This window comes from Myodes glareolus, chromosome 8, assembly GCF_982192425.1.
Source record: "Myodes glareolus chromosome 8, mMyoGla1.1, whole genome shotgun sequence".
Taxonomy (NCBI): Eukaryota; Metazoa; Chordata; class Mammalia; order Rodentia; family Cricetidae; genus Myodes; species Myodes glareolus.
This window is the reverse complement of record NC_142033.1, coordinates 15,769,969-15,841,636: the sequence shown is the minus strand read 5'-3', so window position 1 is coordinate 15,841,636 and position 71,668 is coordinate 15,769,969. Positions and strand designations below refer to the sequence as shown.

The following is a 71,668-nucleotide window of genomic DNA, read 5'->3' as shown; positions in this document are numbered from 1 at the left end:
TGGGCTGGTGACCCTAACCATAAAATTATTTCCTGCGACTTCCTAAGTGTAGTTTTACTACTGTTAAGAATTGTAATGTAAATATTTTCAGAGCTAAAGGAGAGGGCTCGTGACCCACATGTTAAGAACGACTGTCCTTCAAGAACTTCAGCATTGCATCAGCTCTGTCCTAAATTCAAGAATCTTTAACAAATGTATTTGAAAAGACCCTGCTCCCAAGTAAAGTCATAGTCTAGCCTCTGAGATTCACACCAGACAGGGAACAAAACAAAACACTCTTCTCCATCAGGAACAACTGGTGACAAATAAACGCTACCTAAACTGGGCCAGTGGAAAAGTTGGAGCTCTTAGGATGGGGCACACACAGAAAACAGAAGCCCAGTCCTGCCAGCGCCTCTCCCTCTGTTGCTCATGCATTCTGGTCCATCCAGGTCACCAGCATTCCTTGGGCCACAGACTGGCCTGTCAATAAGACTAATGGCAGGGTCACTGTCCACCCCTGTATCTTTCCACTTTCACAGTCAGAAAAGAACCAATCATGTCACCCAAATTTGTCACAGGATCTCTTTGGACCTACTATGCTCTCTGTCCCCACAAGAGAGAGCTATGCTAAAGAAATCCTGGAAAAAGAGATTTTTGGAAATGTTCTCTTCAAAGACGCAATAAGAGAACCAAAAGGGCCAAAGTCATTACCAAGGTAAAGAGTCAGAGGAAAATGTTTTGACTTAGAATATTTCATAACTATTTATAAAAAGTACTGTTGTTCTTTTGATAAAGTAACAATTTAAGACATCTTAAAGCATTAAGACCAAAATCGAAAGGAGCAATTAATTTGACTGATGGGAAAATACAAGCAAGGCATCCATCCTGACGACTAGGATAGACCAGAACTCAGCTTTCGTAACTGAAGTTCGCAGTGGGATCTCTATTCTGAATTCCCAACATAGGATGTGAATAGTGAGGGGTGGGTGACTTTTCCCTGGAGGTTAGACAGTGAATATTTTACACTTTTTAGCACAAGGGGCAAATATGAAGACATTATACCACATGCTATAACCATTTAAAATACAATACTTTAAGAGAGAGTGGGAAAGCCCTCTCTTAACTCACAGAGTGAACCAAATACAGCTGACAGGCTGTATTTGCTTTCCTTTAGTAGACTCGGGCTTTCCTTAAGTTCACAGTCCCAGAGTCTTCAGTGGTTAAGGCTGCAGCGGTTATCCAGCTGTGCTGTCTTCTTACCCACAAGGAGATGGAGACCCAGGAAGAGGAAGCCACTGACCTGCGGTTCTTCAGCTATGGTCTATATCAAATCTCAACTAGAAACACAGCTTCTGACCCCCAGCCCCAGATCTGCATCTCTGGCCCATGATGACTCTTCCAGAGCCTCTGTCAAGCTGGCCTCAGCCATATAGTGAGCTCCCTTCAAAAATGGATAAAAACAATGTGACGAACTTGGGCAAGAACTATGACAGTGGTGGCAAGAAAGGAGTTGGTCTGTTTGACACATTCACCTCTTCAAGGTATCTGGTGCTACAGCCTAGCAACCTCCCAACACCTCCAAACATGGCAATAATGCCATTAATGGTGACATGTGCAACATGTACTCCACACCCGCCCAATACTATTGCTGCATTTTAAAGCATTCATGCATCTAAAAAATTCCAAAGAAGAATATATATGAAATATATATATATGTGAATGTATATGAAATATATATAAGTATATATATGAAAGTTTGCTTTTACAAAGCATTTGAACACATTACTAAGGCACATCACATGACCTAATTCATTTGTCATTATTGAGACTAGAATTTAAAGCTTATAATTTATGGCTGCTGCATGCCTCTATAAATTAAAACAGGGAGGGTGTCCAAAATAGCTCATAGGAATGGCGTTCCACCCATGAAGCCAAACACTCAAGGTGGAGAACAGCCAGCATGGCATGTAAAAGCTTTTGTGCGATAACTTCTTGTGTTTCTTGGCATAAATCAGACACCTCCCTCACCCTCTGCAGAGGATGATTCACTCTCTTCTGTTATGAGTTTTGACAGTGTTTCATCAAGACCCTGCACCTGGTACCAGATGCTCATCGTGAGACCACCATGGAAACAGAAATCCTCGCCAAAGTGCTGCTGGCTGCCCTGTTACCAACAGGAAAGAAAAGAAAAGAATGGAAAAAACATCCAATCCAAAAACTAAATATTAAAAAACAAAGTCCATTTTAGTGTGTCTAAGAAAAACAAGCAGCATTATTCTAATGTCAGTAAAATAAGCGTTGGAAGCTGTTCCAACCTTTCACTTCAATCAGGTCAAAATACTGCCCCATCTTACAACCCTAGTTTTCAAAACTACATAATAAATAAAAGTAATAAATAAAATGTAGAGGAGGAGCCCATTTCTTAATTCATAAATCAAACCAAAACAACCAATGGATTCCATTTACTCTGAAGAGAATTCTCTAACCTCTAAGATAATTCTTTGATTAGAAGGTATCAGAAGGCCTTCAAAGCTGCCTGTTTAGGAGACTGATTTTTTTTTTAATCTTCTTTATTAGTCATAGCCTTTCACTGGGGCTCCTTTGTGGTATAGCTGAGTATTACAATCTGCGGTTCTTGACTTTCAACAGCCTGAGCTTCAACACATTTAGCACTGATGAAAATGGTTCAAGTTCATCCTGGAATGCATGGCTCCAAAACCCCAGACGGCATTTGGAAACCTTTTCAGGACTGTGGAAGGAGTAAGTAAACTCTGTTGGAGAATCCTTAGTTGGTGTCATTGCTTCTCGGCTCCAGCTGTGCATCAGGAATCCCCAGTGAGTTAGGCAGGAAAGGGATGTGGTACCCATGCCCAACCCAAGACCAGTGAACCTCCATCTCAAGGAAGTGCTACATTGCTTCTCTGTTGTAGGAGCTCTATACATGATTTTATAAACTTTGGGAACCACTGACCTAAGTTCTATTCTATCCCCCATGACTCTCAGCTTCCTCTAGCTCCCGAGTGGGAACATTAATACATACTGCTGTATAGCAGCTTCTCTGAAACCCTGAGGACAGATGTATCTCGGAATTCAGAAATTGTTTTCATGTATGTGTTAAAATAGGTAACACCCTCACAAGAGTCTAGGGCAGCAACACCCCATAATCAAACGCATTAACATTCTGCAGCCAAACAAACACCCACACCATGTGGGATAAACACCGTCTATAAATAAACTTATCTTAGTTGAGGTCAGGTTTTACTTCCAAATGAATTAAGAAACTTTTCTTTTCAAGTTCAGAGCTTGGAGAGGTGGGTAAGAAATTCTGCATCTGGGTTAGCCAGATAATCCCCTTACGCCAAAACCACATGTTCAGCACAGAGACGAAAACACAGAGTGTCCTAGTACAAGCTTAGACTCTAACCAAGGAATGGGATGAGAGGCATGTCGATAGTCAGCCGCAGCCAAATCAGTTCTCAGAGAAGGCTTAGCGGCATACAAATTCTCAAAAAAAAAACTCATAAAAGTATTAATATACTTGGTTACAGCGGTATCCCAGAGAATTAACTAGGCAAAGACAGTGATCTTAGGCCTATTTAAGTAGGTCATAATTTAAAAGTAATCATGAAAGAAGGAGGAGGCAAATAGAGTCACAAGCTAGCACTGGTTATAACCGAAACTTGGTTTGGAAAGTATGTTGATGTAGTTTTGAACGGATTAGAAAAGAGTTGGAAATAAGAAGAAGGCACTGAGATACACTGCAATTGCAAAACATCATTGAGACTGAGAAACTAAAGCTGCTTCCCAAAAACTGCACGTGCTTTCCCTTCATCAGATCCCTTCTTCCTTATCAGACTAGCCGTGAGACTCACAGCTTAAAGAACCTTCTCCGTATTTCACCTGTGTGAGCCTCTTACTCCAGTTCCATCCCAATACCAGCTGAGCATGGTCCCAGCTGCAGCTAAAGCTTCTGCTGATGTGGCAACCCCATCATAAACCATTTTACAGAACTTGATTGATTGAGCTGTAGCTTATCATTTTTTTATGAACTAAGGTTTTCCCCGTTTTTACACTTCATCTTCGAAACCGATTATAACCTAGAGGAATTATTTTTATAACCCTCACATTTCCCCTCGAGACCTACTACCATGCATCTTATGATTTTAACTTTCAGTATTTTGATTTCATTTGACAGCTAAACCTAAACTGTCAAAATTGGATACATTGTAAATCAAACTGGATACATTGTAAATCAAACTGGATACATTGTAAATTAAAGAAAGCAAGAAACATATGAATCACCATTTTTCCTGGTTTAAGAGCATGAGTGTGCAAGGGATATACCTAAAAAGCTGATTGTCAACATCAAAATTAAATGGAGAGACCCTCAAAACAATTCTACTAAAATCAAGAACAAAACAAGGTTGTCCACTCTCTCCACGCCTATTCAATACAGTACTTGAAGTTCTAGCTAAAGCAGTAAGACAACTAAAGGAAATCAAGGCGATGCAAATTGAAAAAAAGTCAAAGTATCATTATTCATAGATAATCGTATACATAAGTGTTTCCAAAATCTCTACCACAGAGCTTCTATAGCTGATAAACACTTTAGTCACATGACTGGATGTACAAGATTAACTAAAAAAAAATCAGTAGCCCACTTATGTACAAATAATAAGCAGTCTGAGAAAAAAATCAGAGAATCACCACCCTTTACAATAGCCTCAAAGAATATAAAATACCTTGTTACAACTCTAACCAAGCAAGTCAAAGACCTGTATGATAAGAACTTCAAGTCTTTGAAGAAAGAAGTTGAAGAATATATAAGAAGATGGAAAGATCTCCAATGTTCATGAATTAGTAGTATTAACCTAGTAAAAAGTGGCCATTTTACCAAAAGCAATCTATAGATTCAATGCAATCCCCATTAAAATCCCAACACAATTCTCTACAAACCTTGAAAGAATAGTACTCAATTCATGTGGAAAAACAAAAATTCCAGGATAGCCAAAACAATCCTATACAAAAGAAAAAAGAAAAAAAGAAAAAGGACATCTGGAACTACCACCATCCCTGATTTCAAGTTCTACTATGAATCTATAGTAATAAAAACCACATGGTATGGCATAAAATAGGTGGATTACTGGAATTGAATAAAAGACCCAGATAGATGTAATCTATCTATGGACACCTGATTTTCCACAAAGAAACAAAGAAGCCAAAATTATACAATGGAAAAATAGAGAGCATTGTCAAGAAATAGTGCTGGTTTAACTGGATATCAGCATGAAGAAGAATGTAGATCTATCCATCCTGCCCTGAGTGAATCAAAGACCTCAATATGAATCCAGATACACTGAACCTGATTGAAGAGAAAGTGAGAAATAATTTCAAACATTGGCACAGAAGACAACTTCCTGAATAGAAAACCAGTAGCACAGACACAAAGATCAACAATTATTAAATGGGACATCATAAAATTGAAAAGCTTCTGTAAGGCAAAGGACACTGTCAATAGGGACAAAACAAAACAGAAGCCTACAGAATAGGAAAAGATCTTCATCATCCCCACATCTGACATAGGATTGATTTCCAAAACATATAAAGAATTCAAGAAACTATATAACAAGCCAAATAATCCAATTAAAAATGGGGTACAGATCTAAACAGCAAATTCTCAACAGAAGAATCCTAAGTGATCAGAAACTTAAGGAGATAGTCAACATCCTTAGCCATCAGTGAAATACAAATCAAAACGACTCTGAGATTCCATCTTATGCCTGGCAGAATGCCTAGAAGCAAAAACATAAGCAGCAGCTCATATGGAGAGGATGTGGAGTAAGGGGAACACTCCTCCATTGCTGGTGGAAATCCAAACTTGTACAGCCACTTTGGAAATCAGTGCAGCAGTTTCTCAGAAACCTAGCAATCAATCTACCTCAAGAGTGATACTACTCTTGGACATACATGCAAAGAATATTTAATCATACTATAAGGATACTTGCTCAATTTTGTTCATAGCAGCTTTATTTGTAATAGCTACAACCTGGAAACAACCTAGATGCCCCTCAACCAGGGAATGGATTTTAAAAAAAATTGTGTGGTGTGGGACAGTGATCTGTATTCTGTCAATTATATTTTAAATAAACACTGATTGGCCAGTAGCCAGGCAGAAAGTATAGGCGGACAACCGGAAAGGAAGTAAAGTTGGGTCAAGGAGAACAGGAGAATTCTGGGAAGGAGGAAGCCCATTCCTCTGCGGACTGACCTGATCACAGAAGAAGCAAGATGTGACTGCCCTGCTGAATAAGGTACTGAGCCACATGGCTAACACAGATAAGAATAATGGGCTATATAAGTTATAAGAGTTAATAAGAAGCTTGTGCTAATGGGCCAATCAGCTTATAACTAATGTAGACCTCTGTGTGATTTCTTTGGGACTTAATGACTGTGGGAGCTGGGCAGGACAGAAACTCAGACAATTGTGCTACATTTACACAATGGAGTATTACTCAGCGGTATAAATACAATCGCATCAGGAAATTTGAGGCAAATAGATTGAACCAGAAAAAAAATCATCCTGAGTGAGGTAACCCAGACCAAGACAAACATGATATACACTCAATTATAAGTGGATATTAGCTGTAAAATAAAGGATAACCATGCTACAATCCACAGCACCAGAAAGGCTAGGTAACAAGGAGAGTTTATGGGGGACACCCAGCTCTCCCTGGGAAGGGGAAATAGAAGAGATTTCATGAGTGGATTGAGGACAAGTCAAGATGGAAATATGAGCAATCAGGTTGGGAGGGGGAAGTGGGAGAGGGAACACTGAAAGAGATTATTGGAAAAAGGGGTGGACATTTCAGGGTCAGGCAAAAACCTGACACAAGGGAATCTCCCAGAAACCTACAAGGAAATCCCCAGCTTATACTCGCACAATAGCAGACATGCAGCCTGATCTGGTCCTCTGTGATCAGATTGTTGCCTAGCCCAATTGTCATCAGAGAGGCATCATCTAGCAATTGATGGAAGCAGATGCAGACCCACGCCCAAACACTAGGCAGAGTTTGGGAAATCCTTCAGAGGAGAGGGAGAAAGGATTGTAGGAGCCAGAGGGGTCATGGACACCAAAGAAAATCACAGAATCAACTAACCTGGGCTCACAGGAACTCACAAAGACTGAATGGACAACCAGGGAGCCTGCATGAGACTGAACTACATATATGTGCTGAGGGTTGTGTAGATTGGTCCTTTTGTGGAACATCGAAAAGTAGGAAGGCTTCTGGAATTCTACTCGCCATACTGGATTGCCTTGTCCAGCCTTAATACACAGGGAGATGCTTAATCTTACTGAACTTGACATACCATATTTCGCTGATACTCATGGGAGACCTGCCCTTTCCTAAACAGAACCAGAGAAGGAGTGTATGGAGGTGGGAAGAGAGGAGGAATGGGAAGGAGGAGAAAATGTAGCCAGGATGTAACATAAATAAATCAATTCATTTGTTAAAAAAAAAAAAAGATTATGAGTGTGCACATTGACCTGAAAAGAGGATTGAAAAATAAAAAAAATCCCGAAGGTGAACATCAATTTTATAAGTCACTCACCAAAAATATGAAATCTAAAATACAAGTGAACTCTTTGAATCTCTCTTCTGAATCTGGATGACCTATTTCATCTGATGCTCGCAAAGGTAGCTGAATGGATGATTGCCAAGGAACAAAAAGAAAACTTTAAGTTATTGAAAACAAAAGTCTTAATTAGACTAACAGTGAATACATAGGGACATGTCGCTGCCAGCTCAGCAAACAAAACCAGAAATGAAAAGGGAACATGACTTGCAGTCAACAAACGGTGCATCAAGAGAGACAGCATAAGAACTCTATGTCCCATTTTCACATAACATGAAAGCGATGACTTCAGCATTCTGTGTCCCCATTCTTTGCTCTGCATCTCATGAAAATGTCTGGCACAAGGAGAAACATGTTGGGTGCTCACTCAGAGAGTCACAGGGAAAACAATCTGGATGCTTGCACAGCTTTAGTAACGGGATTGGTTAGAGAAATTGAATGGCACTTCAATTAGACGCAGAACCTTAGAGAGAAAGTAAAACAAACAAACAAACAAAAAACTATGGCGTCATCATGAAGATGAGAGAGACAGAGACAGGGAGAACTGCTGTCAGATCTGACTGGCCATCAGAAGGGCAAAAGGATGTGAGACAGAACAGAACTTGAACATCCCACAGTCTGCACTGAGAGCCTTACGCAGAAACATGAAAGTGGATTGTGAAATGCATATTTTATCCTAATCCTGCTGCAAACACGGCTCCTTGGAATCCACCTCAGGCTTAATTTATATTACTTAAATTTTCTGGAAGAAAAATATGTACTTTAAGTGGTTGCTTGCTTGATTAAACCATTGAACTTTGTGATATGGGGTGTGTGTGTGTGAATGGTTTGTTTTTAATGTTTTGATGACCTTGAATTCAACGATTAGATACTTAACCAAACACCAGTAAAGCTTCTAAAGAATTAAGAGAATTAATTTCTGGGTTTTTTGCTTTTCCATATGAAGTTGTGTACCGTTCTTTCGAGGTCTGTGAAGAATTTTGCTGGGATTTTGATGGGCATTGTATTGAATCTGTAGATTGTTTTTAGTAAGATTGCCATTTTTACTATGCTAATTCTACCTACTCAAGAGTATGGGAGATCTTTTCACTTTCTTGTGTCTTCTTCAATTTCTTTCTTCAAAGATTTTAAGTTCTCGTCCTATAAGTCTTCCACTTGTGTGGTTGGAGTTACTCCGAAATATTTTATGCTATTAGTGGCTATTGTGAAGGGTGATGTTTCTTTGATTTCTTTCTCAGCCCCTTAATCATCTGTGTAAAAGAGGGCTACTGATTTTTTTGAGTTAATTTTGTATTCTGCTACATTACTGAAAGATTTATAAATTGCAGAAGTTCCTTGGTAGAACAGCAATACCACTTTTGGACATATATCCAAAGGATGCTCAATTGTGCTGTAAAGACATGTGCTCAGCTATGTTCATAGCAGCATTATTTGTCATAGCTAGAACCTGGAAACAACCTAAAAGCCCCTCGACCAAAGAATGGATAAGGAAAATGTGGTACATTTACACAAAGGAGTACTACACAGCAGAAAAAAGTAATGACATCTTGAAATTTGCCTGCAAATGGATGGATCTAGAAAACATCATTTTGGGTGAGGTAACCCAGACCCAGAAAGACAATTATCACATGTACTCACTCAAAAGTTGTTTTTAAACATGAAGCAGAGAAAATCAGTCCACAAATCACAATCCCAGGGAACCTAGACAACAATGAGGACACTAAGAGAGATACATATAGATCTAATCTACATGGGAAGTAGAAAAAGACAAGATCTCCTGAGTAAATTGGGAGCATGGGGGCCATGGGAGAGGGTAGAAGGGGAGGGGAGAGGAAGGGAGGGAAACAGAGAAAAATGTATAGCTCAATAAAATCAATAAAAAAATTAAGAGAAGTCACTCAACAAAGCAGGCTGGAATAATGGCAAAAACTTCTAAACGAGTCGAGTCCTTATGTCAAAGTTGGGGGTCTATGCGTCTTCACAGATGTGAGCACTCTGAAGCACAATGCCTGAGATAACATGTCTCTACCTGTAACTCACCGCAAATAGTTGACTCCAAGAAAGCTGATCATCTTATTTCCCTTGGGTTTCTTTCCTAGTAATTTATCCTCGGAAGTCATGAACTTCTTAAAATAAATAGAAGTGGTAAACAGCATGGGTAAGAGACAGAAAATATGGTCTCCACAGAGCATTTTCTATCAAAACTTGACTTTTTTGTGGGACTTGAAGGAAACTATTGGCACTTCAAAAAATCCTCCCTAAATCACCATGGTAGCAATGTCCTGAAGTAGTCTAAATAGATGCTGACTTTGTTGAGGGGGAGCAGTGGGAAGAACAGGTTCAAAAGGAGAAGTCGTTTCACCCCTAAGAACCACAAGTATCTTGTGTATGTGTAGAGCACAGGCATATACATGAGGAGAACTCTGAAAAGCAGGTTTTCTACACCAGACACCAGCACACACATTGGCTCTTTCAAGTAACGAAGTGTTAATAAAACCCATCATCTGTAAGCCCACCCACCCTCTGGCCTTTAAAAGTCAAGGCATTCTAGCCTTAACCTGCAGCAGGAGGCGGAGCACTCAGCACTTGGTGTCCCTCCATGCCACCCCCCACAGAAGATCGATGATGCTTTTAATGCCTCTTTTAGTGGTGGAAAGAAAGACTCAACAGCCTTCCCAAGGGTATCTGACTCTACAGCTTCTTGGTAGCTACTGTGTTACTCTAACTTCATCTGGCACTCAGCCTAGAATCTTCCTCAGCTTGCTAGAAGCCGGCAATATTTATGGAGCAGCAGCCTGCAGCAGACACTGATCTGGACTATTTCTGAGTGTAGTCATTCTTCACAGTTGCTCCGTGAGCTTGGGGTTACTATTCAAATGGTAAGTGAGCATCCTTGCATCTTCCACAGTGACAAGACGGAAGGTTGGTTTACTATAGTGAAGAGAAAATGTTTAGATCCAAGGCTACCAAGGCAGGCTCCACCTTCACTGTAAGCCTTTAAATGCTCTGAAGCTCATGCGCCAACCCCCTGGACTCAAGGTACTTTTTATCCCTTGCCTTGTTCTCATTTCAAGGAAATCCTTCAATGTGGGCTCCCACAAAGTCCTCCTACAAGGAAAAAACAAAATGATTACCATCTTAATACCCCAAACACCAAATCGGCACACCCTAGGTCAAGATGTCTTTCTTAGTAGCCACACCTTAAGTCAAATTTCCTGTCAATAACCTTGAAGGAACAAGACTAGGCCTGGACTTTCTGACCTGGTATCAAGGTGGAAGGGATCCACTTCTGTGGGCTCCCACATATTTTCTGGGTACTCCTACACTTCAGCCTTTTGGGGCTTGTTCAGTTTTTGAGAATACTATTGTATTTGACTATCAAGCTTGACTTTTTCCCGTTTGGCTCATAAGAACTTTGGCTGCTTCTCAACCTCCAACAGGAAAGACACTTCTGATAATCATGCAAAACATTGCACATTTAGTTTAGCATCTGAGGACTCCAGCCCTTCATCTGATCCTTGCCCAATCACGAGGGTCTTTGGGACTTGGACCAGGCTTGTCTTTGCATAAGTATAATCTCCATCTTCACAAGAAAATGTCAAAAGCAAAGTAAAACAATAAAATTCATTTTACATTTGTGTTACTTTTTATAATAGCATTTAAAATTTAGTACTAGAAATGTTCTTTCGATATGAGAGCATCCATCTTACCAAGCCATAAGTCTACTTTATATTTTGTTTCTATTACAATATTCTTCAGAATTCAAGAGTGGCCATAAGCACATGAAGCTGGCACTTGCCAGTATTTAGTAGGTTTCACATTAGACCATTGAAAATAATCTCTGCGTTGTCATGAAAAGCAAACTTCTTAATATAATTTATTAGATTTATTTATCTTTATCTTACTGACACATGCTTTGCCTACACACATGTACACCTACTGTCCACAAAGCCAGGAAAGGGTGTCGAGTTCATCAAAATTAGAGTCACAGGTAATTGTGGCTACCACATGGGTGCTGAGGACTAAGTCCGGGTCCTCTATAAGAGCAGTAGTGCTCTTAACCACTGAGCAATCTCTCTCCCAACCCATCCGACTCCTTAACTTTTAGCAAAGCGATGGACACAGCCATTCACATTTTATCCAAGACTGATTCGTTTTTTAAAATCAACTGGAAAGGTCGTTATTTTGCTCTTCTGTCTCAGGCATAGATCTGTAAGGAATTTATCTGCGTGTCATGAATATGATGATCAGCGCATGTTGGGAGCATAGACGAGCTTCATCAACCTAGACAAGCATTTGTGGTCCTGCTGCGTCAGAGCTCACACCCTGCCCTAGGGTCCTTCCACGTAACCTTCTAGAACACTTGACACACTTTTTACTTTCTAAAACTCTCTCTCTCAAAAACAAGAAAGCCAGTTTATTTCTTAGTTACATATTGTAAATGCTTTTTTACAGAAAGCATGTTTCTAGGACCCTGTGTCTGCCCACCTCAGCAATGTGTAACATCTCAAAAGGCATGAGAATTCTGGGGTAGTTTATACAATTTGGGAACGGGTAGATAAAAGTGTTAACTTGAAGCATTAATATGTGTTCTTTTAAATGGCTGGGAGAGTACAGTAACCCAACAGAAAATAAAATAAAAACTGTCTGAAATCTAAGAGCAAAGCTGTATCAAAGTTCTCCACTCAGCTGTTAGTGTTGATCCAACCAGAAGATTCCATCCCTGGGGAATGGTTACCAAGTCTGGTCACAGAGGAGGGCTTTCAGCGGTCTTATAATTCGGTGAGGAGAAGAAAAGCTAACAAGGAAACAAACATTGAAGGTCCTGGAGATAGAAAAGCCTATCATTTTCCTAGGCTATACTGTCACACAGCCACAAGTGGTGATTTTAGTTGAAATTAAAGAAAATTAAATAAAGCTAAAACTTTTTTTTCTTAGTTAATTTCTCTTTTTTTTATTTATTTATAAAAATTTCCACTTCCTCCCCTTCTCCCAATACCCTCCCATGCCCCCACTCCCTCTCCTCCTCCCTCTCCAGTCCTAAGAGCGGTCAGGGTTTCCTGCCCTGTGGAAAGTTCAAGTTCCTCCCCCCTCCCTCCAGGTCTAGGAAGGTGAGCATCCAAACAGACTAGGATCTCGAAAAGCCAGTACATGCAGATGAAACAAGACCCAGTGCCATTGCCAATGGCTTCTCAGTCAGCCCCCATGTCAGCCACATTCAGAGAATCCGGTTTGATCACATGCTCATTCAGTCCCAGTCCAGCTGGCCGTGGTGAGCTCTCATTAGATCAGTCCCCTTGTATCAGTGGGTTGAACGCACCCCTCGCGGTCCTGACTTCCTTTTTCATGTTCTCCCTCCTTCTGCTCCTCATTTGGACCATGGGGGCTCAGTCCAGTGCTCCAATGTGGGTCTCCATCTCTATCTCCATTCATCGTCGGATGAAGGTTCCCTCTGATCCTGCCTTCCTTGCTCACGTTCTCCCTCCATCTGCTTCTCATTTGGACCTAGGGAGTTAAGTCCAGTGTTCCAATGTGTGTCTCTGTCTTTATCTCCATCCATCGCCAGATGAAGGTTCTATGGTGTATGCAAAATATTCATCAGTATGGTTATGGGCCAAGGCCAGTTCAGGCACCTTCTCCTCTGCTGTCCAGGGAACAATTTGGGAACCTCACCTTGGGCCCTCCAGAATCAAGTCTCTTGCAAACCCTAAAATGGCTCCCTTAGTTGAGATATATACCTCCCTGCTCCCATATTCATCCTTCCTCCCTCCCCCCCCATCCCATTCCCCCAAGCCATCCCCGATCCTCCCCCTCTCCCTTCTCTCTAACCATCTCTCCTTTAAAGCTAAAAATTTGATCCATCAACTTCAGCATCCCCATTTCACATCCTCAGTGTCTACCCATGGCTGGTCGCTCTGCTGTGTTGGCTTACTCAGGTACAAAGTTTGTTGTCACTAGTAAGTGTTCTATTAGATGGCACTACTAAATAGAGCAGGAAGCGATGAGCTCACATGGCACCAATACATGTAAGCAGCTAATTAACACATGAAACATGGCTGCAGTAGGGACTCAGCGCATTGAACTATCATAAGCCAACATGTGAATATATATATATATATATATGTACATACACATTGGGACACACATATATATATTTGTGTGTGTGTGTGTGTGTGTGTGTGTGTGTGTGTATAAAGCCTGGGAACCAACTCCTTTAAAGGTAGTATTTTACTTTCAAATAGTGGCCTAGTGATATTTGATATTTTAGTCTCAATATATTTCATTGAAGGAATTTTTTTCTTTCATAGTGCCATATACTCTCTCAATTTTGATATAAGATAAACTGCAGAAATAAATGCATAGAGTTACCAAGACAGAAAGGGTTGTGGAAACAATTTCTGAAGGACAAATATTTTATTTCAAGTCTAAATAAGTAAGGTTTACGAAGAGTCAATTTGAAAGATATTTTCCCCTTCATTTGCTGTAACTTGAGTACTGGTTTTCACCATCTCTCATATCTTAAGTATCTTGTTACATCTTCAGAACCTGAATTATTATAGTCTCTAAAACCTATGTGAAAATTAATATTTATGTGTCATATCTACTGATGGATGATATTTAGAGAGTGTGTTTTACATAAACAATACTTTGATAAATAGGTGAGTATGTATTGAATTTTTCAAACATTCCCTATACAAAAGTATTGCTAAAGAGTTTTCCTACCTACTTAAGAGTCTACTGTTAAAATTCCCTTTCTACATCTTATCAGATAGTAGATGACTGGGCCCGTGTATGCTTGCAATTGACTTCAGAAGCACACAGAGCTAATGTTCACTGCTAATTTATCTTTACTTCTCTGGACATAGAAAGTAGCCACACTAAATCTGCCACAGCTAAGAATTCCACAAAATCCATTCAGTGCCAGGCTTGGAAAACACATTTTCAACCAGAGCTAAAAATGTTTGTTTATCAGTCTTAGGACAACGGTGTTAATGCCTGTGCATGGGGAGTCATAAACTTCTCTGTAATAGGCACCATAGTTTTGTTGATCATCTGACTAAATGAAAAAAAGGCAACAGGTTAATCATTTCATTGGAAGAAGCCCAAAGTACTGATTAGGCTAACAGGGAGCCCTGAAATGATCTTCCTCTTGGAGCAGCCACCTGGCGCTTACAGGGCTGACAACTGTGGCAGAGCAATTATCCTGTAGAAATCATGTCCAGAAGTATCAAGCAAACCAATGTGAGAGCTAAAAGACTTTATGAGGGCCTCTTCCAGGTAGGTCTGGTCAGCCAAACGGCTGCTCCTGGCACCCACAGGCAGCTGCTTCCTGGTCATCAAGGAAAAACTGTGAGTTCCCTTTGCCTCTCTTTTTCAGGACCAGAAGGCCAGTGAAGCAAGCGAAGCAATCTATTATCTGGAATGTTTAAAGCTACGTCTCAAGAACACCTGAAGGAGTGGACAGTCTTCAACTCTGACATGCAGCTCAGCTTACTGGAATTTATGCACAGTGATTTGGTTCACATTGCTTTCCACATTCTGCCCGACACACGGAAGCAAAACCTATGCAAAATTAATCGAAGAAGTTAATGAGACTTTGGGGGCGTTTATGAAAGAGCATGCTTTGGTGCAGCCACGAGACCCATTAGCCTCCAAGAGTGGCAGCTGAGCGTGTAAGCCTCCTGGATTACTCCCACCTCAGAACAGTGAAGCCATTGTTCATGACCTTTTGCATCAATATTCTCTATATTGGCACAGCTGTGCACCTAATTTCAGGGGAAAGATGGCAATAGCTTCATTCCTCTGCAAAAGAGATGATACTGAACTCTCTTGCGCAGTTAGCTATGCACACAAAGTATTTATTGTATTGTGCGCCTTGGTTTCTGCTTTCAAAATTGTTAGGTGTATTCCTTTGAGAGGGGGAAGTATCCAGAAACCCCACATTGAGACTGCAAAGCCACTTGCTCTTTCATTGGCTGTGTGCACTTCATAATGGATTATAAACATTTGCCTGTGCCATTGTGTGTTTCTTCCAGCTCAGAGCGTTACAGAACACTGGCTTTAAGAATCTCTATTTTTGTACGTTTGGAGTGTTCCAAATTTGCTGGTATAAATAACACTGAGAAACATGCTTATACATAAATCTGTCTGCATGTTTCCTTGAGACACATTTAGAAGAGCTAAAGTGCTCGGTCAAAATACCTTAAATATTTTGAAAACTTTCGAGAAGGATGGTAAAATGCCAAGAGCCACTCTGATTTATGTGCAACCGAAAATGAAAACTAGATAGCCAGGCTTTGGAGTATTTACTGGCAAAAGCCAGACAGAACGTAACCAAATCACTGCTCAGATAGAATTCTTCACTGTCTGGGCAGCAGCTGATCATATGTGGCCACCAGGTGTCAGTCTAAAACAGAGCAAACTGAACTGCACCTAAGAGGAGAGGCTTCTCTGAGACCTGCAGACCTGCATATCCTGTTTGTTGCTCCTACCCCCCCCCCCACACACACACAATGCCTGGACTGATAGGGAACATGAATCTTGTTAGAAATTCAAACAAACAAGAAATAAAATATAAATAAATACCATCCAAAGGAGCCCTCTGCGGTTCTCTAGTTCAGAAGTGATTATGAGCGCAATCAAGGCCATGAAATGAGAGCCAAGGCTGCCTGAAATGGGAATGAGCTCTCTATCTCTTTGATAGCTTGAAGCTTCATCTTGGCAAGAATATTATAAAGGAGGCTCTCAATCTAGAAGCCAACCAATGAAAGTCCTTCCAACTCCAAGGTTCTGTGCATCCTTCAAAACCAACCAGGGATTAAATACCTAAACTAAGACATCCAAGTAAACATTTTTAGATGACAGCTTTAGGGAGGCAGCCATAGAGAGACTGCCAGGAGTACATCAGCGGGGATCTGCATCCCTGAATTCCTGATCCGGTGATGATGTTTACGTCAGCAGAATTTCTGGAGTTGAGGATGAGGATGGGGAATCTCATGCAGCTCTGACGAAGAGCTGTCCTCCCAGGGTCTCTCCCATATAGATGCATCAGTAGTGTACAACATACCCTCTTCTGAGGATATCAGATTGAATTAGGGCTTATCCTAACAGTCTCGTTCTAATTCAGTCGTCTCTCTAAATGCTTCATCTCCAAAGTCAGTCTTAATTCTGAGGTACTGAGATGTAAAGCTTCAGTGTGTGAATTGTTAGGAAACAATTTGGTTCATAGTAATAATATCCACATTTGTTCTTTTCCCTGCTGGGAGAAAGCTTTGCTAATTGGAGCAGAGACAATGTGGAGCTCTTTGTGCAGAGACTGTGAGAGGGGCAGATTGAGGCATGAAACAGTGGCAGCAACAGGAGGAGCGGGAACGAGCAGACAGCAGAAGGATACTACCCAGCTCACCAGGTTGCTAAAAATCATTTCCTTCAGAAGGAATGGTTTCTGCTTTAATTGTAGAAAAAAGTGAAATGTGAGAATATCACCCTCATGCGTAAATGTGCATAAAATATGCAAGGAGAAGCTCCTCTTGCTAGGACAAGTTTAGACTCAGGAGCAGAATATCAGCTGTGAGGCCGTAAGTCTGAAAATTGAAAAACACTGAAAAGTATAAAAGAAAATCCATTTAAATTTTATTATAATATACTTTGGCCATGTTTCCCCTCTTCCAATTCCTCTCAGCTTCTACCTACCACCCTATGCACCCAAATTCATGTTATTCATGCCCTCTCTCCCCCCATCTCTCTTACACATACACATACACACAAACACAAGAATAAAAATGAAAAGCACAATAAAAAATGAAAATCAAAACAAACAAAAAAGTAAGACAAAAATACCAAAACAAAATGAAGCAAAAAGCTTACAGAACAAACAAATGACAGTAAACCCATGCAGTTCATTTTGTGTTGGCCAACTACTGCTGGGCAGAGACCAACCTGGAGTGAGGTTGAGACAATCAGTAAAACTCCACTGGAGGAAACTGGTTTTCCTTTTGCTAGCAGGTATCAACTGTAAACAGCTTTCTGATTGGGGCTGCGGGCCTGTGTCCACTTCCTCTTGTCAGTCTTTGGAACCCATGAGGCATGAACTGTACAGTTCTCGTCCATGCTGCCACAGTCTCTGTGAGTTCCTATGTGTCTACTAGAAGCCTCACTCCTACTGATGAGGAGAGGTAAAGAGCCACATGGCAGAACATAGGTTAATAGATTAATAGAAATTGGTTAATTTAAGTGATAAGAGTGAGTTGGAAAGAAGCCTAAGATAAGAACAAACTTTCATAATTAATAAGAAATCCCCATGTCATTATTTAGGAGTTGGTGGTCCAAAGAAAAGTCTGGCAATAAAGTCCAACTATATGTAGTACTGAATGTATGAAATGTATATTAATACAGAGCCTGAGAAAGCTGGGGGGAAAAGTTCTGAACACCAAACTAGGCACAGCTTCATTGTAAGCATAGTCTCTTAGGCAGGCCAGTACTCCCAGCATACAAAGGCATGGTTCTTTTAAGAGGCTCTGCTGTGTAGCCAAGCCCTTGAATAGCTGACTCAGCTCCCTACTCAGCACTAGATATAAACACTTACTGCAACGCTGACACAGCAACTTCACAGCTAGGATGGCTAGGTGCAGCTGGGATGGTTAGACATGGCTCCAACTGATATCTGTGGATCCACAGTGGGAGGAGTCAGATCAACACACTAAGCAGAACCATGGCAGATGGCCTGGCTATTTAAGGCTTAGCTTACATAGAGAGGTTACCAGTGCACAGTAAACCCAAGTCCAGACTGGAAAAAGAACTCTGAACAGGTACCGTATGCTTGGAAAGATACTTTGGTGCTAAAGAAAGGAAAGAAAATGGGTATAGACAGTCATAGAAAAAATAAAATAACTTAAAAATAAAGTTATTAAAGAAAAATACATGTATGTATATACATACATACATACATATTTACATACACATACAGGGCATCTTGATCCTGTATAGTACTTTATTAACTTTACATTTTTAAACATTAATGAACAAAAAACAAACACTTCTAAGAGACACTGGACTGTCGAAAAAAACTACTGAATTAAACCAGCCTATACATTTTAAGGATGTCTTAACTTTAAAATGGAATTCAGAAAATGTGTTATATTGGGGGAGAGGTTATGCCTTTGTTTCCACACTAAACAAAAAGCTATGAATTTATGGACTACTTCAAAATTAATAAAGACCAGATTTGATCAAGGGAGACCTCCTGAAAATCTTAGCTGTAAACATGAAAGAAGAAACCAAGAGAAACCGTAGGACAGGTGATGTTTAAACTGATCCCTCTACATATAAACAGCTATGAGACTGGATGAGACATAATATATCTTGTTAGCTACAGAGTCTTCATGACTTCTTATACATGCCATCCTTTCATATGGCATGGATGGAGATTTACATTACAGTTTGGTTATACATTCCAAATTGACAGATGCTTTTTATCTGTTCAAACATAGAACAGAAAATCATCTTTAGCTTATTTGTGCATACTACACATTCCATACTTGTGTTAATGAAGGTATGTATGTTATCTTTTAAAGTGTGTGCGTTTAGGGGGGAAAAGAAAAAACACTGATGAAAACAAGTAGCCCCCATGATTCAGTCTCTCAGAATACCTTCATTGTTGTTTCCTCAAAAATCTTCATTCAGAATAACTTCAAAGCAGTTATTTGAGATGATTCAGCCTCACAGGCTACTCCAGCCAGGACTGCACTTTCCCGTTACACAGATAACACAGCTAGCTCTCCCAGGACTTGACCATTATTCCAGTTTTTGCAGGGTCCCTTAACGATGCCGTCACCTCCAGACAACAGCAAGCAATTGTAAGAACAAGAGTCCCACATTCCCAAGAGGTGGGGTAGGAGGGATTTGGTCATTCTGTGAGTTATGGATGTTTATCATCATTTACAGAGGTTAGGTGTAAGTTGTTATTGGTCATGGACAGGGAGGAAACCAAAGGAAGTTAGATGCAGTAATCTCTTTCTGAAAATAAAAAAGAAGGGAAAGGATAAAAGAGGAATGATAGGATAAAAGGGTAGACTATTGAATATAATTTTAAAGAAAAAGCTCTTTACTTTCCCATTACACAGAGACTGGACAACAAATGATACTGCTGTACTCTGTCCTTAATTGGAAGCCAAGATGGTAGATCATAGGCTCTGAAATGAGTTTTGCATAAATGTAGAATCTCAGGGATAAAATTGTTGTGTGTAATGACATGCTCGTGGGGGGAGACTCCTGCAGTCTATCCTTGATTGGAAGCCAAGATGATAGATTATAGACTCTGAAGTCACCCATGCTGATTACGTGAGATGACATGCAAAAATCTGAGACTACAGAGAAACCAACAGACAGACAGCCTGAAGGACATCAAGAAATCTGTGCCAACTTATAGTAAAAAAATATATATATATCTCATAAAAGGGAAAGAATATTGCAAGAAAAATGAAAAGTACACAAATTGTTTAGAACAATGAAAGATGTTTGACAATTCATAGAATCCCAGCAGCATCTCCAGGCTCGATGAGAAGCTAACCTAGAACAGGACTTTTCAAGAAACCTAGAGCAGCTACCTTGACTAGAATTATACATAAACAATAAACATTATAATCTGAATTACTCAAGTAATTGAAGACAAGAAAGCAATTGTACGTCTCAATGAATAAGTACATCTCAACTGTGGAAGGGGAATTAGAGATATTTAATTCAATGTTACAATATAAAAGCCAACTCATAAACTTTTACCTCAAACTGAAGGTATAGCCCCTATCTTCAAGACAACCACAACTGTGTAAAGTGGATGTAAAAGAATTCAGAGGGATAGTGACTGATGAGGCATTGTTTCAAGTATGTGGATTCAGCGATTATTTTCACATACACACAAATTAAACTCCCATTTTTCTTCCTTCAAAGAGACTGCTTTCCAAAGTGAGCTCTTGTTGCTATAAATACACACTGACAAGCTGCATACAGAAAGCCTTGGAAAATAGGTCAGAATAACAGAAAGCACACATTCCAAAACACACAGAAGACAATCATACAGCCAGATGTGGCAATGCACCCTTATACTCTCAGCATTTGGGGGTGAAAGCAAGAGGATATGGAGTACAAGACCAGTCTGGGCTACATGAAACTCTTGCCTCCAAAAAATTACTAATAAGTATGTGCTTATTACATACTATTTTGTTCCTTAACTTTTGAAATAGTGTCATCTCCCTTTAAGATCAAAACGGGGTGCACTTTAAAAAAAAGTGAAGCACAATACCTTGATACTCTGCTTAGTCATTCAGAAATCTCCTAGTCTGGGGCTGTGACGGGAATAGCATCACTTTGCACTGGGGAACAGTGACTTAAAACCAAGGGATTGGGCAAAGAATGCTGCTATCGCCTCCCCTCCCTTCTGGCCTTAGCATGGAAGCCAGGGAAGGCGAAAGCAAAATGACCTGGAAAGAGCTCACTGCAAGGAGGAGAGGCTGCCCTGGATTTGGCAATCTGTCACCCAGGTATTTACTGCCTGCTGAGCTCAGCTAGACTGCCTCTGACAGATCTCTTCCGTTCATAGTTGGAGAGCTCATAAACATGGGTATTCATTGGGTTTGGATTACTTTTTAAGAATTAAAAATAAGATGCTAATTAAGAACATGAAAATTGTGTGATTGAGGGGAATACCCGGGGGCTATAAATACTTCATTTAAAAAAAATTAGATGAGAAATGTTTACAGTGAAATAATTAGATTTGAACAGCCCCTGTGACCCGCCCCCTTGAAGCAGAGAGCCAATGAGTCAAGGCAGCTGTCCCATAGTAATCAGCCTTTGCCAAGGCTACATTGTATTTTTCTGCGATCAAGAAAAATTAATCTATAGGTGATATTTTTCAGAAATGCGTAATTCCTAAAGGAAGTAACAAAACTGGGGAACACAAGGCTGTCAACTTCTCTTTCTTTTCTGTATCTAAACTTGGCTTCCCTGCTCTGGTTTTCACTGACAGCATAAATACTTCCTTGACCATTTCAAGACAATTCGTATAGTTTACTACTCTATCCCTGTTGGTTAATTTCCCTTTAGCTCATAGTTTTCTCCTCCTCTTACTTTTATGTGACATTCGGATTTGGGAGAAGGTTACCCAGAATCCCAGTATCAGCTGGTGAATAGGAAGAGTAGATTGGGTCCCTGCATATTCTGTGCTTTAATAAACAAACAAACAAACAAATAAATAATTACATTCTGATACTTGTTAAGATGGTGAAGAAAACTTCATTCAAGAATAGCCTAATATAGATTTACAGTAAGGAAAGAGAGACTGGGCTCAATTCCAAATCCAGAAGGCTAAGTGGGGACTTCTAGGAGGGAAGTGAGGTAACTATTTAATGGGAATGACTAAGAGAGGGTACTAGGAGTGGGGATTCTTGATAAACAACCATAACCCCATTCTTAGGGAAGACAGGCCAAAGGTTTATAAACGAACGGTGGGAAACGGATCATTTATCAATAATGATGAATTATGAAAGACAGAAACAGCTTGCTTAGCAGGAGTCTGTGCTGAGATTAGCCCAGACTGACCCCAGGTACAATGAATGTCAAAGTCAAGATAGCATAGAAAAGAGAGCTCAAATGAGCCTGACTAAGTTTTGTCTGAAGGAGCATCTTTGTTTGTCTTTGACCAATTCCACTCATGCTCATCCTGACAGGCTGGGCAACTCAGTCACCACTTGGTGTATGCTCTTTCTTGGGTCTCGTAGCTCACCATGTCCTCAGCTTCTCAGCTTGACCTACTCCTTGTGGGTCTCTCATCACCTTGCTGAGGTCTTTTCTGGTCAGCTGTGTCCATGTCTTCTCTAGCGGTACAAGGACTCTAACTTGCATTCCACATTATATTGAGGTGCCTGGAGGAAGGCTCCAATACCACGTCCCTAGAAAATTCTCACAGCTATGGCTACTCTACTACCTGGAAGCCTGGGCTTCAAGATTGGCATTCTTTATATCACATTTTTTAAAAAAACCAACTAGAAGCTATCTCCTTGATTCTTCAAGGTCACTCACGTCCCTCAGAGGGAAAAGGCACTTGCTGCAAGCATCATACCTAATGATCTGAGTTTGAACCCTGGAACCCATTTTCTAGAAAAAAAGTACCAAATCCTGCAAGTTGTCCTCTAACCTTGTTGTGTGCCCAGACTTTTCCTGGAGAGACACAATACATACATCCACACCCCAGATAAGAAGCCCATGACAGACTAATTTACAGATGCCTCCAAGGTCAAGCATAGTGAGCCAGTGAGTTGTATTGGTGTTACTTACAAGAATATGGGTGAGGAGTTATGTACAGACTCAGAAATCACCAAAGCTCAACCCAGTATGGGTGACAACTCACAAAAGCTGGGAACCTGGAGCACCTTTCAAAGCCTTCAGGCATCTCAGTAAGTTGGAAAGCATCCGTTCTAAGGGACTTGGTTGACCTACACCTTTTCCTGGTGGTTCATCCAGTCTCTGCTTCCTCTGGGAAATTGGTTGGGTGTCAGAGTCATCTTCACAGTTTGTTTGTCTGAGAATCAACTGTCTTTTTTGCTAACTCTAGGAGGGAAGGACCTAGTTAGTCTGGTCAGTTTCAGGGACTCCCTGAGGCTATTTTGAGTTGTTTTAAGGAGTTTCCATGAGAAATGGATTATTTTACTCTCCGAGGAAATTGTTACACAACCAACCTTCACAACGGTGCCATAATACACACATCTGAATGCATACATACATGCATAAATGTACAACAAAAGTCTTCTGTAAATTTCTAAGGGTTTACACTCCTCTGGAGAGATGGTGAGGAAATCAAGCCTAGAAAACCTGCCAAACTACCTCATATCTGAAGAGCATAGCCCAGAAAGTTCATGATGTAAGTGGAGTGAAGAGAAGAAAGAATGGCCCATGGGGATAATATTCTCTTTTTCTTTTCTTCTCCACCTCCCACCAATTGACAGCATTACCATCTAGACTGGCAGATCTCCCACATGTATAGATTGTTCTGGGTAAATTCTGCTGTCTTCATTTTTTATAGATGGGCATATAATGTTACTTCATTCTGAAAGCAGGAATTGCTTTCCTGGGATGAGTTTCTATAACTCATGTTAGTCTTTGGCTGATGAACAAGCTCTGCTGTCAAGAAGTACAAACAAGAAGTGCCAAGACTTCAGGGTATTTTGAACTCTGTTTTAGTTCTGTCCATAACCAGTGGATGATCCTGCCCAGGTTATTTTCCCTCTACCAACCTTAATGACTCCAGCTGCCAGCTGATAGAGATCTGACTATAGAAGCTGTTTCTTGTTGAGACTCTTGAGGACTTCATTGCTGGAAGCTGGGCTCCCAGGCTGAGCATGTGGGCGCATCTGGGCATGTTCAGTCAACTTCTGTGGCAGGCAGCCTGTTGGCCACTGCAAGAGAACACAGGTGCTTCTTGGGAAAACCCAACCCTGGAGAAGAGAAAGCCTGACTCCCAGGGCAGCCAAATCTCAGCTGACACAAAGATCAGGCATTTGAATGTGTGACATTGTTTATTGTCCTTCTTTGCCTCCTGATCTCAAATCTGAGTCCAATTGAGAGTAGAGTAATTTTTTAAATTAGCTTAGTTAAATTTAAGTTTAATTATTAAAACATAAAAGAGTGGGTTCATTAGAGAAACCTTTTAAACGTATGAAGTCAAACTATTTTGTGGCCCTCCTGACAAATGATGACAAAAAGGAAAGTGAGCATTTCTTCATTTTCCCACATTTGAAGCAGAACTTTGGCCCCAAGTGTCCTCCAAAGTCTTTGCACTTGCTAATAAAGACACAGTTGCACAGAGATCGATATGTCCTCAGAGGAGGAGTTGCACCAAGTAAGATCAGATAATGTCATAAAAATGGCCCTCAGGAGTAGGAAATAATTGACCTTGACACATTGGTTCTCAAGAGTTCTGATGAGGCTCCCTTAACACCTGAAAGGCTGGCAGGGACTGGTGTATGAGTGCACACATGAACAGTGCACACATTTTACTTTTGATGGCATGACATGCCCTCCTCCTTCTTCTAAATCCTAATTCTACTTTGGAAAAATCGCCCCCTTTCTATTCACAGTCTTTGTAGTTTGGATGCTGTCAACCCATTTCTAGGGAAGATAAAAGCCCTAGAAAAACCCATTTTGATACATTCCGTTTCCTTTGACCACAACAATTGTGGTTTGAGTGACACAAGACAAAAGTCAGGACATGGTATAAAACAAGAGGATTTTTCCAGAGTCTTAAATAAAAGTTACAGTCTCTGCACTGGGATGGCCAACAAGAAAAAAAAAGGAAAACCTTCAGTTGACAAAGTCACGCATAACAAAGATGAAGAACAGGAGAAGAAAGGGAAGGAATGAGGAGAAGGAGGAGATGGGAGACAGGAGAGAAGGAGGAAAGAACAGAGGTTTGAGTGATGAAGAAAAAAATATATGAGGACAACTAGTAAAGAAAGAAGTAAAGCCATTTTGAAAACTATGTAAAACAGAGCTAATAAGGCAAAATTCTGCAGTGCACACATCCTCCCAGTAAGGTACTCGGGTGAAGGCTCTCCAGGTTCTGTCTATGGAAGTGAACCTGGTTAGTTTCTTACTCTTGGCTACTACTACTGAAGATCCGACAAAGAAGCTTCATCATAAGAAAGATACTGTCTATCCAGTAGAAAGTATTATCCAAAGGTTACAGTGTGAAGCTCTGTAGTATAATACTATTTTAACTAGGTAAAGATGTGTTACGCTTGTGTATGTTGTGGAATATTATTTTATCTATGTAAAGGTTCATTACATTTGTTTATGCTGAATTTCTTTAACTATGTACAGATGTGTTACATTTGTTTTATCTTGCCTGCCTAAGGCACCTGATTGGTCTAATAAAAAGCTTAATTGTCAATAGCTAGGCAGTAGAGGGACAGGAGGAACTGGTGGGCAAAGAAAATAAATAGGAGGAGGAGTCAAGGCTTGGGAGGAGAAGAGAGAATAAGGGAGAAAGAGAGGAAGATACCCAGGGCCAGGCAGCCAGGCAGTTACCAGAAAGACAGACAGACATGTAGGAAGCAGTGAAAGTAGGACATACAGAATGAAAGAAAAGGTCAAAGCTCCCAGGCAAAGCATAGATGAAGATAAACAGATTAAATTAAGTCATAAGAACTAGTAGGACAACTGTAAAAGAAGGTTGAGTGTCCATAATTAATACTAAGTCTCCATGCCTTGATTTGGGAGCTGACTGTAGGTCCAGGAAAGCCTGCTACTGAGTCCTGTTAGATATTAACCAGTCTTTTCTCCAACTAGCAAGTTTACCTTAGTGTGCTTTTATTAAGTTGCCTATAAATTCCTAGCTTCTCAAGGGATTATTGAAAGTTCTCCTGCATTTTGAGTTTTCTCATTAATTGATGAAGGAAATAAAATCTTTGAAGTGGTTTCAGTTTGCATTTCTCTAACAGTAATTGTTTCTTTTAAATTATGCTTTAAAATAAGAGATAAAGATTAAAAAGGAAACATGGCAGAACTCTTGTTTCTTCATTTCATACTTGGATCACAGTAGTACTACTGTGGCATCCTTTGAGCTCATTTCAAATTCTTCACAAGTCCTTGTGAGTTAGATTCCTCTGTTTTGCCCTCATAACAATGATGGTATCGTGGTGAGTATAGAGCTGAAGAAAGAGGAAGACCTTGATTATAACCCAGTAGGGCTGAGGAAATGAGGAACTGCCAGGTCAAATGGAAAGGTTTTTCCTCTTCACCCCCAAACCACAGATACTGTGCACTCTCACTCCCCACGCACCATCAGAATTACAAAAAAAAAAAATCTCTAAAAAGAAGTCTTTGTGGACCATTAGCTTTAGCCGGTGAAAAGGGGATGGAGTGGCTAAGAAAGCTTATATATCAAAAGATGGAATGCTATCAGACATTGTCACTCTATTGTGAGCCCTCATCTCATGGGTCACATGATAATAATAGTTGCCTTTCTCTCCCTGGAGTTGGAGAACCATGAGGCAGGCGGCACAGTCCTGGATGGTTGCTGCTTTGATAGAAAGCCGAAGGTTCAGTTTCTGCCCTGGGTTAGCCTGTATTCCTGGGGATGTTGAGGTGAGAAAAGCATGACTATCTCCATGTTTGTTTAGCATGAAGCACTCACAAGAAAGCTACTGTAGAAATTTTCAATATTTTACCAAAGGAAACTACCGGAAGGTTCACATGGACCTCAGAGAAAGTACTTGGTTCTTCTGGGTACTCACAGAAAAGTAGAGGGGATACAGCAGCCAGGGGAAGTTAACCCCTCTCTAGTAATGGACTTGTAATGGTGTTACTAAATTCCTCAGCTTCCTCTTTGATCTGGCCATAGTAAGTCCTGTGAAGGTGGACTTGGAAACAGTGCAGGGTAAGAAAATCCATGGGCCTTGACTGAAATTTCATTTAAGGAGAAGGGAAAGGCAGACCAATATAAACTTCAAAGGGAAAATTATGATCTAAAACTGTTGATCTAAAACTCATCTTTTATGAACAGAATATGTCATAATTAGGGACACAAACATAGGTGTGTCTACAATGTCAAAATTTATTGAACAATAATAATTTACACTGAGCCAGCAACCACTGCAGAAGTAGGAACAGGGAACGACCACTGAGGGAGCAGGCCCAAGCCAGAGACATCTGCAGGACCCAGCCCAAGCCAAGAAACTTTGCAGTAGTAGGCCCAAGCCAGGGACATCTGTGAGAACAGGCCTGAGCCAGCAACCTCTTCTGGAGCAGACCCAAGGAAGCAGCCTCAGTGAAAGTAGCCCCAAGCAAGCAACTTCTCTAGGAGCAGGCACGAATGATCTCTGAGATTGCAGAGCAACACACCAGGAGCACTGAGCGACTTCCAGGAACACCAAGTGACCATCAGGTGAGTAGAACTATAGCCCTGACTGCACCATGAGGAGCAACCATTTGAGCCTTGGATCCACTGACGCCTGGAAGATTGATCACCAGAGACAAAGCCCCAACTACAACAATAAGTGGCAAAGATGGATAGACAAGGTAAGAACACAGCCAACACCACAAAGAGCAACACAATGCCAACAAAAACTAGTCGCTATACAACAGTAAGACTTGAACATTCAAATATAGATGAAGTACAAGAAAATGACCTAAAAATAACTTTCAGAGAATGTTTGAGACCCTTAAAGAGGAAATAAAAAATTTCCTCAAAGAAATGGAGAAAAAGACAAACAAAAATTGCAAAAAACAACAAAGCCCTTCAAGAAAACCAAGAAAAAGCAATCAAACAGAAGAAAAAAATTCAAGACTTGAAATCCAAATAGAGACTATCAAAAAAGCACAAACCAAGGACATTCTGGAAATGGAAAATATGAAAAAATGATCAGAAAATGATCAGAAATCACAAATGTAAATAAAAACAACAGAATACAAGAAATGGAAGAGAGAATCTCAAGTGCTGAATATACAATAGAGGAAAAAGACTCATTGGCCAAAGAAAACTATAATCTAACAAAAGCTTAACACAAAATATTTAGGAAATATGGGATACAATGGAAAGAACAAACTTAAGATTAATAGCGATAGAAGGAGATGAAGTCCAACTCAAAAGCACAGAAATATATTCAACAAAATCATAGAAGAAAACTTTCCCAACCTAGAGAAAGATATGAATATGAAGATACAAGAAGCTTACAGGAAACGAAACAGACCAGATAAAAAAAAAACAAAACAAAACAAAAAAAAACCTCTCTTCGCCACATAACAATCAGCACACTAAACTTACAGAATAAAGAAAGAATACTAAGAGCTGCAAGAGAAAAAGACGAAGTAACACATAAAGGCAGAACTATCAGAATTACACCTGACTTCTCAATGGAATCAATGAAAGCCAGAAGGTCCTGGTCAAGCATAATACATACATTGAAAGACCACGGATGCCAGCCAAGACTACTATACCCAGAAAAACTTTCAGTCATCATAGACAGACAAAACAAGATATTCCATGACAGAACCAAATTTAACCAACATCTAGCCACAAGCCCAGCCCTACACAAAGTACTAGAAGGAAAAATCCAACCCAAGGAAGACGGCTACATCCACAAAAATACTGACAACAGATGATCTCACAGCAGCAAATCCCAAAGAAGGGAAAAACACACACAAGAACATCACTGAAACTAGAAACTAAAATAACAAGAGTTAGCAATCACTGGTCATTAATATCACTTAATATAAATGGACCCAACTCACCTATAAAAAGACACAAGCTAACAGATTGGATATAAAAACAGAATCCATCCTTCTGCTGCATACAAGAAACACACCTCAACCTTAAAACAGACATCACCTCAGAGTAAAGTGTTGGAAAAATTTATTCCAATCAAATGGACCTAAGAAACAAGCTGGTGTAGCTATCCTAATATCTAACAAAATAGACTTCAAACTAAAATCATTCAAAAGAGACAAAAAAGGACATTTCATTTTAGTCACAAGAAAAATCTATCAAGAGGAATTCTCAATACTGAATGCCTATGCCCCAAATACAAGGACACCCTCATATGTAAAAGAAATATAACTAAAGCTTAAGTCACGCATTAAACATTACACACTAATAGTGGGAGAATTCAACACCCCACTCTTACCACTAGACAGATCTGTCAGCCAGACAATTAAGAGAAATAAGGGAACTAACAGATGTTATGAATCAAATGGAATTAACAGACATCTAAAGAACATTCCATCAAAAGATAAAAGAATATAACTTCTTCTCAGCACCTCATGGAACCTTCTCAAAAATTGAGCACATACTAGGTAACAAAACAAACCTCTACAGGTACAAAAAAAATTGAATAACCCCATGTATCTTATCAGATCACTATGACTTAAAACTAAAATCCAACAGTGACACTAATTCCAGAAAGCCCACAAATGCATGGGAATTAAACAATGCTCATCTGAAGCACCAATGGGTCAAGGAAGAACTAAAGGAAGAAATTAAAGACTTCCTAAAATTCAATGAAAATGACCACACAACATACCCAAATTTATGGGACACAATGAAAGCAGTAGAGGAAAGTTCATAGCAATAAATGCCTACATAAAGAAACTAGTAAAATCCCACATGAGTGAGTTAGCAGAACACCTGAAAACTCTAGAACAAAAAGAAGAAACCTCACCCAGGAGAACTAGGCAGCAGGAAATAATCAAATTGAGAGCTGAAATCAACACGATAGAAACAAAGAAAACAAAACAAAGAATCAATGAGACAAAGAGTTGGTTCTTTGAGAAAATAAACAAAATAAACAAACCTTTATTCAAACTAACCAAAAGACAGAGAGAGAATACCCAAATTAACAAAATCAGAAATGAAAAGGGGGACATAACAACAGACACAAAGGAAATACAGAGGATCATCAGGTCATATTTAAAATATCTATGCTCCACAAAATTGGAAAACTTAAAGGAAATGGACAACTTTCTAGATAAATATCACTTCCTAAAAATAAATCAAGATCAGATAAGCAAATTAAATAGACATAACTGCTAAAGAAATAGAAACAGTCATCAAAAGTCTCCCAACCAAAGAAAGCTCAGGTCCGGATACTTTCAGCACAGAATTCTACAAGATTTTCAAAAAAGAACCATTATCAATACTCATTAAATTGTTTCACACAATAGACACAGAAGGAACACTGCCAGACTCTTTTTCTGAAGCTACAATTACCCTGATATGCAAAACATACAAAGACATTACTAAGAAAGAATTACAGACCAATCTCACTCATGAACATTAATGCAAAAATACTCAATAAAATATTGACAAACTAAATCCAAGAACACATCAGACCAATGGGATCAAATTGAAGACCTAGATATCAATTCACACACTTATGAACACCTGATTTTTGACAAACTAAAAATATAAAAAGGAAAAAGAAAGCATATTCAACAAATGGTGCTGGCATAACTGGATATCAACATGTAGAAGAATGAAAATAGATTCATATCTATCACCATGTACAAAACTCAAATCCAAATGGATTGAGGACCTCAACATAAAACCAGCCACACTAAACCTCATAGAAAAGAAACAAAAATATACAAAAATCTCAAGAAATTGGTCATCAAAAGAACAAATAATCCAATAAAATATTGGGGTTCAGACCTAAACAGAGAACTCTCAAAAGAGGAATCTAAAATGACTGAAAGACACTTAAAGAAATGCTCAACATCTTTAGCCATCAGAGAAATGCAAATCAAAACAACTCTGAGATTCCATCTTACACCTGTAAGAATGGCCAAGATCAAAAACACTAATGACAACTTATGCTGTAGAGGATGTGGGGTAAAGGGAACACTCAAGCATTGCTGGTGGGAGTGCAAACTGGTACAGCTCCTCTGTACACCATATCAGCATGGTGATTTCTCAGAAAATTAGGAAACAACCTACTTCAAGACCCAGCAATACCACTTTTGGGTATATATCCAAAGAATGCTCAATTGTACCATAAGGACATTTCAACTATGTTCATAGCAGCATTATTTGTCATAACCAGAACCTGGAAACAACCTAAATGCCCCTTGACTGAAGAATGGACAAGGAAAATGTGGTACATTTACATAATGGAGTACTACACAGCAGAAAGAAATAAAGACATCTTGAAATTTGTGTGGATCTAGACATGAGTGAGGTAACCCAGACTCAGCAATACAAATATCATATGTACTCACTCATAAGCTGTTTTTAGACATAAAGCAGATAAAACCAGCCTACAATTCACAATCCCAGAGAACCTTGACAACAAAAAGGACTCTAAGAGAGATATACATTGATATAATCTACATGGGAAGTAGTAAATGACAGGATCTCCTGAGTAAATGGGAGCATGGGGATCATGGGAGAGGGTAGAAGGAGAGAGTAGAGAAAGGGTGAGGAGCAGAGAAAAATATATAGCTCAATAAAAACAATTTTAAAAATAAATAATTTGCAAAACATTCTTGGACTTTTATTGGTAGTGGAGTGGTGATCAAGAAGTTGCCAATCAGTCCCAATTTCCCTCATTGCTAGCTGAGGTAAATAGAGACTTGTTTTTATTTCTATTGTTATTGCAAATATAAACTCTCAAATCATACCTGACATATCACAAGTAAGAGAGAGAGACAGAGACAGAGACAGAGACAGAGAATGTGTTATAGAATGTTTATAAAATGTTTAAGAGGCCACCTCAGATTTCAAGGAGTTTCAAACACACCTGACAGGGAGTCTGAAGCAGGAATCTTATGGGGATACTGTTGTAGAGAGTTGCTTGTTTGTTTCCTGGCTGCCCAGCAGCTCAGACCCGAAATAATCACACAGAAACTATATTATTTAAATCACTGCTTGGCCCATTAGCTCTAGCTTCTTATTGGCTAACTCTTACATCTTTAATCCATTTCTAGTAATCTGTGTATCACCATGTGGCTGTGGCTTACTGGGTAAAGTTTCCAGCATCTGGAAACTTCCAGGAGGGGCTATATGGCTTCTCCCTGACTCTGCCCTTCTTTCTCCCAGCATTCAGTTTAGTTTTCCTTGCCTAGCTAAGTTCTGCCTTGCTATAGGTTCAAAGCAATTTCTTTGTTAATCAGTGATAATCACAGCATACAGAGGGAAATCCCACATCAGGATACAGAATAGAGTCTCCAGGCAGGTTGAATAACTAACTCTGCAGAATATGCTATTGTAGAGTAAAATTACAGAGTAATAAGCGAAGTAGGTATCATGGTCAAGTTGAGTCAGAGCAAGGTAGAGACTAGGGACTACTGAGTGTGTTAGATAAAGAGCAAAGACCAAATCCAGATTGGTGAACAGGCAAATGGAAGGTTGTCAACTAAAAGACAATGTCAACCATGAGACCAAGCTAGAACAGTTCAGAGCTATCTGGCTGACAGTCTCTTGATACATACACTAGGTGGTCTGCTATCAGATCCATGGGGGGGCACTGTCTTCATTGTTGTGTGTCCTCTTCTACCCTTTCCTCAGTCTGGTATGCTAAGTAACTTCTCAGGCCTGGTTTTCCTGATATGATTTTCATACACCCACATGTTCATATGTTCCTATAGTCCCAATTAACTTAGATAGATTTATAGGTTGGCACACTTTCTACTCTGGGAAATCATTACTATCTGCCTCTGATGCTGGACAGATGGTATTGCTTACATGTTAAGTAAGGTACAGGTCAGCCTACTTCTGCCTTTGCACTCAGGATAGAGTCAAATGCTGTCTGTGTAACGAAGTCCCTTGGGGCAAGTGATAGTTGCTCCCCCACAAAGAAAACCAAGACAATAAACACTGTTTCACCCAATAAGGAATAACTTAGAGAAGGACACAACTTGATCTCAAAAGCATCAGTCCGGACAGACCAATATAACCACTCTGTATTCACAAAATTTTCCTGATTCCTTGATTGCTAAATGAAGATTTTCCATTCAGCTAAATGTTTCTGAAGTTGGGACACACTTTCCAATCAATTTAGACATTTAACATTATAGAGGCAATGACATTTTTTTCTCTGTACTAGTGTGTTAGCTAACACATAAAGCAACACCTTTATATTAAAAGCAATGTGGTAATATGGACAGACACTGTGCCCATTAGTACTTCATTCCCAGCACCAGTCAGGAATGGCATCAACTGTCTTTTGACAGCCTAGTGAAGAGCTAAGTAGACTTTCCACCCTTACTTGGCTAACAGCCTCATTTCTAAAATCTCAGCAGATGCATCAGGAGGCACCAGATACCAGCTGAAGAGCCAACCTTGTTACAGGCCAGGCATTTCTTATAGAAGGGCCTCAGAAGCCTGGCTCATTTCCTAAGCTTCATTACTGATTCTGGCAGCTTTGCTGTCAGGTAACCCAAATGTCACTACCAGCTTGGTGTCATCAGGCTCAAGTGACAGGAAGAACCACGGAGGTTTCTTCAAACCAGAAGAATAGATCAACAGTGACAGACAACCAGAAAACTACCCGAATGGAGCAAATCGGCTTTATTAGATTTTGAAGGTATTAACTGATTAAAATTTATTTCGTAGATATTTAAACTCCCAAAGACACTCTTCCTGGGGGAGTGAAGGGGACAGGAAAGTAAGCTGTTTCAGGACTCTGTGTGCTGATTCTGTCCCGTGTGTCAGCTGAGCAGGTGAGAACCGTATCTCTTTCCTCAGTGGTGGCGCCTCACACGAACTAACAAAGGGAGGTCCAAGATTCTTCCTTTCTAATCCATCACATCCTGGCCTTACTGTCTTCCTCTGCCTCTAAGCCACAGAAGCATTCTTTCTACTCTGACAAACTTTGAATCCAGGCTAGAGGGACACACAAATCTGCCTATTCCTGCCCAGAAAATTCCCATATGTAAGTCGGTTTTATTTTCCTATTGGTACCAAGAAAACACTTGAGAGATGGAAGCTGCAATTGAGAAAAGGCCTCCACAGGATAGGCCTGCATGTAAGCCTGCAGGGCATTTTCTTAATTAGTGATTGATGAGAAAGAGACCAGCCCACTGTAGGTGGTGCCTCTCCTGGGCGGGTGGTTGTGGGTTCTATAGGCAAGCAGGTGGAGAAAACCATGATGAACAAGCCAGTAAGAAACCCTCCTTCGGCCTGCCATCCCAGCTCCCATCCAGGTACAAATTCCTATATTTCTCCCTTCCCCCTGGGGCCATAAAATTTCCCCAGCTCAGCTGCCTTGCAAGCTGGATCTGGGCTGTAGGCGCATCCCGGAAAGAGGGAGTGCCTGTGCTTCAATAGCCTGCCTGAGGAAAGGTGGGCATTCTGTCAGTGAAGTCCCTGCCCAACAAGGGAACCTGACCCGGTACCAGAAGTTCCAATAGAGAGCATTTGAAGTAAGAGATGGGCAGACGCCAAGGCAAGACCTCATCCAACAATCTGAAAAGCAAAATGAAAACACCAGATCCCAACGACCCTACAATAGAAGGACTTGAACACCTTAACCCAGAAGAAGTGGAAAAAAGTGCCATTATGAAAGCAATAGAGTCCCTTAAACAGGATATGAATAACTCCCTAAAAGAATTGGATGAGAAATATAACAAAAAGTTTGAAGAAATGAGTATAGAAATGGATGAGAAATATAACAAAAAGTTTGAAGAAATAAGTAAATCCATGACTGATACCCTGAGAAACCAAGAAAAAACAATCAAACAGGTAAAGGAAACAGTTCAAGAATTGAAAACTGAAATGGAGGCAATGAAGAAAACACGAACCGAGAACCAGCTGGATATGGAAAACCTAGGTAAACGAACGGAGACTACAGAATCAAACATAACCAATAGAATACAAGAGATAGAAGAACGAATCTTAGATTCTGAAGATAACATAGAGAAAATAAATGCTCTGGTCAAAGAAAACGGCAAATCCAACAAATTCTCTTCACAAAACATTCAGGAAATCTGGGACACAATAAAAAAACCAAATCTAAGAATAATAGGGATTGAAGAAGGAGAAGAACTGCAGATCAAAGGCCCAGAAAATATATTCAACAAAATTATAGAAGAAAACTTTCCCAATCTAAAGAACGATATTCCTATGAAGGTTCAAGAAGCATACAGAACACCGAATAGACTGGATCAAAAAAAAAAAAATCCCCTCGCCATATAATAATCAAAACACAAAACATACAGATTAAAGAAAGAATATTAAGAGCTGCAAAGGAAAAAGGTCAAGTAACTTATAAAGGTAAACCTATCAGGCTTACACCGGACTTCTCTATGGAAACCATGAAAGCCAGAAGATCCTGGATAGAGGTACTGCAGAAACTAAGAGACCATGGATGCAAACCCAGACTACTATACCCAGCCAAGCTATCGTTCACTATCAATGGAGAAAACAAAATATTCCAGGATAAAAATAAATTTAAACAATTCGTAGCCACAAATCCAGCCTTACATAAAGTAATAGAAGGAAAATCACAACCCAAGGAATCCAACATTGCCATCACTGCCTACGATAACCCAGACATCTAGCAACCCTTCACAACCACAACACAAAGAAGAGAAACACACAAACTCTACTATACACACACACAAAAAGAATAATAACCGGAATCAACAACCACTGGTCATTAATATCACTTAATATTAATGGACTCAACTCACCTATAAAAAGGCACAGACTAAGAGACTGGATACGAAAACAGGATCCAACATTCTGCTGTTTACAAGAAACACACCTCAACCACAAAGATAGACATCTACTCAGAGTAAAGGGTTGGGAAAAGGTTTTCCAAGCAAACGGACCTAAGAAACAAGCGGGCGTGGCCATTCTAATATCTAACAAAACTGACTTCAAACTAAAATCAATCAGAAGAGATGGAGATGGACATTTTATACTCATAACAGGAACAATTAATCAAGAGGAAGTCTCAATCCTGAATATCTATGCCCCTAATATAAAAGCACCCACTTATGTAAAAGAAAAACTTTTAGAACTCAAGGCAGTCATCAAACCACAAACACTAATAGTAGGAGACTTCAACACACCTCTCTCACCAATGGACAGGTCAATCAAACAGAAACTCAACAGAGAAATAAGAGAATTACTAGAGGTAATGAATCAAATGGACTTAACAGATATCTATAGAACATTCCACCCAAAAAGGAAAGAATATACCTTCTTCTCTGCAGCTCATGAAACCTTCTCGAAAATTGACCACATACTTGGTAACAAAGCAAACTTCCACAGATACAAAAAAATATTAGTAACCACCTGTGTCTTGTCGGATCACCATGGAATAAAGTTAGAATTCAATAACAATTCAAACACCAGAAAGCCTACAAACGTGTGGAAGTTGAACAGTCAACTACTGAATCATCCCTGGGTCAAGGAAGAAATAAAGAAAGAAGTTAAAGTCTTCCTTGAATTTAATGAAAATAAAGACACAACATACTTAAACCTATGGGACACAATGAAAGCAGTGCTAAGAGGAAAGTTCATAGCACTAAGTGCCCAATTAAAGAAAACAGAGAAAGCACATATTGGAGACTTAACAGCACACCTGAAAGCTCTAGAAAAAAAAGAAGCAAACTCTCCCAGGAGGAGTAGAAGATTGGAAATAATCAAACTGAGGGCTGAAATCAACAAAATAGAAACACAGAAAACAATCCAAAATCAATGAAGCAAAAAGTTGGTTCTTGGAGAAAATCAACAAGATTGACAAACCCCTAGACAAACTAATCAAACGGCAGAGAGAGAACACTCAAATTAATAAGATCAGAAATGAAAAGAGGGACATAACAACAGACATAGAGGAAATTCAGAGAATCATTAGATCTTATTACGAAAGTTTATATGCCACAAAGTTGGAAAATGTACAAGAAATGGATTGGTTTTTAGATAAATACCATCTACCAAAGTTAAATCAAGACCAAGTGAACAATCTAAATAGACCTGTTAGTGGCGAAGAATTAGAAGCGGTTATCAAAAACCCCCCGACCAAAAAAAGCCCAGGGCCAGATGGTTTCAATGCAGAATTCTACCAGAACTTTCAAGAAGAGCTGATACCTATACTTCTTAAGGTATTTTACAATATAGAAACAGAAGAGTCATTGCCAAACTCTTTTTATGAAGCTACAGTTACCCTGATACCAAAACCACACAAAGACACAACCAAGAAAGAGAATTACAGGCCAATCTCACTCATGAACATCAACGCAAAAATTCTCAACAAAATCCTGGCAAACCGATTCCAAGAACACATTAGAAAAATTATCCATTATGATCAAGTAGGCTTCATTCCAGAGATGCAGGACTGGTTCAACATACGCAAATCCATCAATGTAATCCATCATATAAATAAACGGAAAGAAAAAAACCATATGATCATCTCATTAGATGCTGAAAAAGCATTTGACAAAATCCAACATCCCTTTATGATAAAGGTGTTGGAGAGATTGGGGATACAAGGATCATACCTACATATAATAAAAGCAATATATAGCAAGCCAGCAGCTAACATCAAAATGAACGGAGAGAAACTCAAAGCCATTCCACTAAAATCAGGAACACAACAAGGCTGTCCACTCTCCCCATACCTCTTCAATATAGTGCTAGAAGTTCTAGCAATAGCAATACGACAACATAAGGGGATCAAGGGGATTCAAATTGGAAAGGAAGAAGTTAAACTCTCGTTATTTGCAGACGATATGATAGTATACATGAGCGACACCAAAAACTCTACCAAAGAACTCCTACAGTTGATAAACACCTTTAGTAATGTGGCAGGATACAAGATCAACTCCAAAAAATTAGTGGCCCTCCTGTACACAAAGGATAAAGAAGCAGGGAGGGAAATCAGAGAAACTTCGCCTTTCACGATAGCCACAAATAGCATAAAATATCTTGGGATAACTCTGACCAAGGAAGTGAAAGACCTATTTGACAAGAACTTTAAGTTTTTGAAGAAAGAAATTGAGGAGGATACCAGAAAATGGAAAGATCTCCCTTGCTCTTGGATTGGGAGGATCAACATAGTAAAAATGGCAATTCTACCAAGAGCAATCTATAGATTCAATGCAATCGACATCAAAATCCCATCAAACTTCTTCACAGACCTTGAGAGAATAATGATTAATTTTATATGGAAAAACAAAAAACCCAGGATAGCCAAAACAATCTTATATAATAACGGAACGTCTGGAGGTATAACCATCCCTGACTTCAAACACTATTACACAGCTACAGTATTGAAAACACCTTGGTACTGGCATAAGAACAGAGAAGTCGACCTATGGAATCGAATAGAAGACCCAGATATTAACCCACAAACCTATGAACACTTGATTTTCGACAAGGGGGCTAAAGGTATGCAATGGAAGAAGGAAAACATCTTTAACAAATGGTGCTGGCATAACTGGATGTCAACCTGTAGAAGAATGAAAGTAGATCCATATCTATCACCATGCACAAAAATCAAGTCCAAATGGATTAAAGACCTCAACATTAATCTGACCACTTTGAACCAGATAGAAGAGAAAGTGGGAAGTAGTCTACAAGACATAGGCACAGGAGACCACTTCCTAGGTAGAACCCCAGTAGCACAGACAATAAGAGAATCAATGAATAAATGGGACCTCCTGAAACAGAGAAGCTTCTATAAAGCAAAGCACACCGTCAGTAAGACAAAAAGGCTACCTTCTGACTGGGAGATCTTCACCAACCCCTCATCAGATAAAGGCCTGATCTCCAAAATAAACAAAGAACTCAAGAAACTAGACAATAAAACTCTAATTAACCCAATTAAAAAATGGGGTGCTGATCTGAACAGAGAATTCTCAACAGAAGAACTCCGAATGGCCAAAAGGCACTTAGGTCATGCTCAACATCCTTAGTGATCAGGGAAATGCAAATCAAAACAACTATGAGATACCATTTTACACCGGTCAGATTAGCTAAAGTCAAAAACACCAATGATAGCCTATGCTGGAGAGGATGTGGAGAGAGGGGAACTCTCATCCATTATTGGTGGGAATGCAAACTTGTGCAGCCACTGTGGAAATCAGTGTGGCGGTTTCTCAGGAAACTGGGAGTCAACCTCCCTCAAGACCCAGCAATTCCACTCTTGGGAATATACCCAAGAGATGCCCTATCATACCACAAAAGCATTTGTTCAACTATGTTCATAGCAGCACTATTTGTAATAGCCACAACCTGGAAACAACCTAGGTGCCCCTCAATAGAAGAATGGTTAAAGAAGGTGTGGCTCATATATACACTAGAGTTTTACTCAGCGGTAAAAAACAATGACATCTTGAATTTTGCATGCAAATGGATGGACATAGAAAACGCTTTACTGAGTGAGGTAAGCCAGACCCAAAAAGAGGAATATGGTATGTATTCACTCATAAGTGGATTCTAGCCGTAATTAAACGTCTTTGAGTCTATTATTCAAGATCCTAGAGAAGCTAAATAAGAAGGTGAACCTGAAGAAAATCATGTACTTATCCTCCTGGAGATTGGAAATAGACAAGAGTCCCAGGTAACCTCGGGTGCATGGGGGGGAGGAGGGAGGGTTGTTGGAAGGGGAGAGGGTTAGAGAGAAGGGAGTAGGGGAGGAATGGGGAAAGCTCGGGGGACTGGGATGGGTGGGAGGTAGGAAGGATGGATATGGGATCCGGGAAGAATATATCTCAACTAAGGGAGTCATTTTAGGGTTTACAAGAGACTTGATTATAAATGGGATTCCAGGTCCAAGGAGAGATCCCCAGATTGTTCTCTGGACAGAGGAGAGAGTGCCTGAACCAGCCTTGGCCTATAACCATACTGATGAATATTTTGCTTATCACCACAGAACCTTCATCTGGCGATGGATGGAGATAGAGACAGAGACCCACATTGGAACACTGGACTTAACTTCCTAGGTCCAAACGAGAAGCAGAAGGAAAGAGAACGTGAGCAAAGAAGGCAAGACCAGAGGGAACTTTCATCCGAGGATGGATGGCGATACAGACGGAGACCCACATTGGAGCACTGGACTGAGCCCCCCATGGTCCAAATGAGGAGCAGAAGGAGGAAGAACATGAAAAAGGAACTCAGGACAGCGAGGGGTGCGATCACCCACTGATAAAAGGGGACTGATCTAATGAGAGTTCACCAAGGCCAGTTGGACTGGGACTGAACGAGCATGTGATCCAACCAGATTCTCTGAATGTGGCCAGATTCTCTGAATGTGGCTGGCCCAGAGTATTTCTGAAAAGCCATTGACAATGACACTGGGACTTGTTTCCTCTGCATATACTGGATTTTTGGGATCCAGTCTGTTTGGATACTCACCTTCCTGGACCTGGAGGGAGTGGGGAGGAACTTGAACTTTCCACAGGGCTGGAAGCCCTGACTGTTCTTAGGGATGGAGAGGGAGGAGGAGGGGGAGTGGGGGAAGTGGGAGGGTGTTGGGAGGAGGGGCGGAAATGGAAACTTTCATAATTTAAAAAACTTTGAAAAAAAAAAAAGAAACCCTCCTTCACGGCATCAGTTCCTGCCTCAAAGTTCTGCCCTGACTTTCTTCAAAAATAAACAGTGATGTAGAAGTATAAGCCAAATAAACCCTCTCGGTCATGAATATATTGAACCATCTTTTTCCAGTTGCTGTGGTAAATATTCTAGCAAAATCCACTTAAGGGAGAATGCATTTGTTCTGGTTCATAACTCCAGGATACTGTCAAGTCTGGGAAATAGAGGCCACAGGAACTTGAAGATGTGGTCACATCATATCAGTAGTCCACTTCTCTCATTTTTAGGATCCCATCTGCTGCAGAACCATGCAGGTTCTGTGCATGATGCCCCAGACTCTGTGAGTTCATATGTATGTCAAACCTGTTGTGTCTAGGCTTTGTTTCTTGGTGCCCTCCTTCCCCTCTGTTTCTTAGACTCCTTCTGCAGAATTCCCTGAGCCTAGATTTGATGGAGACAACCCATTTAGGGCTGAGTGTTCCAAGGTCTCTTACTCTCTGCATACTGTCTTGCTATGACTCTCTGTGTTTATCCCCATACACGTCAGGAGAAGCTTCTCTGATGATGGCTGAACCAGACATTGATATGTGAGTATAGCAGAAAGTCATTAGGAGTCATTTTATTGCTACACTTTTTAAGTAGAACAACAGTATTTTGTTTTTTGTCTAGGTCCCTGATGTAGGACAATTGTCTATATTCTGTCAATTATGTTTTAAATAAACACTGATTGGCCAGTACCCAGGCAGGAAGTATAGGCAGGTCAATAAGAATAGGACAATTCTGGGAAGGAGGAAGACTATACCTCCCCAGTCCTATCCAGACACCGAAGAAGCAAGATGTGACCTTCCCCACCAAAAAAGGTACTGAGCCATGTGGCTAACATATACAAGAATAGTGGGCTAATGTAAGTTATAAGAGTTAACAAGAAGCCTGAGCTAATGGGCCAATCAGTTTATATCTAATGAAGACTCTCTGTGTGGTTTTCTCTGGGACTAAATGGTTGCGGAACTGGGCAGACAGAAAACCTCAGTCAGCATGTCCCTAGAAAACTAGTCTCAGGTTCTTTTGTCACCCAAGCAGTGTTTGGTATGGGTTCCATCTTGGGGAATGGGCTTAAGTCAAATCAGATATTGGTTGGTTACTCCCACAAGAGTTGTGACACCATTGTACCCATTTATTTTGCAGGCAGGACACCACTGTAGATTGAAGGGTTTGGAGTTGGGCTAGTGTTTACGTTTCTCATTTGGTGGCATGCAGAGTACTTTCCTATATCAAAGATGCTAGCCTGTAGAGTTGAAGGCTCTATGTAGACACCAGCTTGACTTCTCCCTGTTCAATGAATTGTGTAGGTGTTATCTTCAGTAATACGTTCTTACTGTCAGTTTGTGGATAGCAACCTATGGTCCACAAGGAGGCCACCTAGGAGTCATAGAAATCAACAAAGAAGATCTCTGAGGTGTGAAGCTGTAGGAGCAACTTACTTCCTTTTGAAAGGAAGAGAAGATGTGGTTGGGTTGTTTAATGAAGTTGAGGGATCCAGTGTTGCATTGACATCAAGGGGGAAAGGTTTACAGATAGTATCAGTTGAAAGAAAGGACTGTGGAGCAGCAGGGAAGATGAAATGGAAATTATAGTTAAAGCTACAGGAGGTTTGATGACTGACTCCTGCTAAGGAAGACATGCTTATCAAGAAGAATTAAATCTTCATTTGACTCCTCTGGAATTGGTAAAGAGAACCTTGGTGGTGTCTAAGTAGCATCTTGGAAGAGAAGTTGGGGGAGCATATGATAGGACTTAGTCTATGACAGAATCCTACTTAGTCCTTAGCCATCTCTGGCAAGGCAGGACACAGGTTGGGATTACCCAACTGTCATCCACCATCTTACTCTAAACCTAGAGGTTTCTCTCTCTCCCACTAGTTCCCAAATAACCACTCTGAGGCTTAAAATTAGTAACAAACTGTTGGCCAATGATTCAGGCTTCTTCCTGACTATCTCTACATATTTAAATTAACCCATTTCTATTCATCTGTGGCCCATGGCTTACCATCAAGTGGCCCATGGCTTACCAGTAATGCTCTGGCATCTTACTCCTCTGGTGACTGCTGGTGTCTCTCTCAACTTCACCTTCTTTCTCCCTGTATTCAGTTTGGCTATATTCTGCTCTGCCAAAGGCCAAAGCAGCTTTATTCATCAGGCAATAAAAGCAACAGATATTCACAACATACAGAAGGTTATCACACATCATCACTCTGTACAACATCCTAAGCTCTTGTGGTAGGTAATTTATTAATTTAGGTGGCTCAGTTTTAGTTTACCTGTGTGTGCATGTGTGTGTGTGTGTGTGTGTGTGTGTGTGTGTGTGTATGCATGTGTGTGTGCATGTGTGTACCATAGCAAGAATATGAAGCACAGCTCATAGGAGTCGATGTTCTCCTTCTAACATGAATCCTAAGTATTGAACTCGTTTTCCTCCTGAGCCATTTCACCAGACCTGATGTGGTTTTATTCCTGAGGAGTAAATAATATAAATTATTCTGTGTTCAGAGTTACTTGTAAGGAGCAGGAAAGTATGGGCAACACAGAGTAAGTGCTTGTTTCCTTTCAGTTCTTACTTCATTATTGTCTCTGGGGGAGTAACAGTGGAACAGAGCTAGGGAAGACCTGGGGCACACCTGTGTTACGAGTTGACATATTGCACATTACGTGGGGTAACCGTGAAAGGGGATAGCGTCAAACTCAGGAAAGGGCATGGCTGACACAGTAGAACAAAGGCAGAACAAGACAGAAGTGACCAAAGATGAGGAGAAAGACACAGCAAAGGTCTGGAGAGAAGATAGACAGGGGAGATTCAAAGAGGAGAAACCCAGCAAAGGTGGAGAACATGGACCAAATGCAAAGATAAAAACGCTGTGAGAAAGATTAAATTATAAAACAACAAGAATACTTAGCTTAATATAATGAATCGTGAAAGAATATTTATTCTACTTTTACTATTTACATCTATTAGATTTCCTTCATTTTACTGATGCAGTAAGCTAGAATAAAAGCTTCACATGCGTGCACACACACACACACACACACACACACACACACACACCGGCAACTTTCTGACAAGTAAATGCATCCCACTATTCTAAAACCAATTCAAATCATGTGGCAAAGCTTTTTGGACTTCTCAGACGTCTGCTCTGAACTGTCAAAGCACACAGTGTGCTCTGAGGAGGTCTCCATAGCGACTGGCGGAGCAGGGTATCATTTACACACGTAACAGAGGGGGAAACTGCAGAGCTATTTAAAATTGACATTGACTGGAACCACTTCTCTGTGTTTGGTCCAACGAGAGAGGTAAAATTGCCTCTGGTGAGCTGAAAGTCTTCTACTGAACAAAGCCTTTTATAACAGAAAAGAGACCTCCAGAGAATGAGGAGCTCAGTGGAGCAAAGAGGGAATAAAATTACTTTGCCTTCAAGATGAGCAGGGATTTGGGAGACTGGCTACAGATCAAGGCAGAAATCGAAGAGGAGAGTAGGCACAGTTGATGACCAAGCAACCCCCACAGCTGGGGACGCGAGGGATAAAACTGACCACCTCCTAGATGTGGAGGTAGTCTAAAACATGAGAAAGAGAGTAAGTAACATCAACATTTTATCATTTCCTCTGTGGTCCTGTATCACCAAAGTTCTTTAATCATGTGGATGCTATATGCACGCATGTCTGATAGGAAAGACAGGACAGGACACTGACTTCCATACCTGGCTCTGTTTAGAACAGAGGAAATGGGCTAGTCCTGGAAGGTAAGACTGAAAATCAAGAGGTTAGCCTCACCAGGAAATGAGACTGAAAAGGCTTTGATTCTGTAAGCCCCTGAAACCTAAAAGAAGAGCCATAAGAAAACCTTGATGAAGGCTGTGGCCTCCCCTGGCCTGGCTCATCAAATCATTATCTGAGCAATTTGACTTAAATGTTTAAGGAAAGAGAATCCTAACTACTATTTGATTTATATATGCCAATCTCCACTAGTTCATCACGAATTCCTCGTGTCTAGAATAAAAACATACCTCAAACATCTTTGCACCCTTAGCATGTTATGTACACATAGTAAGTGATCAATAAGAATTTTAAATACACAGCTAAAATTTTGTGAATGAAAAAGTTCTTCCTTCTCAGAAAAACATCAGACATTTCGTTGATTGAATGACAAAATTATCAAGAAGAAAAAGTTAATGGGGAACCAAGTGAGGTAAACTTGCATTTTATACTCAAAGACCCATGACAGGGAAGGGACTCCTGTTTACATCTCACGTTAGGCTTTGGAAAGTGAGTAACTAAGCTAGGTGTGTGAGTAAGAAGAGGAAGCAAAGCACAGTGAAGAAGCAAGACCCCGAAGAAAAGGCTCTGCCAAGCTTCCAGGAATAGGAAGTCCTCTTGCTGTTTTCTTTTAGTACGCATGTCTTACAGCTTTAAAACATTCAAACACAAAACCCTCGGCACATGTTTGCTATGGTTTTCAAGACTAGTCTTTTAAAAAGTCAGATAATCCACAACAACTTGGATTTTATATACTGTCTTAGTCAGTGTTCTGTTGCGGTGAAGAGACACCATGACCATGGCAACTCTTACAAAGGAACGCACTAAATTGGGTCTCGCTTACAGGTTCAGAGGTTTAGTCCATTATCATTATAGCAAGGAGCATGGCAGCACGTGGGCAGATGTGGTGGTGGAGGAAGAGCTGAGAGTTCTACATCTGAATCCTGAGGCAGCAGGAAGAGACAGACACTGGGAATGGCTTGGGCTTTTGAAAGCCAGAAGCCCCACCCCCATGACACACTTCCTCCAATAAAGTCACACCTACTCCAACAAGGCCACACCTCCTAATCCCTCTCAAGTAGTGTCACTTTCTGATGACCAAACTTCCAAATGTATCACCATTCTTATTCAAACCACTACCTACATATATCTAAGCCATTTTTCACCAAAGGAGGAAAAACTTTTCTGATGAAATCTAAAGTAAGAAACTTTACTTCAAAGAATTAAAGGACAGCTTTAATATTAAAGCAATTCTTCCACATAACAAGAGATAAATGAAGATAATGACAATATTCTAGGTTGATGTCCCTTTGTAGAAATGAGATAAGGAGAGTACACTCAAGACAATAGAAAGCATTGTCCATGGGTCAAGGGAGAAATTACTCCAAGCCATAAAATCACATGATATAAACACATAAGTTAGCGCAGCATTCTTGATGTAGTGGGAAGAGCATGCTCAATTTAAAAGTCAGTGACTTTTCAGTGAGTTTTCTATTATTGGGAATTGACATAGCATGAATAATATAGAAAAGCCTGTCATACAGACTAGCCTCATTGTGCCAGAATAATTACTTCAATAGCTAATGGAGAAGCACATAAATTTTTTATTTTATTCTCCTGGAAAAATCAACTGTGCTCTCATTTTTTTATTTTTTTTGTTGTTTTTGAAAAGGATTTTTAAATCTTTGACACTGGGTGATTTTTTTTTTACAAAGTACTTTGAAAGCTCATGGAAGAAGATTGCTCTCAAACATAAAGCACTGAGCATTTTTTTCTCTTTCTTATTGTAAAAAATAAGAACTCTCCCCAGTCCATCAAGTCATTTTATAAAGCCAAACAAATCACTTATTTTCCTCCCTTTCATAGTTTCCAGAATACTTCTAGGCAATTTTTCAGAAACTACTTTTTTCCTTTCGTTTTCACAAAGGGACCTTCCTTACTATCTTTCAAGTCATTCTTCATGTTCGAGGGTGCTTTTATGATTTTGCTGCCTTTATGTCCATTGTTATGGATCCCATAAAAGAAGGCTAAGCCACTTCTGGAAGCTGTAGCAATAACTGGAGACTGCTGAGGTGGGGACTAATTGAGGCAAATCACTCACCTTGTAACAAGGATGAGGGACCAACACCTTCAGCACAATTAGGAGAGGCTCAAAGGCAGACGGGGAAGTGGGGGGATCTTGACAAAGGCGCAAAGCAGGATCCAGTTAAAAGGATCTGGGAAGCTGGAGGATGAATGGCTAAGTGAGGGACACCAGAAAGCAGTGTGTTGTGTCTGTCATTGCTTGGTCTTGTCGTGAGCCAAAGGGAAAGGAAAAGCTCTGGAAGGAATGTTCCCCACTCCTCATGGATGACGGTTGCAGAGGTCAGGGTTTGGTTTCCTTGGCTGTTGCTACGAAGGCTGTGGGAGAGAGTTCCTTTGCCTGGCTCCTGACTGCCTGTGAATGCAGTTCCTTGGTCATTCATTGTTTTCATCGCTTTTTTACAGGTAAACTTTGACATAATCACGAAAATCTAGAGTTAGAATTCCCATTGCCTTAGAGATTATTCATTCCCCTTCTAATCAGTGCCATGGGAAATGATCTTGAACGGTTTTCATCATCACTGTGGAAATCTGAGGAAAGAGAAGCTCCTCTGAGAAAAACGCACAGGCTTATATAGTAACCACAAGGACAAAACCAAAGGAGAAAAAATTCTAGTTCCTATAAGATACATAGACCCGGGAAAGTCTAGTTTGCAAACCCAAGCCAATAATAATTTATTTCAGTTTTATGTCCCAGAGCCCATGTGTTCTGAAGGCTTGATTCTCAGCCTTTGCCCTTTAGAAAGTAGTAAAATCTTTAGGAAGTGGAAACTGATGGAAGCGTGTTATGATCATATGATCATAACTCATGTGATCATGGAAGACATATGAGGCCCCCGTTTTCCCTGACTTCCTTCTCCTCTTCTTCTTCCTTCTTTTTAGCACCGTGAATTAAGCAGGCCTCCTCTACCATGCACATCAGCCACAATGTACGGTGCTGTCACCAACCTAAAGCAGGACCAATCACTTAAACTGAAATTTATGAAACCATAAACCAGAATAGACCATTCCTCATTTTCAGTTAATTATCTGAGGTGATAAAAATCTAACTGATATAATAGAAGGCGAGGATCAACCGTAGAGAAGCAAGTTGCCTTGTTCTTATGGCGCTATACAGCATGTTCTATCTGAACGGTTTCATTGTTGTCAGTTAAACAAAATTCACATTGGCATAGACACCACCGCAATCATCCACCAGGGCTCATGCCAAGGAGTTGAAACGGATCTGTGTTCCATTAAAACAGAGATGATGCCATTAAAAATCGCTGCCAGTGTTAGCAGAAGTTTATGGTGATCTCTTCTAGTTGCATGATTCCCACAGGTAAGAGCACCCCTCTCATGGTTTGCATAAGCAATGAGTCAGAAACATCTGCAGGTAAAAATACAAAATAATCAAAGGGGATGTTGTTTGGGAGCTTGTGACTGAATCAGAATTTCCAGTCTTGGTGATTTATAGATTTGGAGCCTTTTTGTCCAGACAAGTCTCAGAATACTAATTCCAAGATGTAGGAAGTGTTTGTCTGAGGAGAACAGACACAAACACACTGCACACAAAGGAAGTGGTATCTAGCAGAGCTACCGTGAAGAACTAGGAAGAAAGGAGTCATTCATGACTTAAGGTCAGAATCAAGACCATACAGCAGATGTGTTACATAATTTGAGTCTTTATTACTTTTATAGGGTATGAGTACTTGGCCCACTGCCCTATTAAGACTGCTAAAACTTAGATTAACTTAGGTTCATATCATTCACTAGATAATCTTGTTTCAAGTCATGGGCCACACAGTATAGATGGAAACATCATAAACTGTAATTCCCATGTTCCTCCTTCATTAAACCAGAATTTATGCCAGAAGTTTTATGTGGCGACCCATAGTGGACTATCTGACAGTCAATAAAACGGGGGCAATGGCTACTCTTAAGAACAATGTCATAGAAGAGAATGTCTACATTCTAATCTAAAAGGTGTCCTTAGGAGGAAGGAAAAAAGAAAGGGAATATTAGAGAGAAAATGCAACAGAGGAGTAATAAACCATGGGAAGAAGCTGTGGAAAACAAAACACAAATCTCTCAGGAACTCCGGCACAGCTATTACACATCCCCTACACATGCTTTCTTAGGTGGAGGAATCACCTTGCCAGTGTCCAGACGACGAAAATTGGAGAGATTTGATAAATTCCCCTCTGAGGTCATTTTACCTTCTATGCTACCAAACTGCTAACAGGAGAGTTTCCAAGATGATATGAATGAAAGGTCAAAGGAATAATTTCTCTTCTTTCCCAAATGCAGCAGCTAAGTGTTACTACTTCATAATGATCTATTTGAAGTCCTTGAGAGTCTTCCTGTGGAGAGAGTATTGAGGCCATAACCGCAGTTGGGCTTAATAGTCTACTAGAATGTTCTTTCAGTGTCTTTTATTGCCACCTGCTCCTCAACCTTTGGGACAGCCATATCTCTAGGGAGTAGAAGTGCATTTGAAGTTCCTTACTTTGGTGTTCATTTTCCTATGGGGGCATCAGTGGTGGTGAGAAACTCTGTTTCTAGAGTAAACCCAAGCCACTGCTTCAAACCCTATACCCAATATTGGCTACAGTCTCTGCATGTACCTCAAATACCCATGCTAACAGCTTGTTAGCCAAAGTAGAACTTCAGGGAGGTCCCAGAAACCTTAAGAATCATGGTCCACTGTGAGATCTTCAGGATGTTGGGGGGTGTCCTTAAAATCAGTCAGGAATGGGACCCCAATCCTTCTCTTCACTCTTCCCCTGCTGATCCTCCCCATCTCTCTCCTTGGCTATGAGCTGAGTATGTTTAGCACTTGCTTCGAAGCACTGCCTCACCACAGAGGCAGCCAACTATGAACTGAAACCTCCCAGACTGTGAGCCCAAATAGCCTCTTTCTCTTTGTGCATTGTCTCGTGTATTTGTTACAGTTAATGAATATGAACATGGTATGCTTACATTTATTTTAATGCTTGTTTGCTGGTCTTTGGCTGATTGACAAGTTCTGGAAAGTTCAATGAGTTCTGGCAATTGGTCTGATTTTGTCTCCGAAGGCTGTATTCCAAGAGATCTTAAACTAGTAACAGCACACCTGCTTAATATTCATCAGGCTTAGTTTTAGTTTTGAGGTAGGATTTACCAAAAAATATGAGATCATAGTTCTCAATGGGGGCTCTAGCGTATCTGAGTGGGGGTGGAAAGTTCTGGAATTGAGGTCAGTGGAAGCAGGAGGACCCTTTCAGCTCAGTGTAAAACTGGTTTTGCCCAGCTGGTAAGCACCATGTTTGGTGAGAGGCTATGTCCTAAAAACTAAGGTGGAAGAACAGCACAGTCCCTGTTACTGCAAAGGGAAATGATTTCATGATGTTTAATGTTCTTCCCATGTTGCTGATCCTTGGATGGAAACATCCTATATAGACAATGGACAGTTTTAAGAAAATTCTTATGAACATATATACAAGCTTTATGTACATTTAGGATAAAGTAGTTTAAGCACAGGTAGTTTAAGGAATCTGAAGAAAATAATAGAAAACTGGGTTTGCAAAGTCCAGTCTTAAATTGCTTTTCAGATTCTAATGAGTAAGTATTTAAGCTTTAGGTCTAAAAACCCCTCTTATCTTATGATTTAAAAGGTACATACTTGAAATTAAAATATTAAACCAAAGTAGAAAGTGAGGAAGCCACCCGATATTGCCAATATCTGTTCTTTGCTCAAGATGTGTGCACATATATATATAAACAACACATGTGAGTATAACGTATATATACAAAATAACAAATTTGAAGTTTTAAAACGAAAAAGGATGGCTAATTCTGCCAAAAATACTAAATAATTCAAAGTGAGTATATTCATATATGTATACATATATGTATGTATATATGTATAGATATATGTATGTATATATATACACACATAATTTTGAATAAATATCCAAGGGCAGAATGCAAAGAGCTTCAATGCCAGTGCCAACTCACAGAACTTGTATGAACTTGCCAAACTGTGTAAGTGTCCAAGTACAGGAGCCTATATGGGCTCTGCACCGGACTGAATGTTTGGTCTCCAGCACTGAGAAGTACAGGCTGTGTCTTGGTGAAATGACAAAGGAAACACAAAGAACCAAAGGCAATCCAGGTGAGAATGGGGAGAGAGACAGACAGGCAGAGAAAGAGAAAAAGAGAGAGACAGAGACACAGAGACAGAGAGACAAGGAGAGAGACACACAGAGAGAGAAAGCATGTTTCTTGTGTAATCTTTCTGGAAGGAAGGTGTCTTGATAAGGAGCCTTGAGAAATATAACTAGATATAAGGTAACTTGTGCAATTAATTAGGATGCATATTGGCTTTACTTAGTAGATGTTGACTTATTTTTGAGGCAAAAATAGGGTAGCTACTTCTGATTGACAAAGTTCTGACTAGTTTGGACTGGTTGCCACATAGGTTAGAGGTCAGAGCTCTACTGTCATATATAGCTTGGCCTTGGCTATTGTTTCTGTGTACATCCAGTGCTTCACTGTGTGTGTGTGTGTGTGTGAGTGTGTGCATGTGTGTGTGTGAGTGTGTGCATGTGTGTGTGTACGCTAGTGTGTTTGTATAGCTCCTGACTTAAGTGTTAGAACAGGAATGAGATAGGATTCGTAAAAGGAGCATCCTAATCTTGACATGTGTAGCTAGTTGTTCTGATTTTAAAAAAAAAACTGTTGGCATTTGAGAGTATGAGAAATCATGTTCATCTTACATGACATTCATTAAGTCAAACTTCTAATTTTTAAGAACTCTTGTTATGGTTGCCAAACTTTGGAGTGGTAAGAACTACTTAAGTTTATACTATAAGCCAGATTAGAAAATACCGACATTATTTTCTAACCTACAGAAATGTATTCTGGATCTCTGTGAGTTTGAAGCCTCATATACAGAGAACCAGGTCAGTCAGGGCTGCATGTAGAGATCCTGTCTCAAAAGTACCAAAAACCAAGAGTCATTTATTTTCAAATAAACCTTTGAACATAACTTTTGCCTATACCAATCAGTTCTCCAAATAAATAGACTTATAAAGTTGACATATTGCACTTAAAGAAAAGTTCCAGTATGAAGTCCCATGTGGTTTCAACAATTAATTTCAGCAGGAGGAAAAGTTCTTTGGAGCTGGCTGAACTGGGTTCAGTGTAAATGTAAGTCCCAGGAGTGGCTGTAAACCTTGATCTATGCATACCATGCAAGTAAAAATATTTCATTTTTTCCTTTTGAGGTTCTGGGGATTGAACCTAGGGCCTTCCTCACAGGGGGAAGGTCCTCTGCCACTGAGATGTGGCCTCAGCTCTTTTTTGTTTTTACCATTTATCTTGAGTCAGGGTCTCACTGTGTTGTCCAAGTTAACCCTGTGTTCAATGTATAATCCTGGTAAGCCTTGAGCTCTCAACTTTTCTGTCTCAGCCTGCCAAGTAGCTGCACTAACAACCTGTGCCACCTGGGCTAGCAAGCAAGCAATTTCCTTTTAAAAAATATGATTCATTTTATCTGTAAGAGTTGTTTGGCTTGTATGTTTGTATGCGCACCACATGCATGCAGTGCCCATGGAGGCCAGAAGAGGGCGGCAGATACTCTAGAACTAAAGTAGTCATGTGCTTCCACATGGGTGCTGAGAACTCAACCCAGGTCACCTCCAAAAGCAGCAAGTGCTCTTAACCATTGAGCCATCTCTAGCCCCTAAGCACAGGCATTCTCTAACCATAACTGCTACATTAAAAAGAGAAGTGTGTATAAGTAGAGACATATGGAATATGACTCAGCAATCAAAAAAGGATTTTTTTCCTCATTTACAGCAATGCAGATTGAATTAGAGAACAGGGTGTTAAGTGAAGTCAACCAAGAATAGACAGACAAATCCTCTATAGTCTCGCTTACATGCAAGTGCTAAAGACCTTGATCTTATAAAACTAGAAGGGAAATCATAAACACCAGGGCCTGGAGATAATGTGGAGGAGGCGCAGGGAGAGACGATGGTTAATGGGTTTTGGAGATGCAACTGAATAGGAGAGCTGTAGTGGCATTTCATTTGCCTTCTAATAAATAACGCTTGCCTGAACATCTGAGAGTAAAACAGCCGCATTGCACAGCCTTACAGACCAGGTAATGCTAACACACACCTTTAACCCCAGTAGCCATACCAGCATGCCATAGAAACTGGGTGGTGCATGACTTAAATCCCAGGGGTGCACGCCTTAATCCCAGCCCTAGAGAGGATTGTAACATGGGAGCAGACAGCTCTCAAACACAGTGTCATTCTGAGATTTTGGGAGGCAGGATCGCCACTTCAGATTGAGGTCGAGGTAAGAACCAGTGGCTGACAGCTTTGCTTTTTGAGTCTTTAGGTTGAACCACAATTTCAATCTCTGAGTTTTTATTAACCATGCTTCAGAGCTTCTCATGCTTCAGAACACCACAGGATAACAGGATAACCATGATTGACAGCAATCACTTGTACATCCTGAAATAAGTAGTAAAGGAAGTTTGAACATTAGTAACACTGAGAAATAATACACGTTTAAGATTATATATGCACCAATTACCCAGTTCTGATTATTGCATATTGTTATACATACGTTAAATTGCACACTTTATGTCATAAGCATAATACAACTATTACGTACCAACTAAAATAAAAATGCATATTTATAAAGCAAAACAAGATAAACAGAAGAGTGAGGCTATATCTAAATAGGAAATCTTTAATTATAATATATAATATATATAATTATATATTATATATAATATATATAATAAGGCGAGAGTTTAATGTTGGTGGCATCAAAGGGCTCTTCTAGCATCTAAAGTGTGGTTAATAGTTCCCTTTTATGAACACTTTATAATGTGCTAGGTCCTGTTCTGATCACCTTCAGGACATGAAGTGCTTTGGTATGATTCGAGCAGTAACTCATTTATGAAGGAGGCCCCTATCTTCAGGATCCCTTTGCCATCATTAACTCTCAAATTCGCACATCCTCTCCTAGTTTGTCAAATTGGAGATCATTGTTTTCATTTTCTACGTTAGCTGCAGAATTCTGGAAAAATTAAGGCCCCTTGCTGCAAATGCACTCTCTGCTTTTGACAGCCTGCTCATTCCCCTTCTGGCAAGTACAGAGCGGCAGGAAGGGAGGGATCAGGCTGAAGGAGAGCAGCAGGCCAGGTCAGGCAATGACCTGACCTGGAGTCAGCCCAAAGCCACAAGTAGGGAATCCAGAACTAAATCCAGCCCAGTCACACTGTAGATTCCAGAGCCAAGAAATCAGATGCAAATTGGACTGCCAAGTTGTAGCGAGAGAACCCTGGAGTGGCCGGAGTGAAGGAATTAGACAAGAGTGGAGCAGAACCCAGGAGAAGGACAGTGACTCCAGGATGTGGGCATAACCAGCTGCAATGGTCCCTGAACATTTTTTAAGGTTTATTTTTGAATTGTGTGTGTGCATGCATGTGTGTACATGTGTGTGCATGTGTATACATGTGTGTGCATGCATATGTGTACATGTGTGTTCCTGTGTGCGTGCATATGTGTGTACATGTGTGTGCATGTGTGCATGCATATGTGTGTGCGTGCATGTGTGTGTGCAAGTGTGTGCATGTGTGTGCGTGAATGTGTGTGTACATGTGTGTGTGTGTGTGTGTGTGTGTGTGTGTGTGTGTGTGTGTGATGTGTTATGAAAGTCAGAACAAAGTCTGAGGTGCTACAGTGGAGTTGGAGTTCCAGGTGATTGTGAGTCACCCAGGATTTGCTTTCCCTGGAAGGGTTGCAAGTGCCCTTGACCTCAGAGCCATCTCTCCAGCCCAAGTTCATGTCCATTCTTGCAGTTCCAGATAAAAAGAGATTGGATCACTTTGGGTCTAAATACAGCACATGATGAAGATAGAGGGGGACAGAGGGGGACAGAGGGCCCTTGATAAATGGTAGCTTTGGGAAGCAGCACTGTTGAAGGAAATGGCTGGGGCTTGGGTATGGTCTGGATCCTGTCACTCGTGAGATTTCTGATGTAGGGCAAAGCTATTGAACCTTGCAGAGCTCTCCACTCTTCACCTGGAGTAGAAACATTAAAGCAGAAAGGTTCAGTCCCTGGCTTCCAGCCTATTTCTGACCAGGGCTGCATCAGCACAGCCCTGGGAGCAGCCACCGTGATGGAGGAAATGTATGCATCAGGAGCTGGACCACCAAGAATGCAATCCTGGCAGCTGGTGCTACTGTTATTTTTGTTGGTGTATGCAAAGAACCAGGTGAAATGGAGATCTTTTTGCTGCCAAGTATTCTCATGGGCGCTGAGAGGCGTCCAATTTGTTTCTCTTGATGCTAACTCGACCCAATCCAGGTGTATGAAAGTTCATTCATCTTGAAGCTCCAGTAGGGGGGAAATCTTCCAGCTGCCATTTGCTTCTGTGGGTTCTAAAGCTGGTGTGTAATTCAGCACAGACATTTAGGGAGTGGCTCTGCTTTCCTTTGGTGCTGTGCCTGTCTCACACCCAACAAAGTATGTCCATCTGATGGAGACAGGGAGCAGAAGAGGAGAAAAATATCTAACGGGGAATTTGCTGTCTTTAGCGTATTTCATTGTACAGAACAACAGGTTTCATTATGACATCTTTATATGTGTGAGTATCAAGGACTTTAGGCTACTCACATCCTGTCTTGTTCCCCTCCACTTAATGCTCCTCTTCCCCAGAACAAATCCCTCTTCTACCTTCAGGTTTTATTTTTGCTTTTAAATCTAAATTCCACAAATGAGAGAAAACGTGAGATCTGTCTTTCCAAGCCTGGTTTAATTCATTTAACATGATGACCTCCAGTCCCATCTGTCTTCCTGCAAAGACAGAATTCTATGCTTTATAGCCAAATAATGTCTACATATGCCACATTTTTCTTTCCATTTATCCACTGATTTACATTACTTGGCTATTGTCAACAGTGGCCACAAGCATGTACACATAAGCATCTCTGTTGTATGATGATTTAGATTTAAGGAGAATTTTTTACAGTGCTACATAATCTACAACACAGACATTCGCAGTTCTCAGATGACATAGAGCCTTCCCCAATTCATTGCTCACGATTGTTGTTTTTTTGTAATTTCCAGTAGATATATGTTACAGTAATTCCATATATTCTTTTCCTGTACTCATTTGTTCTCACAGAAACACAGTGACTGTCTTTCAGAAGACAAAGAATAAAAAAGGAAGAAATGAAGGGGTGGGACATGGGAAGGGTGCTGTGGGAAAATGGTCTTGTAGCCTGTTTTTGTCACTTGTACTGGTTTAATAAAATGCTGATTGACCAGTAGCCAGGTAGGAAGTATAGACAGGGTGACCAGAACAGGAGAATTCTGGAAAGAGGAAAGGTACAGTCTGTAGTCACCACCCAGATGCAGAGGAAGCAAAATTAATGTAAGTAATTAGTTAATTACATTAATGTAATTAATGTAGGCTTCTGTGTGTTTCTTTGGAGCTGAATGGTTGTGAGACTGGTGAGACAGAAACCTCTGGCAACAGAAGTGGTTGGTGGATATGGTGCCAAAAATGATCAATTTTGCTCTAGTTTGGATATACAGTTATACATTCATACATACAAACATATATATATATATATATATATATGTAAAACTTGAGAGGACAGAATATCTGAAGCAGGTTCTTTTGAAGGATCAGACATCATACTGCCACACCAACAAGATGCTAAAATCCTGTGCATAATTAGCTGGCTGCCACTAGACTGACACAGCAGGGTGACTTTTGGAAGAAAGGCACAGGTCATCAGTTCATCCTAGCCACTCTCATTCATCACATTCCAGGATGCAGAGAAGCCCAGACCTGGGCTGAAAACACCATTGTGTAGTACACTTTTAAACATGGCAGAGTTCAAATTTACTTGTCCACTAAAGGGTGCTGCCATACAGGAGATGGCACATTAGCCATTACCTTCTGTTGTACACTGAATATGTACACCGTCTGTAGCCCAGGGACTTTCACACATGCTGTTGCCTAGCCTTAATCCTCAGTCTTTCTTTGGCCCATCTGCACACAACACAAGGGTCACTTTCACAGAAAGTGGTTGCCTGGAATGAATGAAGATCACTGTACTCCTTTCATGCACCTCTGATCTTTCTTCCCACAAAGTCTCCTCGTCCATTTACATGAGTGGACCTTTTGCTACAAAAAGAAGAATGTCCTCCATGTATGTTCATTACTGTACAATAAGTATTGTTCCTAGAACATTATAGATACTTGAAATTTTATTTGTTCATTGTAAAGAAACTACTTGTTTGTTTCCTCACCACTCAGACTCCAGAAATAATCACACAGAAACCATATTATTTAAATCACCACTTAGCCCATTAGCTCTAGCTTATTATTTGCTAACTCTTGCATCTTAATTTAACCCATCTTCATTAATCTGTGAATCACCAAGAGGTTGGGCCCACCAGCAAAGTTTCAGCATGTCTGTCTCTAGTGGAGGCTCCATGGCTTCTCCTTGACTCCTCTTTCTTTCTCCCAGCATTCACTTTATTTTTCCCTGTCTACCTCTATTCCCTGCCCAGGCTCAAGACAGTTCCTTTATTAACCAATGGTATTCACAGTATACAGAGGGGAATCCCACATCATTTGTTGAACAAACAGATAATGAAAAAGGGCTAGATGCAGATAGAGTTAGATTAAAGAAGAGGGTCACGTAAGTGTTCTTCTATGATGTCCTAGAGTCTCCACTGCTATAAGAAAACAGAATGACCGAAAGCAACCTGGGGAGAAAAGGGTTTATTTCATCTTATAGCTTTCAGGTCATATCCCACCATTGTACCCTGAGGGAATTTGGGGTAAAAACACAAGACAAGAACCTGGAATAGGAGCTGAAGCAGAAGCCATGGAGGAATGCTGATTGCTGGCTTGCTCTGCCTTTTCTCTTATACAACCAAGAGAGCCTGCCTAGGGGTGACCCTGCCTGCTGCGAGCTGGGCCCTCTCATCTCAAGCATTAATCAAGAAAACACCCCCACAGACTGCCTACATGGCCAATCTAATGGAAGTATTTTCTCAGTTAAGATCCACTCTTCCCAAATATACTGAAGTTTGTGTCAGATTGACAAAAATCAACCAGGGCACAATGATATTATATTAATCAGAGTACCATTAGCTTCAATAACAAAAGTTGAAATTTTAATGACTTAATACAATAGGCATTGGTTGCTTGGTCATATGATAATTTAGTACAGGTGTTCTTGGTGGGAAAGGACTCTCCTCCACAGTCAGCTAACTCCAGGCTTTGCTATCTTGTGGAGAAAAGGGATGACAGAGGAGATGTCTTCCTAGAATTCCCAGTACCAGCCTGGAAGAGATGCCAGCAATTTCTTACACTTCATTTAAATGAAAATGTTCAGCATACTAGAAGCAAGAGCAAGGTGATACTTATCTGGACATGCCCCCATGTGACAAAATTACAAGTGATATGAAGAGACAAGACTTTTAGTAGACAGCAAACATAACTAACAACACCATATTATAAGGCCCTGTCTTCCCTGTTCCTTGAGGGAATGATACTAACTCTGTATCTGTGTGTGTGTCTTGTTTTAACCCCTAGGACATTATAGAGCTCGTGGTAGGTATGGAGTCGCGGTCCATACCGGTTGGGTGGTGATGCAGACCCCATGGCGTGGAACGTTCGCCACACCATATAATAAGCCAATGCAGACAAAATAAAACCTCCACTGAAATGCACCAGTCTCATAAGACTTGTTAATTAGAAAGATTTCTGTTTCATTTTGACTATGAACTCGTGGACCTAATAAGGATGTTTGAATTATTAAGACCAATGTTTATAAAGCTCTCTTTGGCTTCCTGAAAGCTTCCATAGATTTCCCATGTGTCATATGCTGTTATTAAATCGTGTAAACTATTTGCATTGACTGCTGGCATTCTCCTCTAATCCCCAAACCTATCCTTACTTACTATCAGCATCATAAGAGAAGGCAACATGAATGCTTACCTGTAAGAAGTCTTAAAATATTTCAACACAGAAGTAAAACAGAATTACAAGTCATCTCTGTGGATCGTTTTATTAGCATCAAACAGAAGAAATAATTTGAAGATCTTTAAATGTAGTGAATTAAAACCTCTATAAACAAGGATTATTAACCAGCTTCTTTGGATGCTTCATAAACACAAAATACTATCTAAATAATAGCAAATGTATACTCAAATGACAAGTAATAAAGTCTCTCTCTATATATAGACTATATATATATATATATATATATATATATATATATATATATATACACCTTAAGATGAACTTGTTAAAAGTCTTGGACTCTTCTTTGATGTATGACATTAAAGGAAACATTCCTGGTTTTTTTCAACTTTTTTTTAAGATTTAGTATTTATTATGTATGTAGTGTTCTGCTGCCTATATTCTGGCTGCAGGCCAGAAGAGAGTATCAGGTCTCATTACAGATGGTTGTGAGCCACCATGTGACTGCTGGGAATTGAACTCAGGACCTCTGGGAGAGCAGTCAGTGCTCTTAACCTCTGAGCCATCTCTTCATCCTAAAACATTCCTGTTTAATGTGAGTTACATTCTTGGGAAGGCACCCTGATCTGGTGAGTGGGGGTGCTGTGGTGATTTTGATCTCTGCTTACTGCTTCTATCCTCCTGAACAATCAATGTGGTCCCATCTAATGACTGCTGGTAGCCCAAGGCAGATGGGCTGATCCAGTAATTGTGTGGCTTTAGGTTTCTTACAGACAAATGGCATAATTACTAAGTTAAGGCCAAAATGATGTAGGAATCATTTTTGTTGTAGAAAGGCTATAGAGATGGAAATTTATTTGTTCATTTTTGAATGATCATGGCTTCAAAAGTGGGGTTGGATACTGAGGCTGTGTGAACCTCACCGATGGTGTCAAGTTCTTGCTCCAAAGGTGTTTGTTTGTTGGACTGAGGAAAAGAGAGCGTGGGAGAAGAGAAATCTCAGTGAGAAAAAGCATTTCCCACTGAACCCTATGTTCTGAGTTCCAACCTAGGGCATATGTAGTGGGAAGACATAACTGACTTGTCCATATGTACACTGTGGCATACACATGCACACACATACACATACATGCACATGCTCTCATGTGCACACACATATAATGCAATTTTAAAAATTATAAAGAAAATACACTGGACGGTGGTGCACACACCTTTCATCCCAGAACTCTGGAGGCAGAGGCAGGTGGATCTTTGTGAGTTCGAAGCCAGCCTTCTACAGAGAGAGTTACAGGATTACTAGGGCTACACACAGAATTTTTATTTCAAAAAATTATACATACATGTATATGTATATGTATATGGAAGGATGGGGAGAATTCTTTTTTGATATCCTGTAGGGACTGCTTAAGAAACCATTCTTTGGTCCCTGCTCCAGTGTCTCTGGATACCTGATATTTAACTTCTCCTTGAGTTTGAGTCACTTACATCTTTCAAAAGAATTCATTTCTCTGCTTGAATTAATTAGAATCGGTTTCTGTGGTTTGAGACATGAGAACCTAAAAAAAAGAAAAGACTTTAAAATGGGTGATCAAAGAGTCACCCAGATAAAAGAATTCTAAAATACAATAATGTGATTTTTTTTTTTACAATTTTAACAGGTGAACAATTCTATTCTGCCAAACAAGACAATTCTGAAATCACAGCAGTCAAGTTTAAAACCACATTAAACACTAAAGAAATGCTCAGTTCAGTTCAATTGCTTTGCATAGGACCAGAGATAGTGTAAGGTGCTAGTAACGGTTAATGGTCTCCAGTCTGTATGTATTCTGTTCCCTGGGAGCTATGAGTCCATGAACTCAAGTACCAAAGTAAACATGAAGGTTTCCCAAACTCATTATGTCTACAGTCGCAACTCAAAACACTGGACCAACAGAAACCTGGAAGTCACATTCCTTGTCCCTCGATGACACGTCATGCCATCAGCTAGCAGTTCTGGTGCTTTTGGTCTCCCAGTATCTCACAGCCCTTTTCCTCTCTGTGGAAATACTATCAGCCTCTTCAGAACCATCACCTTTCAAACACGTAGGAAGATATAGTATGGGATTTGCCATTTTAAAAATGTTATTATGCTTCTCCCTGACCACATTTATTTCTCATTACCAGCCTGAAGGAGTAAGAACAAGAGAACAATACATCAGAAAAAGCACTGAAAACATCTGGCAACCTTCCATGTCTTTGTTTGTAAAGAGCTAATCCCTAAAGCCCGAAGACGAGGGTGCAGACAAGGTACCTAAGCCAGAATCATGAGAAGAGTATCATTTTCTAGAAACAGGGAAATTCCTGAGGTTATTAGAGTAGGTTAGATAATAAACAGAGATAGTCCGGGGGTCTAAATACAGCGGGAACCTTGGAGCTACTTCCTCAGCATAGTCCCTAGAATACCTGAAGTAAGGAAACGACATTTTTGCAAGAATTTTGACACCCCAACCATTGCAGACAGACCCTGGATCTGAGGACTCATGTGCAAAACAATGTCTAATTTCCTGTGCTAACCTGGGATTGAAAGCAGATGACTCAAGGTAGGTGGGCTCCTTTACACTCAAAAGTTTGGCATCATACAGGATCCTGGGACCACCGATTTAAAAGAAAAATAAACAACAGAAAGGTAAGAGTGGATAAGGTCAAAGTTTTCTACAAGAAAGAAGATGGGAAGCATAAATTCGATTTGAGCTTGAGAAAGAAAACAGTAGAAAAGGGAAGGAACAACTATAAAGCCTCAAGGACATCCACCTCCTTAAATGCAAAGTTTCTAAAGCCCCACCTGCTGCTACGAACTGTCCTTAAAACGCTGGGAAACTGCGGCAATCTTTTCATAAATACACAGTCTGGTCTAAAGAAAGCCAGGAAAGCCCCGGGGGTCCAGAAGGAGGAGGAAATGGAACTGTAAAGAGTGTCAGCAGCTGTTACAGCCCTGGCTTTAATGACCACTTGGGAGACAAGAGGTAAGAGCTTGTCTTACAAGAGGTAAGTTCCTGTGGGAACTGCAGCAGGGGAACTGGATTCCGTATCCAACACTAAGGCCTGTGCATTAAGAGAACTTAAAAAAAAAATGTAGGCTGCAAAAATATACCTGAGGCAAAAGATGACACACAAAGTAATTGTAACCATCTCGACTCAGCTTCATGTGAAGAATAAAATATATCGGTTGTGACAAAGTTCCGGAGACTGGGCAGTGGGCAATGCATGAAAGGAGGTTTTAAGAGTTCACGGTCTGGAAGGCATGGCCATTCTGGCATGGACAGCCCTATCTGTTCAGCGCTCTAGACTGAGTTACATCATGGAGCTGGCATCACCATGGGTCCTCCTGTGTGAGAAAGAGATCACAGGGGAAGACTCAAAGTCAGAAGGACTCGGGCATACTCTGTTATAACGACTCAGTTTCAAGGGATTCTGGTTTTATCTGAGGGTCACCCCATCGCCAGCAGAGGCTTAGCCATTCCCCACTAGACCCCACTACATATAAAGCTTTTACCACCTGAACACCACCACTCTGAGAGGAAAGCCTTAACACCTGAATAAGGAAAGAAAACTCTATCCAAATTCCAGAAGAGCACAAACAGAAAACAGGCTTCCCCCAAAATCTGAACCCGTACCCTAACGCCACACGATCTGGAATTTGCTATTCCAGTTCCAGTATTCCAATGTTGGAATCTGTTGTTACCTGCTTTAGAAGACCCAGGCTGACCGCTGTTTGCACAAAGTTAGGCAGAGTCTAACCTAAGTTCCCTTAGAACAGGGGTTGGTAATCTATGGTAATTTATGAAACTCTGTGGCAGAAATTCTGTGATCTCAGAACCAAAGCACTTTTCATGACACATGAAAATGATGTGAAATTCAGATTTCTGTCTTGAATTAAAGTTTTATTGAAATATCCACTCATTCGTGAGCCTCTGGCTGGTTTGACCGCTCTAACAATGGTGTCAATGTGTAACAGCTGTGACAGAAGAGACCGGAGTCTCCGCGTCTCACCACTTCCGGTAAACACACACCACAGGGGTAAAGTCGCAGCCTGAAAACTTTTGAGTGACCCTTACATGGCTGCACTGCCTTGGTCCGTTTTACGCCACTGCCTCCCAAGTGCTGGGATTACAGGCATGTGCCATCGTTTGACTTTCTAAAACGACCCTACTCCCAGGATCACAGAATTAAGCACTCACTCTGCTCTTGTGGCATCATTATGTCTCATCCAGCCCTTCTCTGAACACTGATGCACTGGGGACTGCTTTTTCAACAGGCCCCTTCAAGGGACACATTAAAACCATAACACAGGCCAGTTCCTTTTATTTTGCTTGTTACCGCACACTCTTTATGTAAAAACAGGACAAACAGCAAAGAAATGAATAGAAAACGAGACTTTAATTATCACACTCCTAAGGTAGAATGGAAAGTGGATTATTTGTTAACTACACTGAAAAACGTTGTTTCATATCCTTTAATATATTACTAGTATGCTAAAAGAATAGAATATATATTCAAAGAATGAGACTAAATGTCACATTCTGTATAATATACAGTGTTCTCAAAGAGTTATAAAATGTAGAATTTAATCCTGTTAGGGAATAATTTATCCCAATGAATAATCAACTAAATTAATTTTCCAAGTGGTTTGATTGTTAAACAAGTGTTTGGCTATTAACTGCCCCCCACAGGTTTTTTGTTTGGATACTTGGTCATCAGCTGATGGCATTGTTCCAGGGGACTTTGGAATTCTTTGAGCATGGGGCCTAACCGGTAGGTGTAGGGCCATGGGGTGGCAGCTTATGGTTCTAGCCAAGGCTCTGCTGGTTGACCTGCTGGCACCTAACTGACCGTGCTGCAAACTCCAGCCATCGCTGACAGAACTCTAGCAGCCAAGCCTCCTGACCACAAAAGTGTGGTCTCCTCTCCCTCAAGCCGCTTCTTCTCAAGTATTTGACTGAGGCAACAATAAAATAACTAATATGCCAAATACAAAAATCTATTTACCATGTGTGACTTAATTACAGTAGCCAAAAAAGGACACTCAGAGAAAGTGAATGACATTTAGATAATTAGCATTCATACAAGAATTAGTTGCTGTAACTTAAGAATATAAAATGGGAGGTTGGGGAGGAGGTGGAGGAAGTGGGAAGTGGGATTGATATGTAAAATTTCAATTAAATAATAATGAAAAAGATAAAAGATGATTTTTATGCTGCATGCAAATTCAGAAAAGGGGGAGAAAACATTGTAGTGAAATTAAGACACAAGCAACTAATTGTCAGTACTTTCCCTGGGCTCTTTCTGAATTGATGGCAATTACCCATGCTGTGGTTATTTCTTGTCTTAGTTGGGATTCCTTTTGCTATAATGAAACACCATGACCTAAAAACAAGCCAGGGAGGAAAAGATTTATTTGACTTACCCTTTTATATTGCTATTCATCATCGAAAGAAGTCAAGACAGGGCCTCAAACAGGGCAGGAACCGGAGGCAGGAGCTGATGCCAAGGCCATGGAGAGGAGCTAAATACTAACTTGTTCATCAATGGCTTGCTCAGCCTGATTTCTTAGAGAACACATGACCAGCAGCCTAGGGCTGGCACCAACCACTGTGGGCTGGACCCTCCTCCATCAATCACCAATTAAGAAAATGCTCTACAGGCTTGGGTAGAACCCTTATAGAGTCAGATCTTAGGGAGCCTTTTTCTTAATTGAGGTTCTCTCCGCTCAGGTGATGGTAGCTTGTATCAAGTTGACATAAAGCTATCCAGCACATTGTTGTTTGAGAATGTAATACTGTATGTCTTAAGAGATTGAAAAATCACCTCTATGAATTTTCTGCGGCTGTGTGGTTATCCGATTCGACCAGCTATTTGACGACGAATCGGACCCTTTCGAGGTACTGAAGGCAGCAGAGAACAAGAAAAAGGAAGCCAGCGGGGGTGGCGTTGGGGACTCCGGGGTCAAGGCTACTCTAACGTGAGAGGCAAACAGTTGTGTAAAGAGTCCCAGAAACACCGCAAGAACTCGTTGTCCCCCATCCTTGGCATGGTTGACTAAAAAAAGGAGGCGCAGCTGCCAATGGTGCTTAAGAAAGAAGGAATAAAGCAAGTTGGAAGAAGACGTGAATAACTTCAGGGTGAAGGGAAAATAATTGATACAAGACCAGAAAAACGACCGCCTCGGGGAAAGAAGACTTGAAAAGCCTTGCAGAAAGCGGGAAGGAGGTAAATTTTCAGTTGATAGACTGATTACTGAAAGGCCTATTCGAGGCCAAGGTGATCTTGGAAGGGGTCAAGGAGGCCTTGTACATGGCATGGGCTGAGGCGATGGATTTGCTGATTCTCATAGCAAACGTGAATTTGATAGGCATAGTGGAATAATAGATCTGGCCCAAAGCATGAGGACAAACGTGGAGGTAGCGGACTTCACAACTGGGGAACTGTCCAAGATCAACGAACTGATGTGGAGCAATGCAGTGTGACTGAAACACCCAAAGATGAGGAGACAGGTACTGAAAATAAGAATGACGTTGAAGAGGTTAAGGAAGGGGGTCCAAAAGAGATGACTTTGGATGAATGGAAAGTTATTCAAAATAAAGACGGGGCAAAAGCAGAATTTAATATCAGAAAACCAAATGAAGGTGCAACAATGGAAAAGGGGATTTGTTTTGCATAAATCAAAAAGTGAAGAGGATCATGCTGTGAAGATCCAGTTCTGGACCATCATTTCCGGAAGCCAGCAAATGATATAGCGTCTCAACTGGAAATCAATTTTGGAGACCTAGGCCGCTCAGGATGTGGTGTCAGGGGAGGACATTGTGGATGCAGGCATGGTCGATGTCCAAACCGTGGTAGCAGGACTGATAGGTCAAGTGCTTCAGTTCCTGGTGTAGATGACCCAGAGGCATTCCCAGCTCTGCCTAACTGGATGCCATAATACAACACTGGTTCCTTTGCGGACCCTCCTGTTCAAAGCGTTTGCATGCTTAAGGATCCCAAATAACTAAGAATTTCTTTTTAAAAAAAAAAAAAAGCTGTCATTTATAGCATTCACACCTAAAGACTGAATTTTATCTGTTTTGAAAACAAACTTCTCTAGCTTCTCAGAAGTAACAAATATGTTAGTTTTGTATTTAGAAATGTATTGGTAGCAGGGATGTTTCAATAATTTTTAGAGATTATGCATTCTTCATTAATACTTTTGTATTGCTACTTGCAAGCATGCATTTCCAAACTTGAAATATAGGTGTGAATAGTGTGTACCAGTTTTTTAAAAAAAGAACACTTTGAAGGTTGAGAAAATATTTTGTTTGTCCAGCTTAAAGTAGAATTTACTAAGATACTTACAATTTGTAGTTAAAATATACGAAACAAAATAAGATAAAACAAGGTGAAAAGAAGCATGTCTAAGAGAGATGGTTCAACAGATAGAGTGGATTGTACAGGGCCTGATGATCCTAGTGCTGTCCCTGGATCTCATAAGGGGGTAGGAGAGAGCCAAATCCTGAGAGCTGCCCCCTGACCTTCATGTGCACACCGTGGTTCATGCACACAGATTATTCCTGATTTGTAAAATCAAAGTAATTTTTATACCAAGATGGAATTTAATATTTTTATATTGGCTTTTCTTTTTGTTTCCTTAGAACAAATGAAAGCAAAGAAAGGAAGCTATCCTAGCAATCACAGAGTTGCTAACCACCAAGAGGTCCCAGTTTAAAGGGAAAAACAGTAAGTTTCATGAGTTAAGAACCTTGGTTCAGAAGTACAGGTCACTGATTTTATTACATATTCTTGATACTTTATGTTAAAAATTGGGAAATATGGATATAAAGCATGCTTGTACCAAAATGCAATATTGATTTAGAAAACACCATGGTGTGATGACTTCCAAGCTATGGGAGTTGCATTTTCCATGAAATACATTGGTTTGACTTGGAAGACAAAGTTATCAAACTTTGATTATTTAGACCTGAGATCAGTGAGACACTGTCCCATGAACTTAGCTTGTCATGTCAGAGAAAACAGTTGGCAATATTTGCAGCCTTAGGAAGACTCAGTATTTCAGGGGGAAACTAAAACTTGAAGAGACAAGTAATCTTTACCAACAGCTTGATAGTTCCCTAAAACTTATTTTCTGAAGATGAGGGCTAAAATTGTACAAATACTTTATATTTGTCAAATGTGGTAATTTTGATATTATATAGTAAAATGCTTTAAAATTTTTGGATAATCTGTAAACCTCAGTGAACCAATGTTTTTCATGTGGCCAAAGTTTAATATTATAAAAAAAAATCCTTTGTGGATGAAAACCGTATTCAAAGTATAGAATGGTCTAGTGGATTTTAATGTCTCATAATAAGAAAATTACATTAATATGCTCTCAGGTTCCACACTGGGCTGACTTTTAAGAATCCATGCTTAATTGAACACAGTTGCAGTATGAAAGAAGAAAAATCTTCAGTTACTTGAAGAGATCTGACGATGCCGTTCTTATATAAACACTTTAGAGTTCTTAAAAGTTTCATCAGTGCAAAGGGTCCTGAGACCACAAAGTTTGAGAAATTCTACTATGAACAGAGCCTATGTCAACTTAGACGGCCAAGCGACACCACGGCTTTGAGTAGTAATGAACTTAATTTGTCTAAACACTGATGTTTGTCAGGATGTTGCTATCAATCCTACTTTTCCGTCATCATCTTCACCTTTACCCTGTGCAAGCAGCATTTGCTGAAATGCTTTGTCCAGGCTCAGTCATGACCTTCTCCGTGTGCCTGCAGCCATCTGAAGTACAGTCTGCATGTGGAAAACCGAGAGTTGAAATTCAGAGGCTTTCTTTTGGCCATGCATCCTTCATTCTCATTCACACCACTCCTCAGCTGTTGCTCTGTGGCTGCACTGCCCGTGATGGCACCTGCCAGTCATATTTACTGAAAAGCAGATACCCGGTTAAAATGACCTGCATGCCTAAAAGTGTCAGATCTACAGTGGGATTCAAAGGATGGCAAGAATGTGAACCAGCTCAGAATATTTATGTTTGATACCTGTTGTTATGATAACTAGGACATCTTGGTTCGGTAAAATATGTTCTCCAATAAATTCTAGTCGCTGATTTTCCTTTTTAGAAATGTGATGTGGGCTGGAGCTGGAGCTCAGTGGTGTAGGGGGTGCCAGCACGTGCAAGGCCCTGGGCTTTAGGCCAAGCACTAAAACAAGAGAGAGACAGAGAGAGAGACAGAGAGAGAGAGAGAGAGAGACAGAGAGAGAGACAGAGAGAGAGACAGAGAGAGAGAGAGACAGGGAGAGAGAGACAGAGAGAGAGAGAGACAGGGAGAGAGAGACAGAGAGAGAGAGAGAGAGACAGAGAGAGACAGAGAGAGAGACAGGGAGAGAGAGAAAGAGGGAGGGAGGAAGGGAGGGAGGAAGGGAGGTAAGGAAGGAGGGAGGGAGGGGGAAGGGAGGTAAGGAAGGAGGGAGGGAGAAAAAGAGAATATTAAATGAAGCCACTAGAAAAGTTTAGTTGTGCATGTGGCCAGACCAGTGTTCTATTTTTATTGGACAGCACACACTAATCTAGGGTTATTAACTCAATTAAGTTTTAACTAGTTTGAAGAAGTAGTTCCATTGTGCGCATAGCCTCCAAGAAGTTAGCTTCTTCCTTCTTGAGATGTTTAAAGAGCTTTAATCGTTAATTAAAAATTACTGACACATGGTTTGTTGTGCTCCGCGTGATCATGCCCCTTCAAACCCTGCTGTTTAAATCAGGTAAACAAGCGTGCCTCTTCGGGCCCTTTCATAATAACTGTCCAGTTCGAGCACTTATTTCTCAGCTAAGTTCCAAACTTGCACTTCTACAATTTGCAGAATCACTTTTGATATATTTTGTCATTAATATTAAATGTCAAAGAATTAGAGTTCAAAAGCGAAAAGCAAAACTGTAGGGCCATGTGATGTAGACCCAAAGGAAATGTGTTTGCAATTCAGCTTGTGGAGCATAAACAAAGCAAAGATAAAATATAGCAAGGTCTTGAGGCTGCTGTGGTCCTGCCTTGCAATAGCAGCAAGGGGTGGGGGAAGGGTTGTAAGAGGCAGGAGAGCCTTCCGTGCTGTTCATTTGCAGCAGTAACAGTTATTGCTCTCGGAGCTCCCGTCACACAGTTGTGTGTCAAGAACCTTGGCAGCAGGTAGCAACGTGTTCTCACTGCCCAGAGACTCCCCAAATGTTTTCATATGCACGCCAAAGTTTCTTCTGTAGACATGTACTGGTCTTAGATTGCAGCAAGCCTTTCATGTATATTATCTGTTCTGTCCTTAAGGTGAGTCTGAAGGTTTCTCTATCCTGTGCTTTGAGAGCACATAACTGTTGATCTCTCAATGAGAGGGAACTTGGACTCAAAATGACTCATATCTTGGGACCTCAGAACGACCCACACCCACTTTAGATGAGCGATGAGAACTTGGATGTGGAGCTGGTGCTGCTATAGCTTAAGATTCTTGGACCTATTCAGGGTGGGGTAAATGTATGTTGTATGTTGTAATACAATTAACAAAAACGCAGAGACAGAAGTTGGTGTTCAACCTGAAGATCAGAAAAGCATAACAGCCAGCCACTGGCTCTTACTTCTACCACAGTCTAAAATGGTGATCCTGCCTCCAGGAATCTAGGATGAGACTGTGTGAGTGTTGTCTCCTCCTGTCTTATATTCCTCTCTAGGGCTGGGATTAAAGGTGTGCACTACTACTTCCCGGTTTCTATGGCAAACTAGTATGGTTACTGGGATTAAATGTGTGTGTCATTGCTGCCTGGTCTGTATGGCTGAGCAGTGTGGCTGTTTTACTCTCTGAACTTCAGGTAAGCTTTATTTATAAAAAATATTAATGAAATATCACTTCATTATGTGTGAGAAAATAAATTTTGGGAGCCAGAAGATGGGATTTATGAACTAAATGAGTGTTCCACTGTGGGTAACCATGTCAGAGGAGCAGCAAATGGCAAGAGACTTCAGGGAATCAGCCCACTGGGAAACAAAACCCTGGTGGGTGAACGTCGGATAGGCAAGGTGCCCAAGAGCCTCGGGCCTGGAATGCTTCTTGCTCCTGCTGTGTCTTTGCGTGTTTGCCACTGCCATTTTTATCTGGTATCTGGTACGGTGTGGATGGGCATGGGGAGATCCCCGCTCTCTGTAAGGCAGTATGATCATCTCTAGGAAATTTCCCGCTCTACTGGGCATTTTTATCTGTGGATTATTATGACGATCATTTCCTTTTAAGTTGTATTGTTTAACTGAAGCAATGATTTACACTATGATAGTGTTAGTTTAAATAGGATTTTGATGATTGAGGGTTTTAATAAATATAGTCAGGAGTTCTGATAGAGGTTAGTGAAAAAAATTGACATAGGAAAGGTCAGATAAAATGTTGCCCCTTCCTCTGATAAAGCAGAGACTGCGGAGGATTAAAAAATAGAAGCAAAGATGTGGTCACACAGCTAGATACATGAGTTTCTACTGAGGAGCCATATAGACTGTGGCTTAGGTTAATGACTAAGAAAAACAACAGCGCCCCAGTAACCCAGATAGCTTAAATTCTTCTAATCTTAGTGTTGGGAGATGTGCTCACAGGTTTTGGAATGCATCATAGCTGAAACAAAGCTTTGAGAATAACTTAAGTTTAGTTTAAGATCTAAACTTGCTTTTGTCAAATGGCTTTGAGTTGAAAACCCTTAGAAAACACCCTAAAGTTCACAAGGACATAGAGCTAAGCAGTAGATTCATTAAAGTCAGGGAACAAAATCAAAGCTGCCCAGTTATTATCAGCTGCTGTACCTTCCTTGCAAGGATTGTTTGGTGATCAAGGATGATGATTAATTCCTCAAACCCATTTCTGCCTTCAGTCTCCTGATAACTACTTATTGATGAGTAGGTATACTCCCTAAAGATTTAAAGCAGAGCTGATTGATTGTTTTTCATGTATAAAAGTTTAGGTTTGTGATTACTTTAAGATACCTTATAAAATTACCTTTCAAGCTAAGTAATAAAGTGATTGATTCTTCCTTTGTAATCGCAAAATGCAGCCTACCAGCAAAAGAACTGACTGAGAAAAATATCCTGCTTGCCCACACTCTGTTATATATCTATAACAACTTACTTAGATATAAATGTATGTGGGTTGTTGGGATGGCTTTGTTTTAATCATGTAAGGGAAACAAAAAACATGTTTTTTACCTGTATTCATTATAGTCACTCACTTGAAAAATAGAATGGAACCACATTGTAATTTTTATATTGTCTGAAAAATTTTGTTTGGGTGTATAAGCTGTTGAGTAAAAATAAAGTCAGAAAAAGACAGAACGCAGAAGAAAGAAATCAAGAGAGAGAGAGTGTGTGTGTGTCTTTTCCCTTAGTTCCTCATTTAAAAAGTTTTAGTGTGCCCTCCCCTCCCCCCCGCTGCTGCGGGCCCTTTGTCTCCTGAGTCCTGGGAAGACCAGCTAGCCCTGTTGCCCTGCTGAGCAGTTCTTCCCAGAGAGGCCCTTTGTCTCCTGAGTCCTGGGAAGACCAGCTAGCCCTGTTGCCCTGCTGAGCAGTTCTTCCCAGAGAGGGCTGAGGAGCTCTATCCAGAGAGTGCTGTGAAGTCCTACCCAGAGAGTGCTGAGGAGTTTCATCCAGAGTGGAGGAGATGGGCAGGCGCCAATGCAAGAATTCCTCCAACAACCTGAAAGGCAACATGACATCGCCAGAATCCAGGGAGCTCGAAACTAGAAGAATTGAACACCCTACTCCAGAAGAAATAGAAGAAATTGACTCTAAGCGCTTCTTTATGAAAATAATAGAGGAACTTAAACAGGAGCTGAAAATCTGCCGTAAAGAAATGGAAGATAAGTATAACAAAAAAATTGAGGAAATGAGTAAAGAAATGGAAGAGAAATATACCAAAAAGTTTGAAGAAATGAGTAAATCCGTAAATGAAATTCTGGGAAACCAAGAAAAAACAATCAAACAGGTAATAGAAACAGTTCAAGATTTGAAAACTGAAATGGAGTCAATGAAGAAATCACAAACCGAGGGCCGGCTGGCTATGGAAAATCTGGGTAAACGAACAGAGACTTCAGAAACAAGCTTAACC

The 71,668-nt window shown here is 40.4% G+C and overlaps 1 long non-coding RNA gene and 1 pseudogene across 1 annotated transcript; one reads left to right on the top strand and one right to left on the bottom strand.

The window, feature by feature from the left end:
* Nucleotides 1-59,836: 59,836 nt before the first annotated feature.
* LOC146893780 (uncharacterized) lies at nt 59,837-64,102 on the bottom strand. Its single transcript, XR_015002657.2, has 3 exons — nt 63,972-64,102; nt 61,659-61,892; nt 59,837-60,084 (listed from the first exon to the last, which is right to left on the bottom strand). It is a non-coding gene; the product is annotated as an uncharacterized LOC146893780 (long non-coding RNA).
* Nucleotides 64,103-64,386: 284 nt separating this feature from the next.
* On the top strand, nt 64,387-65,486 carry LOC125395964 (SERPINE1 mRNA-binding protein 1 pseudogene; annotated as a pseudogene).
* Nucleotides 65,487-71,668: the final 6,182 nt, after the last annotated feature.